This window comes from Simochromis diagramma, unplaced genomic scaffold (assembly GCF_900408965.1).
Source record: "Simochromis diagramma unplaced genomic scaffold, fSimDia1.1 OVJJ01000165.1, whole genome shotgun sequence".
NCBI lineage: Eukaryota > Metazoa > Chordata > Actinopteri > Cichliformes > Cichlidae > Simochromis > Simochromis diagramma.
In genome coordinates this window covers 1,452,214-1,524,302 of record NW_024387467.1, presented here as the reverse complement: position 1 = coordinate 1,524,302, position 72,089 = coordinate 1,452,214, and the positions used below count along the sequence as shown (strand labels likewise).

At 42.4% G+C, this 72,089-nt stretch overlaps 2 protein-coding genes across 13 annotated transcripts; one reads left to right on the top strand and one right to left on the bottom strand.

Moving 5' to 3' along the window:
• The first annotated feature begins 29,794 nt into the window (after positions 1–29,794).
• On the top strand, positions 29,795–38,060 carry pnpla4 (patatin-like phospholipase domain containing 4). Of its 11 annotated transcripts, none has more exons than XM_040014821.1 (8): positions 29,934–30,045; positions 30,307–30,495; positions 31,040–31,134; positions 35,017–35,152; positions 35,395–35,460; positions 35,863–35,933; positions 36,388–36,540; positions 37,138–37,251. In XM_040014821.1, exons 1-7 carry the CDS (start codon positions 29,974–29,976, stop codon positions 36,530–36,532), a joined length of 774 nt encoding a protein of 257 aa, XP_039870755.1. In that variant the 5' UTR covers positions 29,934–29,973; the 3' UTR covers positions 36,533–36,540; positions 37,138–37,251. The 11 variants fall into 11 exon arrangements, with proteins under 11 accessions (XP_039870752.1, XP_039870758.1, XP_039870755.1 ...); XM_040014820.1 differs by having other exon boundaries at positions 36,352–36,540; XM_040014819.1 differs by lacking the exon at positions 35,863–35,933 and having other exon boundaries at positions 37,138–38,060.
• A 5,608-nt stretch (positions 38,061–43,668) lies between these two features.
• On the bottom strand, positions 43,669–67,543 carry sts (steroid sulfatase (microsomal), isozyme S). Of its 2 annotated transcripts, XM_040014813.1 has the most exons (11): positions 67,416–67,543; positions 66,098–66,155; positions 62,225–62,397; positions 60,676–60,797; positions 60,292–60,414; positions 57,809–58,214; positions 57,592–57,728; positions 55,258–55,395; positions 52,809–52,968; positions 52,463–52,584; positions 43,669–44,142 (listed from the first exon to the last, which is right to left on the bottom strand). In XM_040014813.1, the coding sequence occupies exons 3-11, from the start codon at positions 62,377–62,379 to the stop codon at positions 43,790–43,792; spliced, it is 1,716 nt and encodes a 571-aa protein (XP_039870747.1). In that variant the 5' UTR covers positions 62,380–62,397; positions 66,098–66,155; positions 67,416–67,543; the 3' UTR covers positions 43,669–43,789. The 2 variants fall into 2 exon arrangements, with proteins under 2 accessions (XP_039870747.1, XP_039870748.1); XM_040014814.1 differs by lacking the exons at positions 66,098–66,155; positions 67,416–67,543 and adding an exon at positions 65,327–65,549.
• Positions 67,544–72,089: the final 4,546 nt, after the last annotated feature.

Sequence of the window (72,089 nt, the reverse complement as noted above, 5' to 3'; positions counted from 1 at the left end):
TGCCATTTGCTAAGACCTTTTCATTCAGTTTGAAAGTACTGAATCACCAAGAGCTAGCTGATTAGGGAGAGACTATTATCCCCAGCACATTATGTGATATAATTTTATTATGATAAACATATATGCAAATGTTCAAATGTTTTGGTTAATAAGATCTTAAGTTAAGAAACAATGTTTTTTTCTTCTCGCATGCACGTTGAATGGGCTCCCTGCTGTGCACAGGCCCATCTGCACTGCTTAGAATAATGCCCACTGGATAATCAGACTAGAAGCAATGTTTGAAAAATAATAATTTGTTTTGCAAGTTCGGTTTTAACAGAAGACATAACTGCAACACTGGTTACGTGTCTATTGGAACATAGTGCAAAGTGTTCAAAACATGCCTGTTTGGAATATTGTGACTTTCAGCATGAGTGAGTGATTGGAGTCATTCATGGCAGAAGGGACAAGAATGTCAACAATATGTATCGTTTGACTGCCACAATGTAGCTATAGTTTGAAATACTGATCTTTAAATCGCTACTTTTGACTGTCTCCTTGTCTCGAGGGGTCACAGCAGCTGTTTGATTTGGCGGTTTTACACTGGATTCCCTGCCTGACACAACCCCAATTTGCAGAGGAATGGTTTATTTGAAGAGTTTCAGTCAGGATTCAAATGTAGCAGAGAAACGGCACTAGTGAAGCGTCCCGATGCATGCTCAATCATCCAGGTAAGGAAATCCCAAGAAGTTCATCTGGACATAACGTTTTCTCCCACGTTATGTCCAGATTATAGAATCAACTTTCTGGGAGCACGAGTTAGGTTAAGGTTGAAAATGGATTCAGTGTTCTTTGCCCTACAATATAAAATGCTTTGAGGTGACTCATGGGCAGAAATCTGTGCCATCAGAAACTGGATTTGAATAAGTTAAATTTGAATTTGAATTGTAACTTGAATAAATGCTTTTAAAAACTGAATTTGAATTAGCCTAATCTGAAATTCAATTTATTGGTTTGAAAATGATCATCACTAAACTGAAATTGAATTTTATATTTTGAAAATGAATTCATTTGCTTTGAAACCGTATTTTATCCTTTAAAAATGTAGTTCTCGAATAATTTCAGATTCACTTCTCACCGTTCAGTTTCAGTTCCAAAATTCAGTTTTTTGGGACTTACATCCGGTTCCGGTTCAAGCGCAGATTAATAGAACTACGTTTTACTAGCGGACCGAAAGTGTTACTGACGGGAATCTACAGCGTCTTGAGCTGAATTAAGACTTCAGAAGTCATTCGTCATGTCGAATGACCAGCGGATAAACTCTCAGGTTGGTAATCCAACCATCCATCCATCCATCCATCCAACCTGACCGGTCAGGTTGGATGGTTGGATGTTTCAGTATTTGCTTTGCTTTCTTTGTGTCATGGTCTTGGCTAGTTTCAGCTGTGTCTTGGGGCGCCTTCTCATAATTCCCTATATGTAGGGTAACTGCATGTACTATGTAATTATAAAGGAATTTAACAGCCTATTTCTTTTGTAGTTTTTTTATGTTTGCCATTTGTCCTTGTGTGGTCTTTCCCTTTACTGTGTCATAGACATCAGACATGTCATTGACATTTCTTTAATTCCATGAAAAAATCTGTTTCACAATAAAGTGCACAATCAATACATAGGTTTTTCACTTTTGATCAATTAAAAATGTATTATTTTAGAGTTACCACTCTTTACAACCATATCTCTTAATCACACTGTTCCGGTATAAAAATGACATTCGGTCTCCCACCCCAGCACCAAGGTGCTTTTTTTAAATTTACATGGTAGGCTTAATTACTGATTTATATTTCTCTAATTATTTTTACCTTATTTTATTTTATTATTTTTCTATTTAATTAAACATGCCTTTTCAAGCCTAATCCCAGCAAAGGATAAAAATATGGAGTAGAGAACAGGGTGCTAGTGGTAGACCAGCCAGTTCTGGCATTCTCTGTGTTTGATCTGCATGCTGCTGAGCAATGAGCGCAGGTCCAACTAAAGGATTGTGGGACCTCATGCCACTGTCATGGAGTTTGTTTCTCACAGTTCTAACTGGTGTCACAAACTGGGCTGCACGACTATGACAAAAACCTGCAGATGCATCGAAATGTTGTCCAAAAATGATTTTATTTTAAGTAAACAAAACAAAAACAAGAAACCTTACACAAACCATGGCATGTGTAGTCAGTACAATCAGTGGTATAGAGGAATCCATGGGTGGAAGAATGGTGCATGCAATGTTGTTTAATGCTAAACCAAACTAACCCAAACCAAAGGCTACTAAAATCCAGCAGGGTATCTCAGGGGAAGCATCACCTAGCAACCCCAGGTATTGCAAGTGCCACTAATTGGGAACGGGAACTCCCAGTTAGTGATTTGGGGGTCTGCATGCAGATAAGACACACAAACAGGCAAAAAGGAGTCGTCAATAGGATCTCTGTCCCCTGATACCAATTAAACTTCTCGGAAAAGAAACTATCACCCTGTTCATCTGTTCGCATCAGCCCAGCTCCTACACCCACATAACTTGCAGCTACCATCAAAGGCTTCTTGGCAATCTGCTGACAACGTAGTTGAGCAATTTCCTGGAAAGCCAAACGGCATCACTTTATAAGAATACATCCCGGATGGAAAAATAAACATTGCCACTTCCTGTGCTCTTCGACAAGGGAACCTGCTAATAGCCTTTCAATAGATCAAACTTGCTGACATACTTGGCCGCACCAACCTGGTTCATACTGTCCTCCATGCGAGGCAATGGAAAGGAGTCTGGTCTTGGGACCCTGTTCACCTATCCAAAGTCAGTACAGAACCTAGGTGTGTTATCACTCTTAGGCACCAATTAACATGGAGATGCCCAGCTATATGAAAAAGGCCAACCAAGGTCATGTTTAACCATGTATTCCACCTCAGCATCCAGATATTCACGCTTCTTGGGAGAAACTTTATAAAAATGCTGTACATCCCCTACATATATATCATGCTGTGCCCAGTCTGTCAAGAAGGCACATCACCAAACAAACCTGAATACTATTAGTTTAATGGCCCAGAAGACATCCCAGATCCCAAAGAGTCTCTTCAGGCACCCAGACAATAACCCCTCACCTGGTTCAAGAACAACGTCAGTACATTCCCTTGCGATGGCATTTATTGCACCAGCCACAAAAACAGGATACACAATTGTCTCCTTTTCTTGGGAGTCAGGACAGGATTTTTTTTGGGCTCTTGACGAAGGTGGTCGCACTTTTCTCCCTCTCCCTTATCTTTCCTGCTTGGCTTCTCATGTCCTTGTCTAGTCTTGTCTACTTTTCTACTTTTACCCTGGAAGAGTCTCACGGTCTGTTCTACAAAACCTAAAAGAGGAATTATGGATTTGATCAACTGGTCCCTGAATGCAATTGACACCCTCTTCTCAACGAGAAGCCTGCGTTCAGGAGAGCCCGAGTGTCCTGAAGGGACGTTCCCTGTCGGATACACGAAGAACAGGTGGAGGAACTGAAGGATCGTGTGCCTGGCGGGACTGTCGATCGAGGACATTGAAGACATTTACCTTTTCTAAACCATGATAACGGGGTTCATGCTGATCGGAGCTGGCTTGACCCTGGCTTATTGAAGATTAAAGAAAGCAGAAACGGCTGTTCAAATCCCCACAAGGCTGCCCGCTGTGATTGAAACAGCTGTGGCTTCTCAAAATGTGCTCATCGAACGCAGCAGGGACAAGATCGTGGAAAAGCTCGAGGCTGTCATGAGTCAGGCTATGCTCTTTGAGCACAGATTTGATAACATCTTAGAGAAGCTCACGGCTCCCCAACAGGAGATTGAGAGACCAGTGAGATCAACTGTAAAACTGACAAGCAGTTGTTCGCATTAAAGGAAAACCACCATCACTTCATGCGGCTACCATATCTGCGCCAGCTGCAGCCTCAAGGCTGGAGTTGGACAACAAAAAACTTTCTCCCTGATAACAGACTGTGTTTAGACTCTTCGTCCCCATCCCACGTCCCCCAACGTTCCCCAAATGCCTTCGAACGCTTATCTCCAAGGCCGAGGTCAGACGGCGGGTCTGGGCGCAGCATTGGAAGAATAGCTGCAGTGCAGGATGGCTGCGTCTGCCATTTGCTCACCTCTCACCCCCTACCCACCCCCATTACTTGTCATGTGCTTTCATGGTGTTGTGATGAGGGGATTTCTGTGCTTTCTGTGCAGAGGAGTTATTTTTTTGGTTTTCTGTTCTCACACTGACCTCCCACGAGGAGCCCAGTGTGAGAAGTCTCCCTTTCCCCCCTTCCTCCACTTGCCCATTGTATTGTACACTTCATTGTTCTTCCAGTTATTACCTGCCTGTCTTCCCATGTTGTCATGGTCCTGGGTCAGTGACCCAGTGTTTTTTGTTTTGTATTATTAATCTTTGATTTCATGATGTATCTTTGTTAGTTCTTAGGTTTTGGTTCTGTGTTTTTATTATGCCTCTAAGTTCAGTCAATGTGTTTCCTGTTTTATTGTGAATGTGTCTTATGCCGGCGTTTTCAGTTTCAGTTTTTTGCCTGTCTCGTCAGGTCAGTTAGGCTGAGCTGCGTCTCCCTCTGTGTGCATTTATAGTGTGTGTCCTCTTGTGCTCGTCACTGGTTTGTCTGCGTTACTCCCCTGCGTCTCTCTGCATCTCCATTTCAAGTTTCTAGGTTTCAAGGGTTCAGGTCTGTTTTTGGTTAGTTTTTCCCAGCTTAGGTTATTCTTAGGTTTTGTTTCATGCCTACTTCCTGTTTGTTTCTCCTATCGTATTAGTAAAGCTCACTCGCTTCAGAAGCTGCCTGCATCTTGGGTCCTTTATTAAAACCCACATGGCTTGCCCCGTTACCCGTGACACATGTGATGTCTGTGCTATGTATGTATGGTCAGGAGGGTCCTGCACTTTCCAACACAACACACACTGCAAAAGCAAAATCTGTTCAGTCCTACCACTTTCCTGCCTCGGTCACACGTTCAAATAGCTCCCACCTTTGTTTTTCCTTTTCATGTGACATTTGCAACAACATCAGCTCTTTCTGCTGCTCAAAAATCAAGTTTCCTGGTGACACTCCCAGTGGCTGTATTAATGGCTGACCAGTTCCCTTTTCCCCAGCCACCAACACTCCTTTTTCAACCAACTGCAACTTAATCTTAGAATTTATGTTGTCTTTATGACACTTATTACCAAGAACATTCAAATCAAGTTCATACTCATCTACAGCTCTCAAAAGCTGGTCTCTTTAGTGCAATTATCCAGCAACATGGCGCAGCAACATATTCCTCTGTTCCTTCCATGACTCTACAAGGAGTAGGCAGAGAAACAGAGTCAACAAAAACAATGTTGCCCCAGGTCAGTTAATGCACTTAAAGACAAATATCCCTCTCTAAAGTGAACACCCTATGTCACACTATCAACATCATAGATAGAGTGACTCAGGAGGGGAAAGCGGTGCTCTACCTGCACTGTGTGTAGTGTGGGTGGAGCGCTGCTGGAAGGAATGCTTCGAGGACCTCCTTAATCCCACTGGTACGTCTTCTGTGGAGGAAGCAGAGTCTGGGGATGATGGGGATGACCCGCCAGTCTCTGGGGGTGAGGTGACTGAGGCAGTTTAACAACTCTTTGGTGGCAGAGCCCCTGGGGTGGATGAGGTCCACCCTGAGTTTCTGAAGGCTCTGGATGTTGTAGGGCTGTCTTGGTTGACACAGCTCTGCAATGTTTTGTAGAGATCCGGGGCGGTACCTCTGGACTGGCAGACCAGGGTGGTGGTTCCCATCTTTAAGAAAGGGGACCGGAGGGTGTGTTCCAACTACAGGGGGATCACACTCCTCAGCCTCCCTGGGAAAGTTTATGCCATGGTGCTGGAGAGGAGAGTCCGTCCGTTAGTCAAACCTCGGATACAGGAGGAACAATGTGGTTTTTGTCCTGGTCGTGGAACACTGGACCAGCTCTTTATCCTCTCAAGGGTACTTGAGGGTGCATGGGAGTTTGCCCAACCAGTCTACATGTGTTTTGTGGACTTGGAGAAGGCATTCGACCGTGTCCTGTGGGAGTGTCCGGTGGGAGGTGCTACGAGAGTACGGGGTGTTTGGCTGCGGTTCATTCGATCCCTATACAACCGTTGCAAGAGCTTGGTCCGCATAGCCGGCAGACTCAGACACGCTCCTAGTGGGTGATGGGCTCTGCCAGGGCTGCCCTTTGCCACCGATTCTGTTCATTAGTTTTTGGAGAGAATTTCTAGGCGCAGCCAAGTGGCAGAAGGCTTTCACTTGGGTGGTCTCAGAATCTCATATCTGCTTTTCACAGATGGTTCTGTTGGCTTCATCGGGTGATGGCCTTCGGCTCGCACTGGAACGGTTCGCAGCCGAGTGTGAAGAGGTGGGAATGAGGATCAGCACCACCAAATCTGAGGCCATGGTCCTGAGCAGGAAAAGAAGGCTCAGGTACGAGTTACTGCCCCAAATGAAAGAGTTTAAGTGTCTCGGGGTTTTGTTCACAAGTTATGGGAGAAGGGAGCGGGAGATCGACCGATGGATTGGTGCAGCTGCAGTGATGTGGACGCTGCACCGGTCCGTGGTGGTGAAGAGAGAGCTGAGTGTGAAAGTGAAGCTCTCAATTTACCGGTCGATCTACGTCCCTACCCTCACCTATGGCCACAAGCTGTGGGTAGTGACCGAAAGAACGAGATCGCGGATACAAGCAGCAGAAATGAGCTTCCTACGAAGGGTGGCTGGCCTCTCCCTTAGAGATAGGGTGAGAAGTTCAGCCATCAGGGAGGGGCTCAGAGTAGAGCCGCTGCTGCTCCACATCGAAAGGAGCCAGCTGAGGTGGTTCGGGCATCTGACAAGGATATCCCCTGGGCGCCTCCTGGGTGAGGTGTTCCGGGCATGTCCCACCGGGAGGAGGCCCCGGGGCAGACCCAGGACACGCTGGAGAGATTATATCTCTCGGCTGGCCTGGGAACACCTGGGTGTTCCCCCGGACAAGCTGGAGGAGGTGGCTGGGGAGAGGGAGGTCTGGGCTTCTCTGCTTAGGCTGCTGCCCCCGCGACCCGGCCCCAGATAAGCAGAAGAAGATGGTTGAATGGATGGATAAATAAAACAAAACAAAAACAAAGAAACCTTACACAAACCATGGCATGTGTAGTCAGTACAATCAGTGGTGTAGAGAAGTGCATGGGTAGAAGAATGGTGTAATGCAAAAGTAACCAAGATCCATCAGGGTGTCTCAGGGGGGAGCACCACCCAGTACCTTAGCTCTGAAGGCTTTTATAGAGCACCAGCACACTGGGCCCAGGTGCTGCCAGTGTCACTAATTGGGAATGGGAACTCCACCCCTCCAATGCCTGCAGATGAGACATGCAAACAGGCCAAAAGGAAGGCAGGGTGGAGTAGATCATCACACTGGTGGCCCACTGGAGGTGATTTTGTGGGACTGACAGTGTTTTGTTTAATCCCTCATGCCCAGAGAAGCAGATGCCAGTTCTGTGACTGGGCTGATGCCCTTTTCCAGTCCTCTCCCACTCTCCTATGTCATGGTATCTCTACTACACTCTCCCATTATGGTGGCTGTAGACTACCTGAATGGACGTCTCATACTACCAGTAGTGACAACACAGTATCAAAAAGCAAAACTAGAAAAAAATCAGTCAGGACTGATATGGAGAGGGCAATGCTGCGAACATTTTTCACCTACCTTTTTCTCAGGTACGTAGGTTTCATAGGCATGTTTGCTGTAACCAGCCTTTAGTGTTTTTACTGTATGTTTATAGCCTCTCGATGTACTGAATGTAGGAAACGCAGCATTTTTTAATGCAAGGGTGAAACTGAATTCTTGTCTCATACTGAAAAAGATTCACTTAGGAACAAACGTTTACCTAGCTTCATCTCAGCTGATGGTTTGAAGCTCCTCTGGTCTACATCACCTGCTAAAATGATTTAATTTCACAGAAATCTCACCCTCACCACAATTAATCTACATAAATCTCTGTACACATGGCTCCTACCTTCCACCCAGAGAGCCTGAAGTCTAATCATGAATTTAAGATCAACAGCTCAACATTCCTCTTGGCCTCCCTCAGTGATGGCAATCTGAAATGCTCCTCTGCTGTCTGTTTTATCTGTGTTAATATGGCTCATTACTCCCCGAGACTTGCTTTTAGCCGCTGGTGAGGAAAGATGTAGGACACCTTCAGATCCTCCCCATGTCCTATCAGCCTGCACTGCTCATCTCCATGTCCTCATTGGGAGAGAATATCAGCAGATGTGTGTATTTTAAGAACTGTGTTTATCCAGAGAGCGCTGCTGTGCTCGCTGCTGTTTTTCAGTTATTTCCTGCTCTCACACACTCTGTGCATCGACACCTGGGAGCTGCCTTTAAGTATATCACTCAGGAGCAATAGGATGGAAGCTGCTGAGCGAAGCAGGAGTGTTACTCATCACCTTTTCCTCCCACACAGTTCTTCAGCCACTGCTGTGAAATACAACATGCCAAGATGCTTGTAAATGCTCATCTGGCTGTCCTGAAGAAGAAACAATGCACTGGCAAAAAAAAAGAGGCCAAGAAGCCCTGCATTTCTTCTTATTGCTAAAATATTTACATTACTGATTTGTACTTTAATACTATTTTTGCTTCCAAATACTAGAAATCATAGAAAGAAATACTAAAGCGGAAAACAAGGATCAACAACAGGCTACAATGAGCTGCCTTATTTCTAATGTTGCATGTCATCAGATGATTTTGGGTTACAGATTTGTGGTGGTAACTGAGGGTGTAGGTAGGGAGCTGAACAGGATACAGCTGCCCCACCCCTGCAGTGTATCAGATCCACAGTGGTCAGGGAGTTATGTGATTGATCAGGGCGAGCTTTACTACACTGGAGTTGGACATGTGCACTGAATTGACTTCACCATCAGCAAGAAGTATCGCTCTTGTCATCCTTTAGAGGCACGCGCTATTCTTTGGTTTGTATTTATGTGGCAGCGGTTTCCTACTATGGGTGGCATTGTGGTGTGGTGGTCAGCATCATCACCTCACAGCCAGAAGGTCGCTGGGGTTATTTATACTCAGTTTCTCTTTTGTCTCTTTGCATCAGCCCTGTCACCGACTGGCAACTTTTACAGGGTAAACTCTGCTGCTCACAGCAAAACAATGAGCCCAAAAACAACACAAAGCTTTCCAACAAATATAGGAAGATGTGAGAATATCCAGGAGCGCTGGCTACGCAGAGTTCCTACAGTCACCAGAACTCAGGTGACTGTGTTGGAACTCTTATTGTGGCACTGAAACAAAAGCCAAGCATTATTACTGGAATAACATTGTTTATAATATGGCTTATTAATTAATATGGTCACTAATTATTAATATGGCCACTAATTTTCTGCATTTTTTTCCACAATTTCCCTTCACTGTCCTAGCCGCTCGCCTAGCTTGGGAGTCTCTGCAACTAGTGCTCCGATTACCACTGGGACCACTGTTACCTTCACCCTCCACATCTTCTCCAGCTTCTCCTGTTCCTTCTTCCTGATGTTGCTGTCATTCAGTATCACTACATCTATTGGTTTTTGTCCATCTGCATCTGGAAGTCCCACAGGACATTAGCTCGGTCATTCTCCACCACCCTAGATAGATAGATAGATATGCCCTCACTCTGTAATAAAATTCCATGGGGAGATTGAAAATGGAGCACAGAATCACTGCTGAAGGTGTAAAAGCTTGTTTCACACTATGGTGCACAACAAATAGGCACTCTGGCAGTGGTGAGTTGTGCACCTGAACTGAGTGCTAACCAGAACGCTCAACACTTCAGTGAGAAAAGGGGCTGGAAGTCACACTTAATCACGGTTTGCAGAGCTTCCCACCTTTACACTTTACAGTAAATTATGGTTCATAACTTATAATGGAGACCCCGGGGATTATAATCGCCTAAAAGACAAAGAAAAACACAAGCAGTTGCTCTACACTGATAGGAATTGTTATTACTTTTGCTGAGTCATGAATAATGGATTGAGTTGCTGTATAATCTCCGGGTGATTACTACCCAAATCAGCAAGGAGGAAAAGGTTTGAAACAGAAGGTGCTGAAGGAAACAAGAAGGAAGCGGCACTTGTGTCACAGGGCGACCGGCATTATGCAGCATCAGCCTTCCCTCTAATCAACCCAGGCTTCCCTATAGCAGCTGTGACATAACCGCCTTTTTACATTACATTTTATTGTTTGCAAATCCATCCACCTTGACCAAGTGTACTCTGCCAGCACACAGAGGTCTGACTAGAGATGTGGAGGATCACTATAGCAACACGACTATAGGATGTTTTATGTCCGCAGCAAATTCAGGCTGCTATCCACTCCATGGATGGATATCGGTAACATCTCTTAGGTAAGTGATTGTATTACAGCGACTGACGGGACTAAAGCACATCTATTTCAGAGCACTATTCTTTGGATTGTGTTAGAGAGCTGAATAACAAGCAGATTCAGGAGGGCACAAAGAGCAGCTGCAGAGCAACTGCTCCCCCACATGACAGTAGATGGTACTACATGTCTCTGACTCCATGCTGCCTACGAACCACAGTGTTTTAGAAGACACACCTACGCATCAGATGTAATTCACTGCATGTGCCTAATGACACACACGTGCCTGTTACAAATGTCTAAGCTTAAAAAGCTGTTGACATTTGTGACATGACACATCTGATGAATACAATGAACACAAAAAAGGTAGCATTAAATTAAAAGAATTTACTCCACTTAATGTAAAGATGTCCTGTCCTCTGGTTTACTGATCTTACTGATTTTAAAGTTTAGCAGAGTCATTCACACTGCAACAGGAAGCTGAAAGACACGACAGGAAATGGATTTAGTGGGAAAATGAGCAAAGATAGTAAAATGAAAGTTAGTATATGTTCACAATTTGTTACTAAGTTTTAAATGCAATGATGTCACAGCTGAGTATATCGCCCCAAGCACACAAAATATCACACAGATTCTTCTGTTAAGCAACTTTTACACACACACACACACACACACACACACACACACACACACACACACACACACACACACATTGAACGTGGTGCAGAAATTGTGATATAAACTCCTGAGGTGAAAAAAAATGTGTCAAATGAAATGCCATTTTGTAAAGAAAACTACACCGCTGAGCGGCAGGTTGACTTTTACAGAATAGTAGCCTAACCTTTTGGGGTCAGATTCACAGGAGAATGGAAACAGGCGAGAAAAAGGGCATCTGCATTCTGGTTGGTGTGCGAGAGAGGCTGTTCTTCTCCGACAGAGCAATGTCAAAACTCAAGGATAACTCTCATCTAAAAATAACCTCATTGGATAAGACTTTGTTTGAGGAATAAAAATAATTGGCATACGGTCCAAACAGTTTATCACATCGTCTCATTGGTTACTGATGGTACAGCGACATCATGCAAGCTGAAACATTAATTGCAGTCATAAGGAGTGGCTAACTTTCTTGACTTTAATGGTTACTGTAAGTTTCTTTTAGTCACAAATAATTCAAACCAAGCCCAGCCTGCTCACTGCCAGGTACATCTGTTTAGTCAAAGTCACTGGCGCACATTCAGGAGGCCTGTCAAATACTGACTTCTAGTAACAGTGAGATCTGTGCCAGACCAGTACCAGCTCATACAGAGCTAATGTTGTCTAAATGTTTTATCCAAACAATAATAATAATAATAATAATAAACAAACCAAGCTAACAAGCAGCTTGTGGTGCCTTAAACTAGCGACTGAAAGCAAATGTAAAAAGAATCTGTTTGTTTTGTCTGCAAAGCAAAATCTGTGGGTTGCAAAGTGGTCTGCAGCAATAGGCAATTTAAATAATGGAATAAGCTAAGCTATCAGCTGAGCTCCCTGACAAGCTTTGACTCTTATGAACTAATATGATGCTAGATTTATAATTGACATAAAGCATCTCTTCTGGGACTAATTTCCACAGCAGACATGCAGGAAGTCCATGGTGGCCAAGTCGGATTGCTTTGACAGACCAATGATCTGCCTGTGCCTGACTGGACATTCACGTTTCCAGACCAAATAAATCATTTGGTAAATTGCCCTCGTGGGACTAATAAAGCATTCTGACTGTGATTCTAAAAGTAGCCAGCAGGGATGCACAAATATCAGCACAGACAATGCAGTCCACAAATATGTAATGCGCTACGATACATGTCTTTGTTTATTTCACATTCAAACAGCTCCCTGATGAGTGTTTTGTTCACGTCATTTCAATTTCATTTATGTAGGGCCAACAACAAACACCTCGAGGTTTTCATTCATCCATCCTGAAGCCACAGTGGAGTCAGACTCCAAGGCCAGCAGAGAGATATGCATCATTGTCTGCAACATTGTTCTCATGCCATTAATTTTCTGCTGTCACATATGCCTGAAGGAGAATCAACTTAAAACACGATCCTATCAGAGCTTAAAAGAAAAGTAAATCTATCAATGTTACATATTCCATATGTAACATTGTCCATATGTAAGAGAGCATTTGCATCATATATGGTTAATTGTTACAAGTGTCCTGTTTTATTGTTGCGACTGAGAATCCTGGGACATTTCTGCTGGAACGCCACAGTGCATCTGCTCACGTATCAAGAGCCTGCACCCTGTTGGAGATGTCCACTGATCACCCTGCAGTCCTTCACACATAACTGTTAGGATCTAGTCCCATTTTAGAAGGTAGCGTAGTGTTCCAGATTATTTTCCAATGACTTAATGTGTTTCAGACACAGACGATAACTGGGGACGCATTCAGAGGTGTAAATAAAGCTACGGAAAAATTAACCGTGTCTATGGGTTTGACGTTGAAAACATGGATTATAAATAACCCGTACACGGAGTTCCTATGGACATCAACACTAGACGTTCAGTAGTGGTGTGGAAAAAGAGACATCGCCTGGCAACAACAAAAAAACCCTTCAGTGCACCATAAATGACTCCAGCGTCACTTTGTGCAGTGGGCTAATGCACCAACCTGCTGTGGAGCACAGTATGTTCTTGACAAACTTACTGAGTTGATAACCACCTTCATGTGGTAGGATAAGTAAAGTCTGTTGATCTGGCTTTGTAGTAACAATCATTTCTCTTGGAAAGCAGATCCACCAGAGACGCGCTGTCACGGCTGAATTCTGATTCGTTTTGATCCAAATAGATTAGAGTCAGAAATATTAGAATCATCGTGGACTGTCGTACTGTCCCGTTTATATCCAAAGCAGTTACAGTATTGCACTTGTTGTTTACCTTTGTGATACACACTGATTGTCATCGCGCCTCAGTGATGGTGTAGTGATACAGTTTCCATTATTTTCTGCAGTTTTCTTCACCAGCTTTGGCCGTGTTGCTTCCAGCCTCTATTTTAGGATCGTAGGATTAGGCTGTACTTGATGAGGGATCATTTGCAGCTATATCTGCAGAGATTTGCGATTCATCTTCTGCCAACACCCCGTTTAAATATGACTGCAGCTGTCGGCTTAGTGCAGGCAGGTAATGAAAAAGATATCACAGACCCAAGATGACTCCTTGATGTCAATGGTTGGGAGTACATGTAATTATTCTAAATTTTAAAGGAGCTTCAGGTAATTCAACTGATTCCAGTCATTCGTTTTTCTCCAGGTTTTGTATTTACTAACACTGAAATTACAGTTTTATGCCATCAGAGGAAAGAATGATGATGATCCATCTCCAGCTCATCAGGTGTTCCAAGGCCTTATTCCACTTATCCATTTCAGCATGGTTGAACTGGAGTCTATCCCAGCTGTTGGCCAAGAGCCCTACTACTATTATTATTATGATGAAGATTACAAAGATGATGATGATCTTAAAGATTATTGTTGTTATAAGACAATTGCTTTTCCGCTTTAAGTGGAGCCCCTTTAATTTCCCAGGTGTGACTAATAAAGGTTTCTCTTATCTTACCTTATCTTAATGAGTCTCATCCATTGTTTCCATCATGCTCCTCCTCACCTGTGAGGAGCCTGTCACAGTGAGAACGTTCCTGGTTCAAACCTCGACTGGAGCCTTTCTGTGTGTATGTTGTGTGTTCTCCTTGTGCCTGCATGGGTTTCCTCCAGGTGCTGCATTTTCCTTCTATAGACATGTGAGATTCACTGACTCTGAGCAGAACATGTGAGGAAGATAGAGTGTAGTGTATAAAACATGTGGTTTAGCCTGAAGTACCTTGAATGGCCAAGTAGAGTGGAAGTGCTGCGTAAACGTGAATACATTACATCCTGACCACTGTAAAGGCACACAGAGGTTTCCCGGGAATTTCTTTGGAAAAATAGAGTAAAAAGACACATTTTTATAATCCGCACATCAGGACACTTGTTGCCTACATCCTCTGCCAGTGTCCTGTCTCTGAATTTGATGTGTGCGTAACATGCACACAAAGAGAGAAAGAGCAAGCGAGGATGAGTCAAAATGCACTGAAATACCTTAACTCTTGTGTCTGAGGAGGAAACGTTGATTTCCTGCTGAGCTGACATAAAAACTGCTTTTATCAAATAAATTGCTTTAGTGAAGAAGTTAGTCTGGCTGCTTTTCTCTCATCTACTCTGTGCTGTTGTCATAGTTTGGAGTCGGTGCGAAACAGAATGAAAGGTTCATCATTGCTCACATGCTACTCATGTGTTGTAACCAGGTTTCCCAAGTGGGGCAAATCGGTGTATTGCTATAATCCCCAAAAGCTACAGAGGGAAGATGGAGAGTTCTGTGTGTGATCAACAATGCACACTTTATAAGCAAAGATGTTGCCATTTCATTTCAGTAATGATCAACAAAGTCAAGACCATCACTGGTCTAAAAAATGAGAAAGCCTGATGAGGGAGGGAGTAATCTAACCGAAATAATAGTGTGAGCACAGGTTTGACAAATCAAAGGAAGGCAGCTGAAAAAGACTTGATGTGTTTGTGATAAAAGCGCTAACCCACAATAACTCTGAAGGATCTTCAGCTTAATAACAAGCAGATCAACTCTATAAACCTGAGAAACAGGAGACCTGAGATGTGTAGGAAATAAACAGAAAGGATCATCTCCTGGGTGACTCATAGCCAATTATGACCAACAGTTTCTTCAGAACTGTGAAATGCATATTGTGAGATTCAGACATTAAGCTCTTCAATAGATGTATTTCGACAATATGCAATTGATCTGATGCTAAAACGAAGCACATCAAAGTCAGTTTGCTCAGATTTGTGTGTGTGCATGTGCACTATTTAAGACACTGGTGCTTCGTACTCTGTGCAGCAGTGACTGATTTCTATTCTTTCTATTAAGCTGTGCTTTGCTGCATTAAAAATGTGTTTCTGCTGCAGTAAGTCAAGTTTGTATTGTAGCGGGTCAGGGCTGTTTGGGGTTTGACAGCTATGTTCTGTTGTTCCAGGCGGCAGCGTTACGGTTGCCATGGTTACAGTGTGACGCGCTCTCTGCAACCGTGTGTTTCTGGGTGGAGAGAGCGCCTTTGTTGTTGTTGTTATGCTAAGCTACGTTGGGTTTGTGCTCCCTGGCTAACTCGGGGAAGCAAGACCGAACGACACCTCTGTCTCCTCCTTGTCTGAGCTCGCCACAGCATATTTCCTTTAAATACCCTTCCTTTCAGATTTTGTGATCTGATGAATAAACTCTTACATATACAAATGCAATTAGCCACAAAAATAACCGCTGCAGTGAGAATTTTGCTATTAAAAGGAGTCTTCTATATCCTGTTTAAAGTTTGCTTCTACAAAGCAACAGTAGATCCAACTCTTTGTTAAGAAATTCTAACAAATCGTAACCATTTTTCACATCCACACACAAAAACATACACATACTGACAACGTTCATATTCATCCACTAGGGCTTGTTTTATGACATTAGACCTAAGCAGAGGCAACACAGATCATCTGATGACGGAATAAGTTTTATTTGTACAAATACAGACAGCTGTACATTAGTTATGCCACAGAACAAGGCTGTGCAGCAGCTAAATGTTTCCAAAGGAGTTTCCTTTCACGTTTCAGAAAATACTCATTTGGAGTCTCTTTTAATATAATGTTAAGAGAGGAACCCAGATTAGAAAACTGATCAATGTTTCCTGAGATTCATCACCGGGAATATGAAGTGAATAAAATTATTCCACCTTAATTTGGAGACAAATTTCCCTGAATTATGATCTTTGTCAGATGCTCTTCTTGAATATCATCAGGCCAAATCTGTGCAACAATGGGCATTCATTGTCATTTTCTGTCAGGTAGTCACACTGTCATGACGTTCTCACGGCAAACGTTCCCTTTGTGAACGTGGTCGGGTTTTTGAACTCCATAAGCAGCGTCTCTCACAGCCCGCCATCACTGCTGAGGTGGGACGCAGTAAGACGGTCATTTGGAATTTCTTAAATGATCCTGAGGGTTATGGAACAAAAACGTCAAGAAGAAAACCCCTGAAAATTTCACCAGCACTGAGTCGGAGGATCCAATTGGCTGTCCGTCAAGACACTGGACGATCCTCGACCCAAGTTAAGGCCGTTACTGGTGCCGACTGCAGCCCCATAGCCATCAGACGTCATCTGAAACTGAAGATGAAAAAAATGTCTTCAAAGGCCTCGCCTCTTTGAACGCCACAGAACTGACTGTTTGGACTGTGCAAGAGAGCACCAAACATGGGACAGTGAAAGAGTTTTATTCTCTGATGAGAACTGCCCACTACAAAACCTAGTTACTCATCTTTGTACATGGGATAACTAAAGAGTCTGAGATTACAGAGATGCTTGGCAGCAGTGCACTCAGTGAAAGGGACTACAGGAGGAAGTGAGTTACTCATGGAGAAACCTGCATGCTTGGATAGGCTGAAATGGGCCAAACTGGCAGGAGTTACATGTGATGGCTGTCCAAATGTGACAAAAAAATTGGGGCTTTTGAAGTGGATCAAAAAGTGAGTGAAATTAAATGAGAACTGAAACTGATCGTTTTTGCTCTTATTATATACCAGAAGGTGTTAAAAATGAACCATCTTGTTGATGTTTTAGCTAAATTAGCTAACTTCATCAGGGACAGAGGACTGAATCACTGATATACTGTTGCACTTTTGGAGGGACACAAGAGCTTGGTGACAAAGGCACAGATGACAGGTGGCTCAGCCCGAGAAAAGTGTTTAAAAGAGGAGAAAGAAAAACAGTCCTTAGAAGGTACAACACAAAAAGAGTTTAAACCCTAGTGGGAGTTGACCCACTACTGATCATGTGCCAGACAGTTGGTATCACAGGCCACCCTGTGATACCAACCAGCCAAGATGGTCGTTCACAGTGGACATCGATGCTTCTTTCACTCCACTTTAAAACCATTCGTCTTCTCTGCCCAAAAAATGTAAATAGGTTTTCAAACTTACTGACGGTGTCTGACACTCTTAATCACAATGGTTATTTTATCTGCTTGCCAGAATGCCAATATTTGGGAGAACATGTTTTTGTAAAAACTAACATTACATAGACTTCATTGCACAGCAGTTAGACTGTTCGCGGTTGAGGTCGGGATAATCACCAGTGGTGACTCAAATCTCAGACGGTCATTTTTTGCATCAACTTCGAGTCTAAACTGGAATTATTATTTGTAAGTATGTAAAAAGGAACACAAGGCATGGTTATTTAATCAAACTAAAGAGCTTTCATACACACTGCAGTCTGTTTTCATTTTGAGTTGTGAAGCGGACACATTATACAAACGCAAATGCATCAAAAATATTTTGAAAGTTTAAATCAAATCTCAGTCAAACGACTCTGAAATCCATGCAAACTGAATCTGTACTTTACAGTTAATCAAATGAAGTCATTAACAGTATGTCTGCAGGGAAAGGACCTGTGAGCTGCTTAGCATATGCATTTCTGTGTGCTTCTAATGACTGCTGTAGCTAATTATGCAGGTTTTCCTGGTCAGCGTTTCCAGGCTTACTGTGATCAATGGAATTATCAGGAGAACATCCCACTTTGACCAGAGGCCTAAACAACACACTGGAATGGCTAATGTCAGTCTGTGTGGTCTCTCTGGGTACTGATCATGCTTTGCCCGTGGAACTGTGAGGGAACTTGCTGAATGCTCTCATCCTGTGATTGAGCTCTGACATTAAAAACAAAATGCCTCGTAGCCTCCTGTTTATAATCAGTTTGTATGTTGTTCAAATTAGTCAGTCATGGAATCTGTCTCCTTAGTGACTTATATGCCCTGCGGCATACAAGCATGAAATGCTGTTATGTGTCATGCAAGAAAAAAGGATCCCCAGTGAAATTAGAAATGTACCAACATCTCTGACTCCACTGGTTTATTTTAAGTAAGAATCAGGCTCTCAGACAGCAGATCCGTTCTGGCAGAAAACAAACAAAACTGCAATTTTCAAAAAGCTCACATGTAGACAATCTTTAATGGCAAAGAGCAAAAGGCAAAGGTTGTTTTGCAGATGAACTTCTCATCCTTGAAATAATTATTGGATATCAAGGTGCAAAGTATTTGTCAGAGTCAGTCCGTAGATTTATTTTTATCTGGACTGGATTCAAACCCAGCGCAGTCTTGCTGTGACTACAGTGCTAACTACCACACCACCTCGTCAGTATCTGAGCAGATCTATGGCTCAAACTGTGGTCAAAATTATTTTGTACTTGTAAATCAACAAACAACAAAAACAAACAAACAAAACAAAAGCAAATTGGTGTTTGTGTAATTATTTTACAAATCTTTTTTACACACACAAAAATTCTCATCTATGAATGCACAAATATAAAATTTCAGATATTTTTGTTTACAAGGTTACAAGGTTGTGAATAACATGTACATTTATAACGCACTTAAAGTGTTTAACAGAGCTGTGTATAAATGAAAGCCAACAAAACCCAAGTAATTTTAAATAGACTTGTGCTTATAAAGTGGTGCTCAGTACTCTCATTGACCCAGTTACACACATTCATACAGCTTAGTTTTCTGTGCATAACACTTACTAACCTTGACACACACACACACACACACACACACACACTGATGGATGGATCAAGAGCAACTGGGCGTTCCATACCTTGCTCAAGGCTACCCTGCCATGTAGACTGGAAGAGTCCAGCATCAATCGTTCATCTGAAGGTTTAGTCATGGACTGTTTTTCATATACAAATTCTGCATTTTGGCTTAAATAAAGTCATGTTTCCTTTTCATAATTATAATGCATGAGAAAAATGCAAAATGATTCCTTTTATGCAGTAAAAAATAATTTTTATTATCAATTATTTACTTTTAAATCTCTTTTCCACCTAAATACTGCTGCAGTGTTTACCCATCCACAGGATTTAAATGTTCTGCTGGCGTTGTTTAGTGTCAAGACCAGATCACAGTAAAGCCAGTTTAACACTTGTCTCTAACTTATCGACCATAAAAACAAAAACAATACCACAAAGCAATGATATAAACCCAGAGCAGTGGAAAAGGGATGGATGCACAACAAAGCAACTGAATGCTGTCTGGAGCCTCGTGGAAATAAAGTGGATGACTCATAAGTGTTTGGTGAATGGAGGGAGAGATATAGACAACAGTGAAGATGCTCTGTGAAAACTGCCTGAGCAGCTAGTGTGGAAAAAGTTCGCACAGCTGTACTAAAGAAGCTTAATGGTAATGTGATGAGGATGGCACCTGTGCCGCACGCCTGTGCCGCACGCCTGTGCCGCACGCCTGTGCCGCACGCCTGTGACGCACTAAGTGAACAGAGGTCCCATCGATCGGCCTCAAATGATGTTAGCTCATCTTTTGTCTGATCTTGTCTTACGTGTATGTTGATGTTGTGGTGGTCCCCAGTATATCCTCTGTATCATTCGCCTGCTGTCCTTTAATATGTGCAGAATGTTCTTTGATATTTATCTGGTTGCCATGCAACAGTAAAGCACCTGAATCAAGGTGGTCACAATGCTTTGGAAAAAATTTAGAAATTTCAGAAGGCAATAACCCAGACAAAGTCTGATAAAGAAGGATCTATAATACGAGGATCCACCGATGTGTTTCGATCCGTCTGTTTGAAATGTACTTCAAAATTCTGGAGTGACCCTTTATTTCTGATGGATATATTTTTATGAGTTCACAGTATGAACAACAATCCACCTGCAAGAATACAATATCTTCAGGATCATGTAAATAAGAGCTCAGTAGAAAAAAAATAGATCGGGTTCTCTGTGCAGTGTTAAAGAAATACATTCAGACGTCCTCAAAAGCATTTATTTAAGGCTGGATGTACATATAAAAGCATTTTGCACACGTACATTTTTGTAGGGTTAATTGAGGTTACATTTTAATATGCAAATGATTAATTTGAGGAGATTAAGATCCTAATTATCCTCCTTGACATTCCAAATCTGACAAAAGTACATTTATATCTCTCTGTAGGCATCCATTTGTTTTGTTTTGAAATGTGTAATATTGCATACATACATCTGGCCCCTGGATGATGTGCTATAGTAGAATATATTGTCATATAGACATGGAACAAAGGAGAGCAAAGAATGTGTTTAAGGACTTATAATGATACAAAATCCCTTCTGTCTTTTCCTCCCAATTCAGAGATGGATTTTCAGATTTATTTTTAGAAAAAAAGAGATAAATATTTAATCGGCTTGAGCAACACACAGAGTGAAGACACCGTCTGCAATTAGCTTCAAGGTTTGACAAATAGCAATTCATGACAATTAGTTTATTCATGACCATTTTTTATGTTTTGTTTATGTTTTAGGCTGCAGCCCCAGCAACTTTGATGGCAGAGGATGGATCGACAGACGGACGGATGGAGGGACGGACAGATGGATGGATGGGCGAACATATGGACAGACGGATGGATGGATGGATGGATGGATGGATGGATGGATGGGCGAATGATGGGCGAACATATGGACAGACAGATGGATGGATGGATGGATGGATGGATGGATGGACGGACAGATGGATGGATGGATGGATGGACAGACAGACAGACAGACAGACGGATGGATGGATGGAAGGAGGACGGACGGACGGAGGGAGGGAAGGACAGACAGATGGATGGATGGATGAACGGATAGATGGATGATGGATGGATGGACGGACGTATGGACAGATAGACGGATGGACGGATGGATGGATGGATGGATGGATGGACGGGCGGATGGAGGGACGGACAGATGGACAGACAGACAGATGGACGGATGGATGGATGGATGGATGGATGATGGATGGATGGACGGACGTATGGACAGATAGACGGATGGATGGATGGATGGATGGATGGATGGATGGACGGGCGGATGGAGGGACGGACAGATGGACAGACAGACAGATGGACGGATGGATGGATGGATGGATGGATGGATGGAAGGACGGACGGAGGGAGGGATAGACAGATGGATGGATGGATGGATGGATGGATGGATGGACAGACAGACGGATGGAAGGACGGACGGAGGGACAGATGGATGGATGGATGGATGGACAGACAGACGGATGGATGGATGGACGGAGGGAGGGACAGACAGATGGATGGATGGATGGATGGATGGACAGACAGACGGATGGAAGGACGGACGGAGGGACAGATGGATGGATGGATGGATAGATGGATGGATGGATGGATGGATGGATGGATGGACAGACAGACGGATGGAAGGACGGACGGAGGGAGGGACAGACAGATGGATGGATGGATGGATGGATGGATGGATGGATGGACGGACGGACGGACGGACAGATGGATGGATGGATGGATGGACGGACAGACAGACAGATAGACGGATGGATGGATGGACGGACAGATGGACAGACAGACAGATGGACGGATGGATGGATGGATGGATGGATGGATGGATGGACAGACAGATTAATGGACGGATGGATGGATGCACAGACAGACAGATTTTTTCTGAGCAATAACCTTTGTCCTATAATCAAACCTTGTAGTGGTTCCTCGTGATGGAATATGGAGTTTTTCCCTTTCATTTTTGTGTATCTAGATGACCACCAAAGTCAGCTCTCACTGGAGATCTGGGGGTAACAGTGTCACAAGTCTTTCAGTGTGAGGGAGAATATGCTGGTGATAAGAAAGAATGTAGTTCACACTGTGGTTATTTGTTGTGACACAACCAAATTAAAGCTGAGATTTAGAACACAGTAGTTTCTGTAAAGTTGTTCAGTAACAGCAAGACCACAAAACTTTTAGACCTTCTCTTTCAACTAAACTTGTCTGATTGCAGAAAACGATTGAGTTTCGACTGGGTATAATGTGATACAGGACACTGAGTTTTCTTTTTTCCTCCCCTGCCTGGGCATCCGTTCTAAAAATCGCAATTACAGTTGTTCCTCTTTTCTCCTCCTGAACGATATCCAATTTTCTCTTCCTTAAATAGTTTGTCCTCCATTTTCCAGAGGAGACACTGTAAGATTTTAGAAATTGCTCTGAGACGCCGGGCTACTGCTCATTCCTGTGATCGATGCAATTCTACTTTTTTCCTGCTCGGCTTCTCAGAATGTTAACAGTCTCACATGGCGTGACACTGTCCTTTCACTTCAGCCTCAACTCAATCTACTCCGATGTTATTCAGTCAGGGCTGCTTGTTTCTATTTGTTGTCTGTAAGCAGCTAATCTTTAGTCCAATGGGAGATTGCTATGAAATACCACTAACGCAGAGCTGACATTATGATGAGTCATCTCCCAGTGAGGTGAGTAATTCTCACCTCCTCGTCCTCTGTATGCAGATCTGCAGCAATATGACAAGTACATGTTTGCACTGTGTTGATGTGATTGGCCTAATGGCCTTTCAGCCAACCATCACCTCTCATCTGTCGCATCGCGTCTGTTCTCCTTTTCTTCTTGTTGTTGTCTTCACACCCACATGCTGTCTTTCCATCACAACCTCAGCCTCTCTGCTCTGCTTTTCAATTTCACTTTGATTTTCTCCTCTCCCGGCTTGGCTACAGATTCCTTTTTTTATCTACAGGAACTATTTGATCTGTTAACAGATTTTCTTTATCTGTATGACCTTGTGATGGCTTTCCAGCAACACGTGTGGGAGTATATAGGGAGGACAAGGATGGGGTTTTCTTTCTCTATAATTGGCCTGTGGAAAAAAATTAAAGCTCTGTCAGCTGGCCTGAGCCCTGAGAAGTATAATTCCTCCCACAATTTCCTCCGTCCACTCAAATACAAAAACATTCAGCCCATGTTCTCACAGTAAATGTGACTTGAAGGGATAATGCTTCCTCCATCATTTTTCTGAAAGTGCCTCTTAATTATAACTTTGCTCTGGATAATGACTCTGATATCTGAAATTGGAGTTCTTCGTTTCTTTTATCCCAGAATTTCACAGACTGTGGGATGACAGTGTGTCACACGTACACTTTCTAACAGCTAAGCTTTGCCACAGGCTTTCCACTGAACAACTACCAGCTCCTTTGTCTAGAAGGATAATTAAATCACAGCTCAAGGCTAAATCATCATGAATTTAACCTCTGCTGCTACTTGAACAATAATGAATGACTGAGGTTAGCATTGCTCTGGTACTTGTGTCACCGTGTTTGGGTATCTAAAAAAAAAAAAAGTTTCAAAATAAATAGATGACACAGCAGCAGGTACATGTTTTATTTGTGCTCATGAACATCTCTGTTTGTTTCAGTGAGCTCCAATTTTTGTAGAAAGTGCCGTGAGCGGTGGTTAAGATCATTCACTTAAGGAAAAAGAAAAAAGAAATGCTTTCTGGTTAGAGTGTGACTTGATTTACTGACCTTCTCGTATGAGTGCTCCCAAACCTTTCAAGGTCCTGTGGGCAGAGCTGTAAAGTCTAAAGTGATTAGCATTTTCTATTTTCTTATTGACCACCACAAGCCTCACTCATACATACATCTACGTTGCATTTTATTTTAAGGGTGCAAAGCAGTTTCAGTATTTACCTGCCCTCAATGATCTAAGCACACAGAAGCAGCCGAATAATTCTTTGACAAGTGACAGGTACATTGTCTTCTTTATCAAAATGTTCCCTTTTCTGGAGCGTTATACAACTGTATGAACAACGGCAAATGCACTGCAAACATATGATATAAAAGAAGACCTGCATAAGTATACATTAGACATAATTGGTGCGAGATTAGATCAAAAACAAATGCAGTTGAGAAATTTTGCACAGTTTAGCTACACACCTGACACGCTCATAGAGTACAAAGCAGACAAGGTGCAATGGAACCTGCATAGTCACTATATGCAGTCTTAAGTTGGTGAAAAGAATTCTAATGATCACTGTGCTTCTTTCAATATGGCTGTGATTTTTTATGAAAGATATTTAGGGTCATTTTGACGAACAAGTTCTCACAGGCACTGTTTCCTAATAAAGAAGGGTGCCTCTAAAATAATACCAAATCTGACCTCTTCAACTTTCAACCCTGAGAGCACAAGTGAGTCCCTCCCTGTTTTACAAAAGCCTAATTGGCTACTGCAACACACAAAGTAGGGAATCAAAAAAAAAAAAAAAAAAAAAACAATAGCACCACCTGTTGGTGAGATTTCATAAAGAAACAGAAAAACATACAGTGGCTTGCAAAAGTATTCGGCCCCTTGAACTTTTCCCACATGTTGTCACATTACAGCCACAAACATGAATCAGTTTTATTGGACTTCCAGGTGAAAGACCAACACAAAGTGGTGCACACGTGAGAAGTGGAACGAACATCAGACATGACTCCAAACATTTTTTTACAAATAAATAACTGCAAAGTGGGGTGTGTGTAATTATTCAGCCCCTGAGTCAACACTTTGTAGAACCAGCTTTTGCTGCAGTTCCAGCTGCCAGTCTTTTAGGGTCTGTCTCTACCAGCTTTGCACATCTACAGACTGAAATCTTTGCCCATTCTTCTTTGCAGAACAGCTCCAGCTCAGTCAGATTAGATGGACAGCGTTTGTGAACAGCAGCTTTCAGATCTTGCCACAGATTCTGGATTGGATTTAGATCTGGACTTTGACTGGGCCGTTCTAACCAGAGGTGGGACCAAGTCATTGTTTTGCAAGTCTCAAGTAAGTCTCAAGTCTTTATCCTCAAGTCTCAAGTCAAGTCTCAAGTAATGTCAGGCAAGTCAGAGTCGAGTCTCAAGTCACTGGTGTAAAAGTCCAAGTAAAGTCACAAGTCTGAAACTTTGAATTTCAAGTCCTTTCGAGTCTTTAAAAAAAAAAAAAAAAAAACGAAAAAAAGCATGTTGCAGTTATATGCTAAATGTAAATATTAGACCATGTAATTTTAAAATCTGTGTTTTTCTCAACACATGACCAAATAGTGAACTTAGAAAATATACACAAATTGTGAAATTGCACCTCTTTAAAATGCAGCTCAATTAAACCTAGCTCCAAGAATAATTTTCACCGACAGTTCTGAGATAAGCTGCATGTTATTCTTGGATGCGCTTGTAGGACCGGCTTTAAAATCGCATGACAAAAATATCATACACATTAAAAAAAACTGCATCACCAACGTAGCCTGGAAAACATTTGCTAGTTAGATGAAGTCAGCCATCTCATCGTAGCATATTTATATGCATATTTATAATCATACGGTTCTTGGAGTGAGTGCATACACTCGTGAAGTTTAGTAACTTCCGGTCACTGCAACAAGCCCAGGTACAGTTTACCGACGGATGGGTGCAGGACCTTGAAATGCACCGTGTAGAAAGTAAAGACCATCGTACGTATCATAAGTTTACCAGTCTCACAAATCGTCGTCATAAATACACATTCGTTAACCGTTTATTAATAGGACCTTTGAGCTCAACGGTAATTAATTAGCAGTGGAAATAATTTCTGGTTCATCACAGAAATGTAGCAGTGACAATAATACTGTATGCTGTAATCGCACTGGGCAATTAGTGATACAAAACAACTGTTTTACCCTGTGAATAAAAGTATATGTTTTTGTCAATGTACCATAATAACAGAAGCGAAACGCAATATTGTGTCAGGACAATTCACTATTTATGCGCAATAAATAAAGGAGCATAGCGCGACAGTTTCTGTTCAGCGCCAGACTTGCTTGTAACCTATATCACCAATTATGTTATGAAAATGACGCATTAACTACAACAGCAGACTGAGCTGTGTGTAAATGCTTGGAGCAGACTAACCTGTGAGCTGGAGTGTTCCGGGACGTTATATTTGATCTTTGAATGGCTGCAATCCAGTCGCCTCTTTGTTACTTCGGAAACATGGCTCGAACAATTTCTCTTCAACGACGTAATCCGATAACAACCGATCTCTTTACCCGTCGGCTTCCCGTGGCTGTCATGCGACCGGCTATTGCAGTTAATAATACAACAGCTTCTTGACATTTTTGTGTTTCTTTTTATCGCTGTATAACTGATTTTAATTGAAAGCCTGCGTGCGCTAGTACCGCTTGCCACGAGTTCCCAGAATCCTTTGCGGTTCTACCCGTGAATGACGTCACATTTTCAATCTCTATATAATATGCATGTTAAATTTTATATTTGGGGTAAAATATCAAGTCTTTTCAAGTAAACCGGTTCAAGTCCAATTCAAGTCCCAAGTCATTGGTGTAAAAGTCCAAGTCAAGTCACAAGTCTTAGAACATTTTTTCAAGTCAAGTCTAAAGTCATAAAATTAATGACTCGAGTCTGACTCGAGTCCAAGTCATGTGACTCGAGTCCACACCTCTGGTTCTAACACATGGATATGTTTTGTTGTAAACCATCCCATTGTTGCCCTGGCTTTATGTTTAGGGTCATTGTCCTGCTGGAAGGTGAAGCTCCGCCCCAGTCTCAAGTCTTCTGCAGACTCCAAGAGGTTTTCTTCCAAGATTGCCCTGTATTTGGCTCCATCCATCTTCCCATCAACTCTGACCAGCTTCCCTGTCCCTGCTGAAGAGAAGCACCCCCAGAGCACGATGCTGCCACCACCATATCTGACAGTGGGGATGGTGTGTTCAGAGTGATGTGCAGTGTTAGTTTTCCTCCACACACAGCGTTTTGCATTTTGGTCTCATCTGACCAGAGCAGCTTCTTCCACATGTTTGCTGTGTCCCCCACATGGCTTGTGGCAAACTGCAAACAGGACTTCTTCTGGTTTTCTGTTAACAATGGCTTTCTTCTTGCCACTCTTCCATAAAGGCCAACTTTGTGCAGTGCACGACTAATAGTTGTCCTATGGACAGATTCCCCCACCTGAGCTGTAGATCTCTGCAGCTCGTCCAGAGTCACCATGGGCCTCTTGGCTGCATTTCTGATCAGCGCTCTCCTTGTTGGGCCTGTGAGTTTAGGTGGACGGCCTTGTCTTGGTAGGTTTACAGTTGTGCCATACTCCTTCCATTTCTGAATGATGGCTTGAACAGTGCTCCGTGGGATGTTCAAGGCTTGGGAAATCTTTTTGTAGCCTAAGCCTGCTTTAAATTTCTCAGTAACTTTATCCCTGACCTGTCTGGTGTGTTCTTTGGACTTCATCGTGTTGTTGCTCCCAATGTTCTCTTAGACAACCTCTGAGGCCGTCACAGAGCAGCTGTATTTGTACTGACATTAGATTACACACAGGTGCACTCTATTTAGTCATTAGCACTCATCAGGCAACGTCTATGTGCAACTGACTGCACTCAGACCAAAGGGGCTGAATAATTACGCACACCCCACTTTGCAGTTATTGATTTGTAAAAATGTTTGGAATCATGTCTGATTTTCGTTCCACTTCTCACGTGTGCACCACTTTGTGTTGGTCTTTCACCTGGAATTCCAATAACATTGATTCATGTTTGTGGCTGTAATGTGACAAAATGTGGGAAAGTTCAAGGGGGCCGAATACTTTTGCAAGCCACTGTAACTGTGCCTGACACATGACTGTCTTCAGTTAGCTGTTCTGGGTGTTTCTCATCGACTGGCAGCTGGTTCATCTGTGCTGCCAGATGCTTGTGGAGTGCAGTCAGCTTCTTCAGCCAGTAGATGTGAACCATGTCAGTGTCAGTCTGCCGACTCAGTGTTTCTTTATGCTTTTGTTTATTCTGAGTATGTATTCTGTTGATTGGCCATTTGTTTGCCAGAAAACCATGAAATCTGAAGGAGTGAGAGAAATTTGCCAAGAAAGAATGAGTTGTATACAGTAAATCATTAGCGAAATGTCTTTGATAGAAACCAGAATAAACAAGTGCAAATAAAGTAAATTTAAGAACTTGTAAAATACATATAAGAAAAGATCCAATAAAGCCACACCATAAAACACAGATAATAAAACATTAAAAACACAACATGGGTTTTCAACATTTGCTCTGTTGTTCCATTTTCCAAAGCAGTTTCAGTGAGGACAGTAGGTGCTCGTTCTGAAGTAGCAAAATGCCAAGACAGCAATACTCAAAATTATGTTCTATAATAAGATTATTCAATTATAAAGTTTTGCTAATGGCACGCAAAGGTTTATTAAATTTTAATTTCATTAATTTAGAGTTCAGATTCAATTTCGTGTGGACATTAGAAGGATTTTCACCTTTGAACATACATTTTGAGGGTCTGTGAGGTTGGTATGTTGCACAGTACTCTCATGAGTTTATGGACTATACATGCTGACCAGAAAAACAACAACAACACAAAAAAATCAGTCCACTCTTCTATCTCAGAGAAGCAGACAGATTCAACATCAGGGGCTGAAAATCCAGTTCTGACAAAGCTGTTGGAACTTAGGCGACATTTAATAATGCTATGGCGATTTGTGTCTTTATCAAAAAACAAAAACATTATAAGCTAAAGAAATTGATTCTTTTCTACTCTCCTGGAGTACTCAAAGCGCTCTATACAACATGCCACATCATACACTCTACACTTTGTCAGGGATTTCTAACAAACATACATTTTCATACTGGTGGGGGTTAAGACTGGGGGAGCCAGGAATCAAACCACCAACCTTCTGATCAGCAGATGACCTGCTCTACCTCCTGAGCTACAGCCATCACCTGCAGTAGCCAAAGAAAAGAAAAAAACTGAACTGAGCTGAATGCATGTCTTTAGCGCCAGAGTTTGGAGGGCCAGGAGTGACAAAAATATGCCATTAAATAATTAATTAAACGTTTCATTAAATAATTGAAACTGAAATTAATTAATTTAATTAATATTTCAATAAATATTTAAATGCTCATTCATTTTATTTAAAACATGTAATCAATTATTTATGTTTTCATTTCCAATTTTTTAATTAACGACACATTTAATTAACAATTAATTAATTAATACATTTTTGACACATTAAATTATTTATTTATTTAAATTTTTAATTATTTATTAACAGATTTAAATCATTATTTAATGGTGTATCTACCCTGACCCTGCGGCTGTCTTCATGAATTTATTTTATCTGTCAGCCTCACCCATCAAAGTCAGGGGGTGGAGTCAACACCATTGCTTCGGCCTTGTGGCCATGTTTTTAGTGGGTGTTTCTCAGTGCCAACAATGGACATGTGGAAATAACTGAACTGTACTTTGAAATACCCTGTTTGTATGTCACCAAATATACTTTGAATATTTTTCTAGCCAGGAATGCAGTGTTTTAGTCTTGAAATATCTGGTCGGTTTGTCAAGATTTGTTAAGAAATTGGAATTAATTGATTAAATAAATATTTCAATAATTAATTAAATGCCCCTTCATTTAATTTAAAACATTTAAAAAATTATTTATTTATTTGTTTCACATCTTAATTTTAATTATTGACACATTTAATTAATAATTTATTGGTGTATTTAATTAATTCATTTTGTCACTCCTGGCCCTCCATCCACAGAGTTGAAGCCGCGTTATCGCGAGGTTGGTCTTATTTTGAATTCAGGAGCAGGGCTTTGTTTACTTCCGGTGTACACAGAAAGGTTGAAAACGGCTGGTTCTGCAAGAAAAGGTACTAAATATGGTGACAGTGATGGTTTCAGCATTAACCGCTCAGAGCCGTGTTATAGGAAATGTGCTTTCGTCACTTTTTGTGTGTGTTTTCAGCGAGCTTTGCTTTTCTGTCCTGTTATACGATCACGACGGTAAGATAAGCATTTGGCCCTAAAGCTGAAGTTTACACAAGTAACAAGCTTGGCGCGTACGCGATGAGGAGTGAAAAAAGGCTTTCTAATGGACACGTGCTTTCATGCAGTCATGTTTGCAGCAGAGCGGAGGGGTCAGACTTCCCTGCCTTCTTGGTTTATTCGTGCTACTCGTATATGTGGCACTAAATATGCAGTAATCACACGCCTGGACTCAACAACACCACGTGTGACTCATGTCATGTTTGCATGTTTGTGCAGGTGTTAATGATGACGGTCCTGAATCTGTCCTTTGCTGCGTGTGGTTTCCTGGGGATCTATCACTTGGGTGCCATGGAGGCCTTTCTCCGGCATGGGCACAAGCTGCTGGGCTCCCTCGGGGCCTGTGCAGGTGCTTCTGCTGGGGCACTGGTGGCTGCTGTAATGGTCACAGCTCCTGAAAAGTTGGAGGTATCGTGTACAGTCCAGGGGTATGTGGGGTTAGTGAAACCCTCTGGTCTCTCTGAGCAAAATGGAGACAAACTATAACAGTATTTCTCGCTCCTGATTCTTGCTGCTTCTTCTTTAGTACTGGCAGTTTTTATATGTGTGTGTACGGGACTAAAGACTTGTCAGGGTGAATCATGCTCAGGGATACTTGCTGTCACAGATTTGAAGAACCGTCTGTTTTAGTGATGCACACTGTAACAGCCGATCCTATAAAATAACAACTCAGATCTTAGCATAGGCAGAATGAGTAATTAACTGTAAATTCAGGAATCTAGATGAACAACAAGCGATTGAGTGAAATGTTATTTACAAGGCGCACTGTGCTCATATCCTCTGTTCTCAGTTAGTTCTGCAGATTTCAGACTTTGATTGTATTGAGATAAATCACCAGCTGTGCAGGAAAAATGAATCTGTGAGTGTAGAGCTGAGTGAATGAGCTTTGTTAGGTGTGACTGAATGATATAGGAAGTGTGCTTTCATCATGGTGTTTGTTTCCTTCTTCCAGCACTGCAAAGACTTCACCTACAGGTTTGCTGACGGTGTGAGACAGCAGCGGTTTGGGGCCGTCACACCAGGATACAACTTTATGCTCACACTCCGGTAACTACTTAGCAGAAGTCTCCTCAACAATCACTGGGCAATGTTACACGATGGAGGTGTTGATGTCTCACATTGTGGACCTGCAACATGTGTTGCTGTGAATACTGGTTGGTGGTCAATGACCAGCTTAAACACTGAAAACACTGTGGAGATATTTTCCACCTGCTGCAGCGTCATAGCTCTGTGTCACGCAGTGGAAGGTGCACTGAGTTTGTTTAATGCCACAGTAGCAGTGGAATAGACAGATTCATTATCCCCTGAGGTTAACTTGCAGTTACTTTTATGATCCTCATGTTTCTGTACCTTACACCATTATCAGGTCAGAAAGCTAAAGCCTTTACCAAACCAGTCAGTCTCTTCAGATTCAACAGGCATGAAGCACAAGTAGTATCCATGGGTTAAAAAGCCTGTTTCAAACATTCCCACAGTTCACACTTCATGTCAGGACTAAACAAACTACGTAACCCTGGAGCACCGTCAGCTGTAGCTGTGCAAAGATGTTTGGTTCTTTCTAAACAAGTCACTGTTTGGCTGAATGGAGCCTGAGTAAGACGTGTTTGGCCCGGGTGCGATCAGGACTTCGTGGAAGAACAAGATTCGACTGAACTCTTAACACACGTGCTTTCTGTCAGTGAGCTCGGGACGTTTGTCAGAAAGACTCAGCTGCAGGTCTGTTAATCAGAGTCATCATGTGCTTTTTAATTTTCATCTTGAGTTTTCAGCTTTGTTTGGTTCCAGTTTGCTTGCACTGTGCGGTTTCATGCTTCAGTTTAGTTTGTTTGTTTTTATTATTGTTATTATTATATTTATATACACTGCCAGTCAGACGTCTGGACACACTTTGTCATTTAATGATTTTTCATTATTTTTACTACTTTCTACATCGTAGATAAACTGAAGACATTTAATATATTTAGTAGGGGTGGGGGAAAAATCGATACTGTGTAGTATCGTGATATTTTGTTTGCTAATAATGTATCGATACAGGGACAGCAGAAATCGATATTTTGTTACAAAAAGGTTTTTGTGCTCTGACTTCAGAGCACGTTGATCCTTTTTCTGAGCAAGAATCCTGACGCTGTCCAAATGTGTTTAACTTGTTTTTTGGCAGCAATAAACATGACAGTTTACTTATTTTAATTAAGTTTAAAACTTTTTTATTTAATGTAAAATTATATTTTGTTTTAATTTACTTTCAAATTCTTCAGTTGCTGAAGGGGCTGCATAGTTTTCATAAATTGCATAGTTCAGAATAGCTGTAATTGTACCAGATGCAGGGCTCTAGACTAACTTTTTGCCATGGGCGTACCGGTACGCCTAACTTTCTAAAGTTAGGCGTACCGGCACAAAAGTTAGGCGCACACAAATTTTATAATAATTGATATAATATAATGTGTTTTTCTGGATACACTGTGCTTTTTCAGCATTCAAAGATTGATGACACCGTGTCAGAGCACTGGCTATGAATTTCAGAAGGATCAGGCCTTAACAGAAAAGTTAGCAATAGTTCTTTTCCTATTACAGCTACATCCACTTCTGTCGTGCCTAGGCTGCTCACTAGGGCTGGGTATCATCACTGATTTCTATAATCCATTCGATTCCGGTTTTCAAAGTCCCGATTCGATTCAACTTAGCCTCAGACAGTCAGAAATATTATAATTCTGATCATTTATCAGCACTGACTTCTTCAGAATTGTGAACATCACAGCAGAGGCCTTTGTGTGAAAGTAACTGAGAATAAAACAGAAAAACATGAAGGAGATTTTCCTGGTCTGGCTTTTTATAGCAGATAACCTTAAAAATATTCTACAATATTCTGCATATAAAGTTTAAATTTCTTCAGTATTGAATAACAGAAAAAATAGGCTTTCTTGTCCGAGGTCATTTAAGTGAAAAAAGAAAGAAAAAGAAAAAGACAGCAGCCACAGCGCTGTAAACAACAGTAGACTGGTGGGTAATAAGCGAATGAATAATACAGAAAACAGAGATTGGAGACGGAAACTGTTCTTGAAGTACAGAGAGAGAGAGAGAGAGAGAGCTAGCTGTGCATGAAGTGTGATTTCAATAGTCGTGGAAGCAAAAATTCATGACGACATTGATCAAATGTGAAGCGCAGTTTGCTGCTTCTTTTGCTGCTGGCTCGGTGGATTTTGGTTGGAGAGACAAAACCTGCAGCTCAGAATCAGCACAAAAAGACGTAAACACAGCGCGGACCGGACGCATCAGGATCGCTGAGCTCCAACAGCGTGTCCGTCTACGGGCCGTCGGGTGAGAAAGCCGAGAAAGACAAAGTTGATTCTGATGCGTCGGTCCGCTCTGTGTTTACGTCTTTGTGTGGAGTCCGTGTACCTGCTCTCATCTGCTGTTTGGTTGTTGTTGAAATGGTTTTGTGAGCTTTAATCTGAGAATCTGGCGTTTCTGGCAAAACACAGTTATATTTAAAAGTCAGGATTTAATGAATTGATATCGCTTTATTCAAGCTACTCACCTCCCACTTCCACCTGCACTTTCAACTGGACCACAGCCAATCAGAGAGGTCCCGCCCCTTACTATCTCTGATTGGTTTAGTCCACGATAGGGGCAAAATGTGTGTCTGTTGTTGACCACAGGGAAGGTTGCAGATTTTTTTTTTTTTTTTTTGCACTACCTGAACAGTTGGTCGCACAGGTGCAACCAAATATTTTTTTTTAGTTGCACCACTGAAAAATTTGGTCGCATTCTAGAGCCCTGAGATGGTTGCATTCAGTTAAGTTGGACTAGACTGTAATACAAACCGTTCAGTTTGTCAACAATAAAACTGACTGAAATGAGAGAAAGACTGAGTGTGAGACTTTGATATTAGATAAAATGAATATTGATAAAGTTTACCTTTATGTACAGAATCTGAATATCGCAAAATATTTTTTAAAATTGCAATAATATCGTATCGTGCGTTAAGTATCGTGATAATATCGTATCGTGGGATATATGGTGATTCCCACCTCTAATATTTAGATTCCTGACAGTAGCCGCCCTCTGCTGTGTCGACAGCATCAAACCCTCGGCCTTCTCTCAGTGAGCTTCATGATGTCATCACCTGACATGGTTTCACCTCACAGCCTGTCAGGGTTCATTGGTGGAGTTTCTTGCCTTCTTAATGACGTTGGCACCATCGGTTGTGCAGCAGTCAGGTTGGTGCACAGCTGACAGCCCTATTTGACAACTGTTAGAGTTCATATTATGACAAGAACCAATCAGAGTAGAGAGAAACCACAGCCCATCATTACTTTAAGAACTGAAGCTCAGTCTGGAAAATTGCTAAAACTTTGAATGTGTCCCCGAGTGCAGTCGCAGAAACCATCAAGACCACGATGAAACTGTCTGACGTCTCAAAGGACAAACACAGTAACTGAAGCTGAAAGCACACAAAGGTGAAAAACGGAATAATAATCTAAGAACGACAAACAGCACCCAGGACTGCAGCACGTCAAAGCTTCTTAGCTGCTGATCTTGGCCCAGTATTCCTAATTCTTCCAGCTTTAGAGTCTCAGGTGTGTGTATGCTATTAAAACTCATCAAATTATTAATATTTAATGATTTTTCATTTGCTGCTGACCCTGTGTGAGCACAGAGTTTGTGATAGACACAGAAAACAGAGGTAAAGAGGCAGGGGGCGACCTGCTGCTGGCGGTTAGTTTGTCAGTATCTATGCTTGAAGTGTAAGCTGAGGTGTGAGGAAGGCACACGGCAGCTGAATAAGGCCAGCAGGCTTCGGTCAGTGTAAGTGCTTGATAGCTTGATTAATAATCGCACGTCCCTGTAAAACAGTGTTTACGATGCCCCGTGGAGATGATTCCATTAAAGCTCTGACAAATGAACATCTGTGTGTGGATTTTCCCACAGGGAGGGGATAGAAGAGATTCTCCCCACAGAGGCTCACAGTCTGGCCACTGACCGCCTCTACGTCTCAATAACACACTCAGAAAGTGGCACGAACCACAACGTGTCGACGTTTACCTCCAGGGAGGAGCTCATAAAGGTTCGCACCCCTCTCTGTAAACACACACAGTCCGTTTCAAACATGGTCATAAATGTTTATGATTGTTTTACAGCCTTGTTTCTCTCCAGTCTTCAATTTAGTGCTTTTACTACTATAAATGACACCGTGCTGTATATGAGCTGTCACCTGACTGCACGCGCCTCGTGACCAAAATGTTGAGCGACGAGCTGCCGAACCAAGTGTTTTTGCTGGATAACTGTCCCCCTCTTGTACCTGTCCAGGTCCTGTTAGCCAGCTGCTTTGTCCCAGTCTATGCTGGACTCAAACCAGTAGAGCTCAGAGGAAAGGTAAGGGTTTATGCTGGTGTCAGAACAAAATAAATTGGTTCATGATGTTCCGCAGGAACGAGCGACAGCTTGCTAGACTGATAAATCGAATGCTTTGCTGACTTCAGAGTGTTCGGTGCTAGAAAATGTTAAACATACAAAAGTAGATTATTGAGTGTGAGGAATACATGTCAACTCTACTCTTTACTGGTAAAGACAACAGCCAGATATCACAGTCCAGGGTTAAAATGAGCTTTACCATGTGGGCATGAAAGAGGTTCTGAATAATACCTGAGGTTTTGTTACAACGAGCCAAAATGCCTGGTAAAGAAGATATTTGAATGTGTCTTGAGCCACTTTTACACATGAATTGTGGACGACGATGCATCATCTGAAGTTAATAGAGGCCTTTCCTTCAAATAGCACATAACAGGTCCTCTTCAGATGTGCTCTTACTGCTGGAAACCAGTGGAAACCCTGTTCCTTTGGTTCAGGTGAGGGTACACGCCACACCCACTCGCTGTAAATCCACGAGGCCTGTGCTGTTCTCACGTGGATGTAACCTGGCATCACGTGGACGTCATAGAGCGAACAGCTTTCTCTGCTCCGGCTGCTTCGTGCACTAGATTTGAACGTGTCCGTGCTGGTTGGGTTGTAGGAAAGTTCAGGTTTGCAGGGCTTTGTCTACAAAGTATTTAATGACAGGATTATTTATGCAGCTGTAGCTCAGGATGTCAAGCAGGTCATCTGCTAATCAGAAGGTTGGTGGTTCCATCCCTGGCTGCTTTTCTCTCCAGGTCATCCATCAGAGTGTGAACGTCAGATAGAACACACCAGCTTCCCTGTCCTGTTAGCATGTTTGTGATTGTCTGAAAGTCTAAACAGCTTTCTTTGCTCTAAACCTTTTTGTAGATGTTGTGTGACCAGAAGGCTCTTTGTTTCCTGTAGAAATGGATTGATGGAGGATTCACTGACAGCCTGCCGATCCTGCCTGTGGGACGAACCATCACGGTGTCACCCTTTGCTGGACGGCAGGATGTGTGTCCGATCCACAGGGGGCGGTTCAAAACTCAACTCAGCTTGGCCAACATGAACATAATGGTGAGAACCGGAGCATCTGATTGGTCTGTAAGGAGAAACCTGGATTCCCAGATTATTCTCCACCTTCAGCTTTTTACCATAACTGAGCAGCGTGTACGGCTAATAGTGCTAAAGATATGTGCCAGGCAACAAAGCTTTCTCACTCTGAACTTCCTGTTAGTGCACGTGGAGCACACCACCACCACCACCCAGTGCTCCAACCTGCTGGTTGTATTCAGCTTCTTCAGCAGCTTCAAATTTCCGGAGAGTCCGAAACCAAAGTGCTGCAGTTATGAAACAGTCATGTTCAGATATGTGGAGGGTGCATTCAGACAGAACTGACCGGTGTCCTTCACACGGTCACAGTTCAGATATTAGTCTTTGACATTACGTTAATAATAAAGGTAAAGAGTTCTGTAATCTTACATGTGCTGCCAGAACCATAAATCTTTTGATCTCATTAGAAGATGAAGTCGAGCTGTAACTGTTATTTGACCTGATCCAGCTCACAGCACAAAGTGCAGCACGTCCAGCCGTGAATGGCTGCGTGTGCGTGCAGAAGGACGTGTTTCTGTCACTTTGTTGATGTGAACGCAGTGTTTCCGTTGGCTTCCTCAGCTTTCCGTGGAGAACCTCAAACGTCTGAATCAGGCTCTGTTCCCTCCGTCCGCCGGCGCCATGCGTTCGTTATGTGAAGAAGGTTTCACGGACGCCGTGAGGTTCTTAAAGAGAGAGGGCTGGATGAGCTGAGCGTCACACATGGACAAACGGAGCGTGTGAAGCCTGGAGTGTCGTTTACCAAGAAGGAATAAACATTTTCTGTATTTATACGTACTTCCTGGGTGATTTTACTCACCCAGGAAACCGACACATGCTAGAAAAGTAACTGCACCGATGTTTGCATGCAGTGATGTTGAAGTGATTCAGCCTTTGACTTGGTGCATGTTTGGAAAGATGTGACATTGTGGGCTTCACTCAGATTACTTTGATCACACAGGCGTCCTCTCTGTGACAGCATGTGAACCTGGACTTTTATCATAGTTTCATTTCTTTTGACTTGAAGCAAAGTGAAAAATATCGGATACCCGTGACCCGCTTCACAGAAAGGTTTGTGCCGCCCTCGCGGATGCCGGCGGCTCCCCCAGGACACGAGGCAGCACGAGTCTTTGAAGGGTTGGATGTTTGTGCAGGTTTGACTGCTGCTGGGTCACCGTTTGATTTCCTTCAGGAGCGACTTGGCGTGTGCGAGAGCTGCTCTGCCTCTGCACTCAGCCAGGCGAGGCAGCAGTTACACACATGCAGCAGACTGCAGAGGACAGGCTTGGATCAGGATATTCCAGGAACCCTCAGTGGCATTTCCATCTTTTCTATACAGTCTTTTTGGTGAACAGCAGTGTGAAGGCTGCGATGGGGCTGTCGGTGCTGCTGATCTTTAAAACCAGGAACTCCATGTGTTCTGTTTTTTCATGTCCTTTAAATGATGTTTGTTGTAAAATGAGTGATTTGAACGAGTAAACAAAGGAATGTCAAATAATAATGTTCTTGTCGTCGCTGTCATTATTCTCTCAGACCCGAGCCGGCTGTTGGGATGTCTTTGCTCCCTTATCGTCTCTTATGTAGCACATCTGTGCTGACATGATGCCGTATGAAATCCATCATAGATACTGTGCATACTGACGAAAGTGACAGGGAGCGCCGCAGCTTCATTTTAGGCTTAAGACGTGCAGAAGTCCACCCAGAGATGTGCAGCATGAACAGTCCTGAATAGTACAGAACCTGAATGTTGTATCATAGTCAGTTAAACATTATTAGTAACAGAGATCTGTGAAGATCTGCTGCAAACACAGAGGTCATCCTACTGTCTGCTGTCAACTTTTATTCTTACCTTTAACAACAAAAAGTCTTCAACACTAATGTCAACAGACAAACATGACCTGAGTCACCTGGACAGGCTTGAGTTTGTGTTTGAGTTCTTACTGAAACGATTCAGGATTGTTTTGCATTTTAAACTTGTAACATCTAAATTTGATTTAGACACACACACACACACACACACACACACACACACACACACACACACACACACATCCCACTTGTGCGTATTGTGTTATTATGTAAGCTCACCTGCTGCTTGTGGTAATAAGGCTCATTTAAAGCTTCCGCCTGCGGCAAAGAAACCCCGGCTTATGTTTTTCTCCCTAATGTTGAGTCTCGTAATGAACTACAGTAGGGGACTGCTGTGTGGACGGAGGCCAGCTGAAGGAGCTCATTTGTTAGTGTAATTATTCAGCTGTTGACTTCAGTGTATGGGACTGAAAAGCTGTTGTTCACACCTGCAATGTGTTATTTGTGTGATAAGCCGTTCAGATCCACTGGAAAGCAGAGAATGCTTTTCAGCTCCCGGAAGTTTTTCATCTGCGAGCTGCACTGTCCTCTGGTCCTAAACGAATGCAGTGGAAACTGATTCTACAAAGGCCCAAAGAGGATGGAGGTCTAGTATTTATGCAATCCAGGAACATCCGTGCCCTTTGTGCTGTTCTGTCCACAGTTATTTGGGGAAATGGGATTCTGGGCTGTAACCACAATACTGCAGTAGAAGCTCCCGCTGAGCCCCGAGGCTGCTGGGAGATCCATTCGGCAGATATGATTGGTACCTTTGCACAGGCTAATAAACAACTCCACAAGCTGCAAAGATTTCTTTGTTACCCTCGCCTGCACGCTGAAGAAATAAGCAAAACATAACGGCTATTTCCTGATTGTTTTCTACACTGTACTATCTGTGCATGAAGGAGCGTGACACGTATTAAAGTATATGTCCTAAACTGAGGGCGAATCAGCACGCGTGATAGCCCACCCTGTGTTCTCAACAGACAGTCTGTTATCACGAGCTCTGATGTGACTTACGGTCTGCAGTCCTCATCATAGTCAGCCTGTCCACGTTCCCTCAAAGCAAAGAGCTCACGTCACTGCTGAAACACACCAGGCTACAGGTCTGTTAGCGATGCTGAGGGTTGGTTTTATATTTTTTTTGCAGGCACATTCAGACAGTGTATCCAACTACAACAGGGCTGTCGAACTCCAGGCCTCGAGGGCCGGTGTCCTGCAGGTTTTAGGTGTCACCCTGGGTCAGCACACCTTGACCAAATGATTAGTTCATTACCGGGCCTCTGGAGAACTTCAGGACATGATGAGGAGGTCATTTAACCATTTGAATCAGCTGTGTTGGATCAAGGACACATCTAAAACCTGCAGGGCACCGGCCCTCGAGGCCTGGAGTGTGGCCAGGGGTGTCACACTCCAGGCCTCGAGGGCCGGGTACTTCAGACCCAGCAACACACTCAGACAATAACTAGAACTGAAGAAGCTTCTCGGATAAGAGGTGAAACGTCTTCAAGCAACTTAAAGAAGTCCAGACGCTTTTCTTTCCACGCTGTGGGCAGGTTTTATGCCTGAAACACACTGAACACATTTACAGATCACATGCCCCGATGCTCAGCCCCAGACTAAGCTTTCATTGGTTGTTTGTTCACACGCTCACATTCTGTGCAGTTTAGGCTGATTTCTTTGGATATTGATGAGTTCAAATTAACTTTTTTCCTCAACTCTGAGGAATGAATAGATACTGCTGTTCTCTGATCTCTCAGTCCACTACCACCAGTGCCAGATATGATCACAGAGGTCCTGAGACTGTCATCAGCCACAGACACACTGTTCATGGAGCTTTTCAGAGAAGTCAGGCTTGAACCTGTTACGGTGCTGCACAAGATGATGTTTTTCAGCCGTACATCTAAATGTGGTTCCAATAAGTTTATTTGAATTTCGAGCTCCAGTGACTGAACCTGAACTGGAACACACAGACACAGTAACTGATGGTTAAAAAGATGCTAGGGCAGGTCCTGACTTAAACACGGGGTGGTGGGGTGTGGAAAAGGGCTCAGATAAGACTGGCTGCAGGGGCCCGGGAGCCCCGCCCCTCCCTGAGCATAGTTCTGCTGCAGGTTACTTCCTGTTAAAAGGGTGTTTTTCCTTCCCACTATTGTAGAGTGCTTGCTCACAAGACATTTATAGTTTTCACTGTAATTATAAAGCACCACTGACACCATCAGTGAACTGGTGCTATAAATGAGTCTTCTCTGGGAAAATAACCCAAACGGCAGCAACATGGCTCTCTTCCTGGTGCTGCTGAAGGTTGTCACTGTCCCCCTGGCTGAGGTCAGCGTTATCTTGGATTCCAAAAGGTTTCATGCCATCCCACAGAGGTCGATTATCTTGTTAACAATTTCACTTCTTTACTACATACGAATCTGCTCCTCTGAAAAAGAAATTCTCACATCAGAGGTATAACTTTCAAACACTCACCTTAAAGCAGATGACTCGTAAGCTGGAGAGTCACAAATTTAGAGGATCATCATTTAGCCTGGAGAAATAGTTTGCTGCTTTATAAGAAAGCCCTCCGCAAAGCCAGAACATCTTACTATTCATCACTGATTGAAGAAAATAAGAACAACCCCAGATTTCTCTTCAGCTCTGTAGCCAGGCTGACAAACAGTCAGAGCTCTGTTGAGCCAACCATCCCTTTAACGTTAACTAGTAATGACTTCATGAACTTCTTCACAAATAACATTTTAATCATTAGAGAAAAAATGACCAGTAATCATCCCACAGATGTAATATTATCTACAGCTACTCTTAGTACCATTGATGTTAAGTTAGACTCTTTTTCTCCAATTGATCTTTCTGAGTTAACTTCAATAATTACTTCCTCCAAACCATCAACGTGTCTTTTAGACCCCATTCCTACAAAACTGCTCAAAGAAGTCCTGCCATTAATTAATGCTTCAATCTTAAATATGATCAACCTATCTCTAATGATCAGCTATGTACCACAGGCCTTCAAGCTGGCTGTAGTTAAACCTTTACTCAAAAAGCATCTCTAGACCCAGCAGTCTTAGCTAATTATAGGCCAATCTCCAACCTTCCTTTATATCAAACATCCTTGAAAGAGTAGTTGTCAAACAGCTAACAGATCGTCTGCAGAGGTTTATTTGAAGAGTTTCAGTCAGGTTTCAGAGCTCATCACAGCACAGAAACAGCTTTAGTGAAGGTTACAAATGATCTTCTTATGGCCTCTGACAGTGGACTCATCTCTGTGCTTGTCCTGCTAGACCTCAGTGCAGCGTTCGATACTGTCGACCATAATATCCTATTAGAGCGATTAGAACATGCTGTAGGTATTACAGGTACTGTGCTGCAGTGGTTTGTATCATATCTATCTAATAGACTCCAGTTTGTGCATGTAAATGGAGAGTCCTCTTCACACACTGAGGTTAATTATGGAGTTCCACAGGGTTCAGTGCTAGGACCAATTCTGTTTACATTATACATGCTTCCCTTAGGCAGCATCATTAGAAGACATAGCATACATTTACACTGCTATGCAGATGACACCCAGCTCTATCTGTCCATGAAGCCAGATAACACACACCAATGAGTTAAACTGCAGGAATGTCTTAAAGACATAAAGACCTGGATGGCCTCTAACTTTCTGCTTCTTAACTCAGATCAAACTGAGGTTATTGTACTCGGCCCTGAAAAGCTTAGAAATATGGTATCTAAGCAGATTCTTACTCTGGATGGCATTACCTTGGCCTCCAGTAACACTGTGAGGAACCTTGGAGTCATTTTTGACCAGGACATGTCCTTCAACACACATATTAAACAAATATGTAAGACTGCTTTCTTCCATTTGTGCAACATCTCTAAGATTAGAAATATCCTGTCTCAGAGTGACGCTGAAAAACTAGTTCATGCATTTATTACTTCCAGGCTGGACGACTGTAATTCATTATTATCAGGAAGTCCAAAAAACTCCCTGAAAAGCCTTCAGCTAATCCAAAATGCTGCAGCAAGAGTCCTGACAGGGACTAGAAAGAGAGAGCAGATTTCTCCTGTTTTGGCTTCCTGTTAAATCCAGAATTCAAAATCCTGCTCCTCACATACAAGGTCTTAAATAATCAGGCCCCATCTTATCTTAATGACCTTGTAGTACCATATCACCCTATTAGAGCACTTCGCTCTCGCTCTGCAGGCCTACTTGTTGTTCCTAGAGTATTTAAAAGTAGAATGGGAGGCAGAGCCTTCAGTTTTCAGGCCCCTCTTCTGTGGAACCAGCTTCCAGTTTGGATTCAGGAGACAGACACTATCTCTACTTTCAAGATTAGGCTTCAAACTTTCCTTTTTGCTAAAGCATATAGTTAGGGCTGGACCAGGTGACCCTGAATCCTCCCTTAGTTGTGCTGCAACAGGTGTAGGCTGCTGGGGATTCCCATGATGCACTGGGTGTTTCTACTTCAGTCACAGTTGACATCATGTTCATACTCTGCATTCAATTATTAGTTATTATTAATCTCTGTCTCTCTTCCACTGCATGTCTTTATCTTGTCTTCCTTCTCTCACCCCAACCAATCACAGCAGATGGCCCCGCCCCTCCCTGAGCCTGGTTCTTTCTTCCTGTTAAAAGGGAGTTTTACCTTCTCACTGTCGCCAAAGTGCTGCTCATAGGGGGTCATCTGATTGTTGGGGTTTTGTTCTGTTTCGTTTGTGTTATTGTAGGGTCGACCTTACAGTATAAAGCGTCTTGAGGCAAATGTTGTGATTTGGTGCTGTATAAATAAAACTGAATTGAACTGTATACAAACATGTCAGACCACACTACACTTTTGAAATCTAGCTGACGTTGTGTTTAAAGTCCAAACTGTTGCTCAGCTCACAGATGGTCACCATATTCTCTGGAAACTAGTTCAACCAAGCCTGATTTTCTTTACCTCAGCTGCCTCAACTAAACCAGAAAATCAATATCAGATCGTGGGTATCACAACAACATTTGTTAATCATTCATGACCCCCCCCCCCCTTTGCAGCTCGTAGCTCTTAGACTTGTATAAGACGATTCTCTGAACTTTTATTGAGGTCTAAGTCTCATAATATATTTTCTGATTTTACAGCTGACAACTTTACTGTGTTAGTCGCTCAGCTTTGTTGTTATTCAGTCTATTGTATTTTATAATTGCCACCTGTGTGCTGACTAGATTTCTAAATATGAAGCTTGTGTTACTACATCGAGTGAAATAAAATCAGTGCAACAGATGACTGCGCCCTGACAAAACAAAGGTTTAATCGTGGATTTGAGAAGTTCATATGAAGTGTCCATATTCAGATTAGTGTGACTCTAAACAGCAGCAAGGATCTTCCAGTGCCGCCTCCACAGAAGCTTACTGGTACAGCTGGCACTGACAGAGCTGCGTGACTGTGGAGCAGCAGGGCTGCAGCCAGGGCTTCCACATCAGGTTCGCGTGACTTAACTGGTTCTCCACTGGCTTCAGTGAGCGCCGATGCATCTTCACAGCTTCCTTCATTGTGGCCAGGACAAAGTGAAAGGCAGGCTCAGTGTCTGGGGTCAGCGGTGTGCTCTCTGATGGGTCCTTTGAGAGATCGAAGAGCAGAGGAGGATCGTGGAAGGTAACGTGCTCCGGCGTGCAAAAGCAGATATGTGTATGGAAACATCCCGTCTTGTTTTCTGGGTAGAAGTTTGGAGTGAAGTAAAAAGCTTTCCACACCGAGCTACCTGAGAACGATAAATGAAAGCACTCAGTGCCACTTTCCTTCCATGAAGCAGGGTGTTGAAGTGCAGACTTTCAGCCTTAAATGTAAGACTTTTACAAACCAAAGGAAGCACAACATTTATACATTTTCAGATGCATTAATTCAACAAACTAACAATTTTATTTTAATGCTTGGATGAAAATCTGTTGTAGAAAATGACCAGCTGGAGTCTAAAACCCATGGACATCAACAAATGCAGCATTTCTTCCTGAGAGACGCTCCGTCAGGCATTTACTGCATCCACCTTCAGTTTGTGGATCCTTCTGGTTATCAACTGAAAAGCTGCTCTGCAAGATTTCGATCAGGTTTCTGCAGCATTTGTCTGAATCTGAGCAGAGTACAGCCCTGTGCACGTCACAGCTCACCCTAATAAAGCTTCATCGTGTTTGGGCCTCTTATTTAAAATTACAGCGAGAAGCTATAAACTGTTAATTCAATATTCTCTCCATGGACGCCCCTCTCTGCCTTACTGCTGCTGTCCCAAAGTGTTAAAAATAGCTTTGCAAAGTCATGTTTTCCAGACTCATACATGTTAATGACTTTGGTTCTTATCTGTTCTAGAGTGTATTTTGTGTCATGATGTGTAACTTTTTGAGATCTTTTATCCTCCTTGATTCATCAGGTCACACAGTATCCAGTTAAACTCAGCTTTCCATAAAAATGGATTCATCACAGTCAGTTGCTGATTCGACATGAGGGGGGATTACCCTAACAGCTATGGCCACGTAGGTTTAGTTTCTTTCTCCTAAATCATCATTTGGAAACTGCATTTTGTATTTACTTTGTCTTTGTCTAATATTAAAATTTGTTTGATGATCTGAAACAGGATGTGGCAAATGCACAGCACTGTATATCTGATACATTTGATGAGGGAATAACCTCGCATGGTCATGAAACTGCTTGTCGTTGAACTACCTAATTCATTTTAGATCTCTGCATGGAAGTGGCTGTAATTCAGTTAATGCATGTTTGTAAAACCCCTTAAATGAAAGCTGAAATACTTCAGTCACATATGGTTTGAAAACTACAAAAAAATGATGTCTTTGTCCAACAAGTTATGGACCTAACTGTAGATGACCAGCCTACTGGATCTCTGCAGCAGCCACATGTTATCAAAAGGTTGATGAACAGAATCAACCTTTTGTAAAGTGTGTAATGTATGTTTTGTCAAATAATATCAAAGAGAAACACATTTTCCATTTGCCTTTTTTCATGACCTGATATGGTACATTACAAAATTACACCCTGCACAGGCCGCCACTCGGTCGCAGAGCTAACACTTACAGGCAGACAGCCGTTCACACTCACAATCACACCTATTCACAATTTAGAATAATCAGTTAACCTCACACTCTGCACACAGTGCTAACAACTAGCTGTTCGATATAACCATATATATCGATGACGATATAAAAGCGTCCATCGTTTCATTTTACGCTGTCGTTTGTTTCGTGGTGTCGCAAAATAAACTGTTTACAGCAATATTTTTCATTGTTTTTCATTGTGGCTCCGCTGTCCGCTTGTTTGTTTTCCACATAAACCTTTCACAATAAAGCTCAAGATCCTTTTGAGACTTTTCAAAATAAACTGAATCACGTGAAAGAGCATGCAGAGAGTTTACGGATGAGGAGCAAAAAAAGAGCCGTCAGGTGCTAAAAAATAGAGCTTAGACTCAAACTTTGAGAGAAAACGGCGCCGTTACAGCTTATGTCTAAAAATGTATCGTTTCATGCATCGGTTAAAACACTCGACTCCAGGTACATGACGCGCAGCTGGAAACACTAAACGCAAGTCGAGCTGCCCGAGAGTCACAGAATTTACAGAAAATGTTACATTTTTGTGATTTATATCGTTGTCAGGACGATAAATGTCTGAGATTTTTGTCATATCGCACAGCCCTACTAACAACTGCACCACGGTGCTGCCCCTGGATCTAGTTCAGCTAAATGGGCAGTTGCTACAATACACCTGGGATTGTAGTTGGTCAGTTTCCTCATTTGTTGAAAGCTCTGGTCAAACATTTCCTGCAGAAGGCTTAAAGAGCCTTCTAGAAGCTCGGACGGCCTCAGCCTGAGCTGAGTGTGAGGAATCTGCAGGAAACGTCTGAAGTTGTTTTCATCCATGCACTTGTATCATTTGGTCCATGTGACGGCTCACATCACCTGCTGGTTTCATGCTTTCACTTTTTAAATTTTAACTCCAAACACGAGTATGGAGCCATGGTATACTTATTGTCCATAAACTCTATAATGTGTAATAATATAGTATATGTTTCAGTGTGATACAGATCAGCAGTGGTCAGGCACTTTGGCCAAACTGCTGTCTTTAAAAGTGACCATAAATAGAAATGCAGCAGCATGCTCAGGTTTTCAAATGAGACCATTGCTGTTAATGAACTCCATTCTGTATTTTATTAACTTGGAAAAACTACATAAGTAACTGTGGAATCTGTGAAAGTTCAGCTGAGAGATCTTTTCAGACTGTCTTGCGGTGTCAGATCTCCCCTGAGACCTTCTCTGATAGTCAGGCCAGGGGACTGTTACAAATATTTAAGTCTGCTTTGGATGATTGTTCTCTTGAGGAAGCCAGCCTCTTTTCATCTTTGTATGTTGACTTCAAATAGCATCAGGAATATGACCTCAAATACCAGAGTTTGTATCTGTCTGGTACAACGTGATCTTTGTCCTTTAGTTTGGTATGTTACATTTTAGTAGTTTATTAATCTATTTCAGAAGTGGCCAACCCGCAGCTCCTGAGCCGCATTGTTATGGATAGGCGTAGCTTTGGGTCACGTGGTGTCAGTAATAGTGATTGCTATATCACCTGTTCACGGCCCGAGGGAAATTTTGTGAATGAGTGGGTGATGGGGGAAGTCGACTTTTGCTGACCGCTCAAGCTTGGAATGTTTTTGATCACTGTTTTCTACGGATTTTAAGGATTTGATAACAAATAAAGGAGTTTTAACTTGGAACTTTGACTAACGTTTTAAACAGCGGGCGCGTCAACATTATTCCCCTATTCAGCTGCTCGGCGACTCAAAGGCTTGACAGTCGCCAATATTTGTCAGCAAAAGTGCGACGGCAATGGAGCCTCCCGCAATCAGCGCTGAATAAACGCCGATGCGAGCCCACACACCGCCGCCACTACACCCATAAAAGCGGCTAGTCTGACAGATAAGGAGAAGACGACGGTGGTATGTAAACTGTGTTTTTGTGCTGCGTGTTGTTTGTTTGAACGCAGTTTGGATTCTGACCATACGAAGCTGTTTTTGTGACACGCCCACCGCTACGTTTGCTGTTGGATTTGGTGTGTGTGTGTGCTGTGGCTCTGCAGGCGTTCAACTGAGTTTGAAGGAATCGCTGTTGCCTTTGTTTTGGATTTTGACATGCTGCTTATGTTGAATGCTTAAAATGAGTGGATCACAGGCTGCATCTGTTGTTGGAAAAACTGAAAAGGATAAAAGAATAATTTCCCTCACTGAGAAAGCTCTTGCAAACAAAATTGAAACCATCCAAACAGATCGGAAAAGGCATGTAAACAAAATGAAAAGTGTTATTATGTCTCTTAAAGAGCTAATGAAAGATGATAAAAATCATTCACAAGTCAAAAAACAGTTTGATGAGTTAACACACCTGTTTAAGGATGCCAGTGCATGAATCTTTACTTTCTCTCATCTCATTTGATGAGAAAGATAAACAAAATACATGGTTCTCAAGCATCGCTAAATACAATAAAGGGTTTATGGAGGATGTTAACATATGGCTTTCTGAAACTGATAAACATTCAGGGAGGCCATCATCTGACAAAGCACAGTCACAGGAAACTTCCCTGGGAGGAGAAGTGGAGGTTCGAGAGCACACTGGAAAAGAACCACAATTATCTCTTAATCCTCAGAATGATGTTAATGATGACGTGTTGCCATCCGACAGTGTGTCAAATCAAGGCAGTAGGTCAAGCTCAAGAGTATCATCTACTTCATCTGCATGTCTCAGGGCAGAAGCTGAAATGGCCGCCTTGCTTGCACGTCAACATATGCTGAAAGAAAAACACTCTCTTGAAGAACAAGAGGAACAATTGAGGAGAAAGAAAGAACAACTTCAGCTTGAAGCAGATATAGCTGCAACTGTTGCAAAGGTGAACGTGCTGAGAACTGGATCCGCTATGCGGAGCGTCGCTTCACGGAAATCTAATGGAATGGAATCATATTTTAAAACAAAGGGAAACAGCCTTGAAATTCTTAATGCGGATGCAGAGACTTTTGTTCCTCAGACGCTTACAAAAGGAAATGCAATCACTGGGAATGCAGAGCTTCAAGTAAAAACAGTGCAACAGAATATCAAAAGGGAAAGGCCTGTACCAGCTTTTATGGGGCCTTCTGATGCTTTTGGATCAATTCCACCTTTGCCTAAGACACAAGCCGCTCTTCCAGTAGCCAATGAAAATCTGTTGTCCATTATGGAAAAACAAAATGAATTAACTTGTATGTTGGTCCATCAGCAAAGTCTTTCTTCACTGCCCAAAAGGGAGATTCAAACCTTTGACGGTGACCCTTTACATTTTCAGGCCTTTATGCGCTCGTTTGAACAGGTCATAGAAGCAAAGACTGGCGATGCTGGTGACTGCCTGCATTATCTTGCACAGTACACCAAGGGGCAGCCCAATGAACTTGTTAAAAGCTGCCAACATATGTCTGGAAGTGCTGGATATGTAAAGGCAAAGACTCTGCTGTATGAGCACTTTGGGAATGGACATGTGATTGCATCTGCCTATTTGAACAAAGTTCACTCATGGCCACTGATTAGATCGGAAGATGGAAAAGCTCTTCAGGCATATTGTTTGTTCTTACGTGGATGCTGCAATGCAATGGAAGAGATTAATGATCTCTCTGAATTAAATACACCTACCAATATGCTTGCTGTGATTAGAAGACTGCCATATAAGTTAAAAGACAAATGGCGAACAGTACCATATGACATTCAGGAGAGGCAACATCGCAGAGCCGCATTCATTGACATTGTTTCCTTCCTTGAGCGTCAAGTTAAAATTGTAACAGATCCCATCTTTGGAAATCTATGTGACGTTCCAGCAACACATCTAGCAGCCAAGGGCAGCAATGGAGGGAAATGTTCTCCACATCTAAAAGCTAAAGGAAGTAGCTTCGCCACAACAGTCTCTGACGTCGAGAGACAGAATCAGATAGAGGCTCAAGATCGTCACAGCACTGTGAAGGCTTGTTTTTTCTGCAAAGGCGGACACACACTGGAGTCATGTGCTCTGCTTGATAAGAAACCTCATGATGAGAAGATTTCTTTTCTTAAAAAGAACCACATTTGTTTTGGCTGTTTGTGTACTGGGCACATAAGCAAAGAATGCAGAAAACTCCTTTCATGTAAAATCTGTGGCCTCCGACATGCAAGTATACTCCATATTCACCACAAAGAGAAGAATGAAGTCGAACCTAATAATGAGGCAGATAACATTCCTGTTACGATCCAGACTAGTGGTCTTACTGGGGCCGGTGAACAGGACTGTAAGCTTGCCATTGTGCCAGTTAAAGTAAAATCAAAGAGAGGTCAAAGAATAGTGGAAACGTATGCCTTTCTGGACCATGGGAGTTCAGCATCCTTTTGTACAGTGGGTCTTATGGACAAGCTGAATATTGCTGGGAGGAAGACAAAGATTCTCCTGCGCACCATGGGACAGGAGAAAGTGGTGGACAGTTTCATTGTACCTGAACTTGAAGTTGCTGGATTGGACAGTGACATGTACTGTGATATGCCTAACCTCTTCACTCAGCACAAAATGCCTGTAGATACTGGTAACATCCCAAATCAACAGGACCTGGTTGACTGGCCACATTTGAAGCATGTTCATTTGCCAGAAATTAAGGCCAATGTTGAGCTTTTGATTGGCATGAATATGCCCAGAGCTCTAGAACCTTTGGAGGTCATCCGGAGTGTAGGTGATGGACCCTTTGCCATCAGGACTGTGCTCGGCTGGACTGTGAATGGGCCACTTAATCGAGAATGCTGTGGAAGGCCAGGATGTTTGGCAACAGTTACCGCCAACGGAGTTTCTGCTGTCACACTGGACAAGCTATGGAAACAGCAGTTCAAGATGGATTTTCCTGAGAGCAGCAATGATGAACAGATGGGGCTGTCAAAGGAAGACTTGAAGTTCCTGGAATTGGCCAGCAAGACGGTGACTTTGGGGGATGGGCACTACAGCATTGCCCTGCCACTAAAAGACCGAGACATAAGAATGCCTGACAACCGTGCAATTGAGCAACGAGCCTTAGGTTTGAAGAAAAGGTTCATCAGAGATAAAGACTTTCACAAAGACTACACTGCCTTCATGACAGATCTTATATCTAGAGGATATGCAAAGAGAGTCCCAGTCACAGAATTAGAGCGCCAGAAATGGGGAAGGATTAAACGTAACTTTGCTCCTGGAGATGTGGTCCTTATAGTGGATGATTCTGCACCTCGTGGTTCCTGGATCATTGGGAGAGTCACCGGAGCTGCACCAGATGAAAAGGGGTTTGTGCGTCAGGTCTGGATTAAGACCCCAACCAGCCATGTGTGCAGACCCATCACAAAGATATGCCTTCTTCAGGAGGCTTCTGACCCATGACTATGACATTTTGACACAGTGTGACATAACTAACTTTGAATTGATTTTAATGTTATGAGATGTACATTACGGACTGACTATATTTAGGCTAAGTGCTGGTAACCTCTGGCCTATGACTGACTGACCATGTGCAGACAGAAGAAAAGAAGAGAAGACATGAGAAAATAACTTTGGTGGACTTTTTGAGTATGTTATGTTGTCTCACTGGGTGTCTGTGATATGATGAAGTGTGTGTTGTGAGTTGTGGTGTAGGATGTGTAATTATTACTGTAAAAATGTAATAATTAGGGGCCGGAATGTTATGGATAGGCGTAGCTTTGGGTCACGTGGTGTCAGTAATAGTGATTGCTATATCACCTGTTCACAGCCCGAGGGAAATTTTGTGAATGAGTGGGTGATGGGGGAAGTCGACTTTTGCTGACCGCTCAACCTTGGAATGTTTTTGATCACTGTTTTTCTACGGATTTTAAGGATTTGATAACAAATAAAGGAGTTTTAACTTGGAACTTTGACTAACGTTTTAAACAGCGGGCGCGTCAACATTATTCCCCTATTCAGCTGCTCGGCGACTCAAAGGCTTGACAGTCGCCAATACGCATGCAGCTCTTTGCCTGGTTTCATGCAGCTCTTATATTGAAGTTTGTGGGGGTTTTTTTAATCTGCGTGTTCGCTTCGTTTGAGTTTAACACTGTATTTTCATCAAATGCAAATGTGCGTGAGATGGAAATACCGCAAAGTTTCCCAGTAGGTGCGAGTGTCATGATGGGTGTGACCCTGTGTTTTGTGTTTGATTTATACTTGATTATTGCAAACAAAGCTTGGAGTTTCTGTTTCTGTGCCCTCCCCATGTTTCACGTTTGGTTCCACTGCATCATCCACAGGGAGCAACTCGCGTCTAAATCACTGAAGTTAGACAACGTCATGAAGCCTGTGATGGAAATCATCAACTGCATCCACACACATGCACTTAACCACATGCAATTCAAGAATCTCATCGCTGAGCTGGACCCGAGGCTTCCAGGTGACCTGCTGCTGCTGCACTGCACTGTGAGGTGGCTGTGATAAACCCAGGCACTCTCTCGCTTCTTTGAGCTTTTGGATGCCATAATAATAATAATAATGGATTGGATTTATATAGCGCTTTTCAAGGCACCCAAAGCGCTTTACAATGCCACTATTCATTCACTCTCACATTCACACACTGGTGGAGGCAGCTACAGATATGGCAGCCACAGCTGCCCTGGGGCAGACTGACAGAAGCGAGGCTGCCATATCACGCCATCGGCCCCTCTGGCCAACACCAGTAGGCGGTAGGTAAAGTGTCTTGCCCAAGGACACAACGACCAGGACAGAGAGCCCGGGGATCGAACCGGCGACCTTCCGGTTACAGATACACTTCCCAACCCCCTGAGCCACGGTCGCCCATGAAACTGTTGATGGTAGAGAAGGACTATCCTGAGCTCTCGGACCTCAAGTGGATTATGGATCTGGTCTTTTTGGTCGACATGCTGTGTCACTTGGACAGACTGAACCTGACCCTGCAGGTTAGGTTAAAAATGCTGCCTGACCTGGTGCAAAGTGTGTTTGCACTTGTCAACAAACGGTAGAGGTTATCAATACGGCTTCATCTTTCTCTGTTGCACACTTACTGTTTTGGGGATGCCATCTGACAGCGTTCAAGTTGGCATTACAGTAGTGAAAGAGAAATTCATGCTTGGAACGTCCAGCTCTCCCCTGTAGCAAATCCATGAGGTCATGACCATCTATCTCCCTGCAGAAAGAAAGTGAACATGAATTACAATGGTGGCTGCAACTGATCAAAGCCTCTGGATTACCTTAACACCCCACTCTTCATTAGAAAACATGTTCCCTCTGCTCACATCCAGGATTCCCCTCACTGTGAATCGCTCTCACTGCCTCTCCTTTCTTTAAATGTGACCTAGATTTCAGGCTGACATAAGGAAGGAGCACAGTCTCACCGCTGTGCAGCCTCACCTGTCCTCTGGGACTGAAGCTCCACTCAGCTGCACCACAGTAGGAAACAGGTCCATGTTGCTGGTGGGCTCATCTATCTGTCTGCCACCAGGGATTTTCCCAGGCCAACGTAAAATTCCAGGGACCCTGATTCCTCCCTCCCAATTCGTGGACTTCCCTGCTGCTCGGTAAAAGGAAAAAAAAGAACAAGAAGTCATGAAAATAATTCTCATCCGGCTACCAATTAAGCCTAAATGATAGCACTGCACCAAATCCCCACTGAGCCGTCTGCACAGGTGGTACTGTCATTGTCTACATTTGCTCTGCCGGTGTGTCTGCGGTGCTCTGCATCACGATTACAAATGAGCTGATCATGTTGAACTTGGAGCTCATAAATCTTAAACAACATCTGAAACACAAGAGAGCATAACGGCACAGAACCACCTATTTTACCAACATGAGCTAGACTTACACTCCAGGCTATTACGTTTTCCTTCATTAAGTTGAAATCCCAGTGGAAATCAATATATTGTGTTTACAGCACATACCAATCGAATGTATTACAGTTGTAGTGGTCTGTGTAACTGCATTCCTGTTGAGCGCTATGCTGGCATAGCTTAATGCAGTACTATACATTAAGCATTGCCTCAGCATGTGCAGTGTGAAAACAGTGCTGGGTTAGTAACTAAAGGCACAACTGGCTTCTTAAGATTCGCCTCCTGCAGAGATGAAAGGGCAGCGAGTGGCTGCCTTACAAAAAGCTGCTCTTTGAATCAAACCTGCTGAGTCCCAACAGAATCCCTGACACGGGTCTGCTCACTGCAAACTAGTGAATGTGAATCAAATGAAGAATAATATTGCTAACATTTTTAGATATGGAGCTTTCGGCACATCCAACAGCAGAGCTTCATTGTCTCATAATTACTTGTGAATTTTCCTGAAGGAAACCGAACGAAGCTCAGAGGCAATGATCTGAGTCCTGCGTGCTTGCAGTTTATTCCAGTGCACTGACTCTAAAAGCAACTCAATTTAAACCACTTAAATATTTCTTTGTTTCTCTGTTTGCTTGCAGGTCATTTTCTAACACAGCCAGTCTTTTAAATGTAAATGCTTATAACTGGTACGTATTGTAATATATTGTAAAGCACCTTTAGTGCTCAGTAAGACTCGAAACATGTCGTACAAATGCTACTCTATTATTGTCAAAGGAGCTTGCACAGACATATTGCTACTCTATTATATTCTGTTTACATAATCTACTTCTTTAGCTGTCACTGGGAAGAAAACGTAATACTGTAGCAGTGAAATGACATAAACACACTCAGCAAAGTTAACTCTTCAACACATTTAGCCATCTGCACCACCCTGGTTGTCAAGTCCAGAAACTCCACATTCACAATGTGGCTGCCCCCTCATTACATCAGTAACCGGCTTTGATTGATTGATTGATTGATTGATTGATTGATTGATCACCTCACGACCAGCTCCCGATCATCAGTCGTTTGGTTGTAAGAAAATCCAACCTGTTTGAAATCCTGTCGGCCGTCGTGAGGGCGTCACCGCAGCCTCTCACACTGCGCACGCACAAACACAGAGATGGAAGTGAAAAGACAGAGCAGCGGTGCAGCGTGTGATCTGGACACAAGCGATGGAGGCACAACTTGTAGAACTTTGGAAAGCTCATCCGAGCCTTTTCGATGTGGCCTCACAAAATTATCACGACCACAACAACCGTGAAAATAGTTGGATCTACACTGCTGCTCAATCACAGCTGATCAATGCTTTTTATTAGCAATTTAGCAAAGTTGATGGTGTGTGTGTCTGTGTGAGTGAAAGACAGAGAGCGAGAGATTTTTTGTTATAAGCTTCATGTTACGGACGCACAGTGTGAGCACTCAGGTCGCATCAGAGCATCGGGCCGTATAGTGTGAGACCTGCATCGTGACCTACGAACTTCTAACCCCTGCGACTCAATCCAGGGGTTAGAAGCATCAGCACGGCGTATGCCCAGCTTTACATGCCCTCCAGAGAGCCTGTTCTTCAACAGCTTCACTGGCTGCCTGTAGATTATACAGTCACTTGCTAAATATTGCTTCAACCTGGTCCCTCCCTACCTGTGCTCCTCCTTTCTTAGGTCTTTGTTCATCGCTCACCTTGTTGTTCCCTCTGGCCGTCTCACCACAGAGCAGAGCTGATCTGTTCCCCAGCTCTGGAATGAACTTCCTCTTGATATCAGGAATATCTTCCTTATTCCAAACTGGCTTACTCTCTTCAAGCACTGACTCTAATTGTTTTCTATCCTTTCGCTATTTGTTTTTATGCTTTGTAACGTGACCTTTGCTTTTTTCAAAGGCACCCACAAACAAAATGTATTATAATTATTAACTAAATGGTTAAAATCCTGCTGATGTATACAGGCAGAAAGGTCATTACAACCAAGAACAGTTTTCCGTTTTTCTTCTCGGTGTACCTTTATATATTCCGTTCGATCCCCCGTGGACATCGCCTCTGGCAGAGATTTCCTCCAGATGAGCCCCATGATCTGAAGTCAAGTAAACAAGAGTTTTTCCTCTCAAGCCGAGTCTGTCCAGCGTCTCCATGAGCTGACCTGAGAATACACACAGTGCAAACTCCAGTCTGTAATTATTTGGAAACATTTTTCCGTTTGAGTATGAATAACAACGAGAAAGAGAAACTGTAAAACAACACGTGTTAAAGCTGCCAGGCAGGAGGAAAAGAGGAAGACCTCAGAGGAGGTTCGTGTTTGTCGTCAATGATGTCATGCAGGAGAGTGGGTGTGACAGAGGCAGAGGGACAGAGCGGGATGGATGCAGATGAACTGTGGTGACCCCTAAACGGAGCAGCTTAAAGAAGGAGGAAAAATACATCTTCTATATTAGATTGGTCAAAGTAGGCATCAGTGCTCGCTGGCTGCTCTGCTTTCTTTCTGCCTCTCTCCTCTATCTGTGCACGTGTGTTTGTGTCCTCATCTCATCAAGGCCACTCTTCACTGGACCGTTCAACAACACAATGAGTTAAACCTTCTGTGTTTGTGGTGCCTCCGACATCCTCCAACACCAAGTTTTTCTTCTGTACATTTCCCTGGATTCCCCTCCTTGGTGTGTGGTGGGTCGAACCCTGAGGTGGACGGTTTTATGTGGATTGTCTTCCCCCCGGACCCCTGGAGCACTATCCCACTATTCGCATTGTGTCTTCGTGCAAATATACTTTCACTGTAAACAAACACACTGAACTTTGATCTCCTGAGTCCAGCGTGCCCATCAGCCTTGACACAGGGATTGTATTGATCATGTCCATCATTACTACTGGACATTAACTTTTTTCAGTCGCCAAAAACATCAAAGAATACTGTGTAAGAGACACTTTAATTCAATTCAACTTTATTTATACATCGCCAAATCAAAACAACTGTCACTTCAAGGGGCTTTATTTTTAGACCCTAATATAGAGAAAAACTGTTGGCTTTGATAGTGCTGATGGAGAAGTAATGACTATTATAATTGTAATGACAGAGAGACCTATTAACACATAGTGACTGAAGAAGAAACTCCCAGTGCATCATGGGAATCCCCAGCAGCTACACCTATTGCAGCATAACTAAGGGAGGATTCAGGGTCACCTGGTCCAGTCCCTAACTATATGCTTTAGCAAAAAGGAAAGTTTGAAGCCTAATCTTGAAAGTAGAGATAGTGTCTGTCTCCTGAATCCAAACTGGAAGCTGGTTCCACAGAAGAGGGGCCTGAAAACTGAAGGCTCTGCCTCCCATTCTACTTTTAAATACTCTAGGAACAACAAGTAGGCCTGCAGAGCGAGAGCGAAGTGCTCTAATAGGGTGATATGGTACTACAAGGTCATTGAGATCAGATGGGGCCTGATTATTTAAGACCTTGTATGTGAGGAGGGAAGGGAAGCAGGAGAAATCTGCTCTCTCTTTCTAGTCCCTGTCAGTGCAGTAGTTATGCTGTAATAGTTGTTGATGATGATGCAGTTCTTCACTCCTATTTATACTCCTCTATACACCAATATTGCATTTAATTATTAGTAATCCTTACCCCAATCTAGTCGGCTCAGATGGTTGAGCTTCCTGAGCCTGGCGCTGCTGGAGGTTTTCTTTTAAAAGGGTGTTTTTTCTTCCCACTGTCGCCACGTGAGACTCATAGCGATTTGTCTGATTAGGGCTTCTCCCTGACATGCAGTATACTAAGGTCAGGTCATGATAAACACTTGAATTAGGGGCAAACCTATATGGGTACATTTAAAGCTGTTATAACATATTATGAAATGCTTACAGCTGCACTAATTTACAGTCTTAACAGGTTTTATACAATAATCAGCTCAATCTTTTCTAATATATTTGTGATAAATAATTTGAGCTGATGATTTGACGAGAAATGTATAAACAATATTTCCTATTTTGACTACAAAGCACAGTGAGATCAGTTCTCCATCCACAAGGTTTTAAGTGGATCTCCTCACATCTTCCATCTCGCCTCACTTACTGGTTCTTCTCTCCTCTGCAGCAGCAGGTGAAGCGGGGGGGGTTTCACAGAGCCCACCCTCCTAACATGATAAGATCGTGACAAGATGTAATTGCTATGACTACACACTTATCTTCTGTTCCCACTTTAACGATTATTCCTGAAGGCTCTTTCTTTCTTGGTGTCATTTGACTGAACTGGGCAAAGAGGAGAGGTCGGAAGCTTCTGGGCTTTTTTTACTGGATTTGAAAGAACTGACAGGCATAGAAAAGCAGCTTTTCCTTTAAACAGACAGAATGACCTACCCACACTCCAGTCCACCTCCTGCACAGCGTCCCCGTAGATACCGTGGCGGCTCGTTCCTCTGAAAGCGGCTGAAGCAAAGATGGCTGTGTGGACTTGGAGGAAAGAGAAAAGGAGCAGGAAAGGCCTGTTTGAAGTTCTGCAGAAACAAACAATGACTATGAAACATTGCAACAAGAGAGTTTTCAGATCCAGGTGAATCAGGAAAGCTTCACGTACCGCTCTATGAAGTCCACTGCCTCGTGGACCATCCTCTGTGTCATGTTTTCAGACTTATATGGCTGCTCCACAATGCTGTGGTCCCTCAGGAGAACACAGTTTAAGTATGGGACAGCCATGATGAACGCTATTGGCAAACCAGTGACAAAAAGCAACAGAAACATCAAGCTCAGGATCGACCTTCTGCCGATGACCCCTCTGTAGTGCAGCACAACTGCAGTGAGCAAAACGATGCCCATTGTTCTGTATGGCAAATTTTTATGGAACTGGAAAATGGTGCCATGTCCAGGCTGGCAGTCCCTCAGGTTAGTCAGAGGGACACCGAAGAAATAATTGAAGCCGTGGTTGTTAGGGTGGTGGCAGTGATCGTCACGGCTCTCACAGTTCAGGCCCAGGTGCCATTTTCCTGCAGACAAGAAGAAGAAACAAAAACTCAGAAAGTAGAAACGCGATTAAGCTCGAAGCCACAATAAGAGAGTAAACTGTACACGTCCTATAACAAACAAATCTCACTACGGTTACGGGTATAAATATTGACATCAGTGTGAGCTGCTAATAATGCTCAAAACTGTCTGCGATGAGCACACGAGACACTCGGCCAAAGACCTCTTTATTCAACTTGTCTGACATAACATTTAATGCTGTACTTAATAGACTGGCGCTTACATAGCACCTGCTGTCTGCATTCATGCACCAGCTTTTTCTGAGCCTAAGCACTTTTACCCGCGTGTTCACACACTCACAGGCACTGGGGTCAACTCAGGGTTCAGCATCTACCTCAGGATACCTCAAGACAGAGCCTAGGGGATCTGGGGCATTCACCACCTCTCTCCTTAACCTGGCTTCAACCAGTCTTTCCCATAGTGTACTTCATGGTATGGCTCATCAGCATTAAAGCTCTGTAGTTACTACATCTGTGCACACCACCCTTGTTCTTCAAAACTCTCCATTCCTCAGGCATCACTCTCTGTGACTGTTAAACAGTCAAAGGTCCACTGCCCTGTCTCCTACACATCTCCAACCAACCACCTTTTCACTCTTCATACACCTTCATAGCTGCCCTCACTTCCTCCTTTCTTAACCTCTGCACTTCCGCATTCAGCCATTCCATCCTATTTGCAAAATCCACACCATCGGTCCATTTCTCTCCTTCAGTTCAATTCAGTTTTATTTATATAGCACCAAATCACAACAGTTGCTTCAAGGTGCTTTATATTGTAAGGTAAAGACCTCAAAAAGAAGACGCCACACATGTCCATTAAACTCTGCTTCAGTTACCACGCTGGCAACATTCAACGTCATCCTTTGATTTCCAGCTTCAGACTCATGATCTTGTCTGACCCTCTCTTCACCTGCAAAACACTATTCACATAAAAGTAAAGATTACCACGACTATTTCTTTCACCGTGGCTCAGGGGGTTGGGAAGCGCATCCTTAACCGGAAGGTCGCCGGTTCGATCCCCAGCCTCTCTGTCCTGGTCGTTGTGTCCTTGGGCAACACGCTTCACCTACTGCCTACTGGTGTTGGCCAGAGGGGCCGATGGCGCAATATGGCAGCCTGCCCCAGGGCAGCTGTGTCTACAACTGTAGCTGCCTCCACCAGTGTGTGAATGTGAGAGTGAATGAATAGTGGCATTGTACAGCGCTTTGGGTGCCTTGAAAAGCGCTATATAAATCCAATCCATTATTATTATCATTATATTCCATGTAGAAAGTGTGAATCAAGCTGCCGTGCTCCTGGCTTTGCTTCCCTTCCACTTGGTCTCCTTCCATCAGCACACTGTTGGCCAACAGCACCAAAGGCAGTTACCATTAACCTGGGCCCCCCACAGTGTGGAAATCTTACTCTTAATGATTGACATGTTTGATTTGGCAGAGACTTTACACCAGAGGGAATAAAAAATGCACTGGCTTGTACCTGTAAATGCACTGTGCTGTCACGATCTCAAGCTCTATACACACAAACAGAATTTAAACTAATAACACACAAAAATCTGATTCACAGGGAAGGATGGAAAAATCAAGTCTCTGTACTAAGACCTGTCTACAAACACAGCAACATAATTGTCATCATTAAGTCATATCAGCAACACAATCTAAACTGCAGATGTTAGAAACCTTCCAAATCACTAAGTCGAAGGTAACCAGGACTGCACTGCAGTGTGACCAGTGTACCAATGGTTAGACTCCCAATGACACTGGGAGTCTGCCAATGAAATGCCTATCCACAGTATACGTTGCTCATTTCCTTCATGCTGTGTCTAAAACAACTGCACTGGTAAGTTCACCAGCTTAGGCTCTACATCAGACAAATCACACCAAAGTACAGCACTTATAACGTCAGCTTCTAAACATGTTTCTTGGTGACATAATGCTTTTTCAGCGTTTCCACATATTCATATTCATTCCTAACAGATGTGTAAGGGTCTGACAAGCTTTTTGTTGTTTTTGCTAATAAGACACATAAGATTCATGCATCATACCTATGAGAGCAGTCTCGTAGCCTTGTTGTTTGACAACCTTGGCAAACGTAATCTCCTGGCTGGGGAGACCTCCAGATGCTGCATTATATAAAAAGACACCTGGTCTGATATAACCAGCGATACCTGGAAAGAAAGAAAAACAAAAACAAACGTGTGACTTCAGCATGCATAAAAAAATGACTCAATTCACAACAATGTGCATAAAGAGTTTTATAGACAGTTTTATTGTAATTGGGCTCAAAGCGATCTTAAATAATTCACTAAATGAATGGCCTCTGTTAAAGGTGTTTAACGCTCCTGTATTCTGGAAACTTCTCCACCAGGCCAACATTGAGCACTGCTCCTGTCGGGGAAGCTTGTTTCTGTCTGCAGCTTTTAACTGGCCTGATCGCACTGGGTATCGTCCGGTGAGAAACGCTGCCCTGCTGGGAGTGCAGAGGCTGGCTGCAGCAATGTGGTGGGTCAGCTTCACCCCTTCCTTTGCCAGCTGGTCAATATTGGGGGTCCTGCAAATCACATCATCAGCAATTACAGAACAGGTTTCTCATCAAAGCAGAATATGTCAGACTTGTCAATGCCTGAAATAAAGTTAAAGCAACTTATCTCCAGCTGTTGCCCAAGAATCTCTTGCTCAGTTCTTAATGCCCAAATTTTCCAATCAATCACAAATCACCACTTTACTGTTATTTTACAAAATCAATGTCCCTGTTTCATAAAAAAGGTCTTATCAAAGAAAAACTATGACTTAGATAAAAATCAGTAAACAAAACTAACCGGGACACGCCGCTGTGATCATTCTGAATCTACTCAAACACTGGAGATGAACGTAAATATTTGAAAGCACCGACGTCTTTGCAGAATTAAAGCTCTATTAAAATTCCACTCACCTTTACTGTAGCGAGACAGAGAAAGAAATATCAGAAAGAGAACCTCGACAAATAAAACTTACTGCATGGAAACAAGAGCACAGGAATAAAATCTCATTCAACAAATATAAAATGGCACGTATGTATTTTTATTATTGCACTTGGATGCAATAATAACTGCTCGACAGCAGTCATCTATAATAATATTGCCCCTACAAGCCAAAACTCCCCAATGGGCAGCACTCGACAGGAAGAGACCTTGAGTAAAACCAAGCTCGACGAAAGGCTCTTCACACAGAGGCCACAACAGGAAACAGGACAAGAAACAAATGAACAGACAAAGAAATCTTTATTCTTAATTAGTCGGCCCCAATTAAGTCAAAGGAGAATTTTAGAGCAGTACATTGAGTCAGAGGTAGTTTGAGATTGATCTGAAAATATCTTTTAAAAAAGTTCCCTTGATTTTTGTACTTAGCTCACATAGGCTTCATATTAGCTGATATTCCTGGGTAGCGTCACTTTAGTATAATAAATGCTAAATGTAGCATTAAATAAAGCAATAAATGCTGAATTTATGTTGTTTGCCCAGTGTCCAATACAGTGAAGTAATCCCAAATGATAATATCTCCTGTCATGGTCCTGGGTCTGTGGGTCCAGTGTTTGTGAATATTCTTTGAATTAGTTCGTTTCTGGTTATATTTGCCAGTCTTTTATGAGTCCTCTCTCCTCTACTGGGCTTCCTGTAGTGTATATCCAAAATATCAGAGGAACATGTTGTGCTCTTCTACCCTCTCTGCAGCCTGCTGTCCTGTTTATCTACAGATTCAGTAGTCTAACCCCCCCCCCCGGACAACTGTGAACAGTTGAACAGTGAACAATCAACAGAGCCACAATCAAAGATATTCACTGCAGTATGGGAACAAAACGGCCTACAATAACAGGAGGTCAAATGAAAGAGTTCTGGGAGCAGCAGCTTCCCCCCATTTCTGCCAATCACGTCTCTAAGAACCAGTAGCCAAATTACACTTAAGCTTCACCAGCGTCAGTGAGAAGCAACATGTTCTTACCTCAGTGAGTTATTGCCATAACAGCCGAGGTCTCCAATTCCCAGGTCATCCACCATTATCAGGACAAAATTAGGCCTGTTGGTCTCCTGCAGAGAAGCACTGTTCACCTCTAAGAGCAGCAGCAACAGAGAGGACAGTGGCCACGTGGACTTCATGCTGTCAGAACAGAAACACTGGAAGAAAAATCAAACCACATGTAATTGTAGTGTAAAGATACACTGACAGGTACCTGTATTACAGCCTGTAGTATTCTGGAGTTTCCCACCAATGACTCTGAAGCGTCCGTCAGTCGCTGTCAGTTACCGATGAATATAATTTAACTGACCATAGTTGACCATAGCTTTGACGCTACAGTAACATTTTCACAAGCATTTCACAAACCGTGGTGAAGTCATTAACCACGGACTGTACTCGTGTCTTCTTCTAGTGCTTTTAATCATGAATAATACAAACTGGTTATGATTCCAGCCCACGGTCGAGTGAAAGGTTGACAATGAAGACTGTTACAGGCAGCATTAGCAACACGTTCTCACTCCCAAAGCGGAACATTTTACGCTAGGTGACACATCGTCAACACATTACGCTTTCGGCTACCCACCACATTCCTAAATGACGACCTCGGAAAAATGAGGAAATATGAGAACCCTCTGGACTCAGTCTACACATGTTCGCTCTTTTTCTTCAAATCGCTTACAAACACACTATTTAACATCATTAAAGTCCTGGTTAAGGTCGGGGATAAGGTCATGTTTAGGGCTGGAATACAGGGCTGGAACGTCTATTACCGCGGGAGCGTCATTGCACTGGATTTCATAACCCTCCACGTACCATAAGAACGCCGAAGGTCTCCTTTTACGTTCCTCAGGAACGCCGCGGGATGTGACAAAACGTCGGCATGTTACGCCTCGGGAGTGAGAACGGGCTGGCAAGAAAGCTGAGAAAAAGCTACTAACTCCTTTTACTGCTTTACATTATATTTTTATTACTTTTTTACATTTACACGCTTAGTCCCTTAATTTTAGAAACACGGGAAACTTGAACTGTCTGGATCAGTGCTTAGAAACCATGGTGGAAATGGTGTCCCCACACTTAAAGCAGCCACAGCCTAATCTTGAACAGGTAGGTTAGTAGGTTAGTAGAGTCCATGTGAGTAAACTGGTGGCACAGCTGTGGATGCATATAAGACAAAACACAGAGCCTGTTTCTGTGACATGGGAAAATCAAGAGATGTCAACAAAACACCAGGAACAGAACTGTGGAGCTCCATAAGTGTGGCTCAAGTTTGAATACAATTGCAATTAAGAAATACAGATAGAAAGTTAACAAATATGTTTTTATATTTATCAATCTAAAAAAAAATAAACATTTAGTCTGATTTGATGTTACAATTAAAAAAGTGTTTTTATCTGAAGAGTAAATATGTGGTTTCAACTGTAGATTTGATGATTGTCAGCACAAAGAGGGAGAGAGGAACAGAGAGGGAGATGGAGGATGAGGACAGAACAGAGATGAACAAGAGCAGGTGAGACACACATGTTAGTCAAATGGTTGTTTACCAAAAGTATCACCGTATCATAGGTCCTCATGTATCTTGTACCTAGTTTTTCTTTTTAGGTTTGTTATTTTTCAAATTCTATATTTATTAAGTTCTGCAGGCTTGTTTGCACAACAAGGATAAATAATTATATAAACTTTTCTCAATCTAAATATTGGACTTTGGTACAATTAAAAAAAACAAGTGTAGTGCAGGTCTATGATGATTTTTACTGCTACTATCATCTAGCTTTCTGGTTCTGTCTTGGTTAAGTCCTGAGTAGTCCTGATTTTGAACTGTTGTAGTCCTGTTTTAATTCTGGATCAGTTCTGGGTCTGGTTGAATTGGGGTTTAGCCCTCATGTCTTGATGCAGCCCCGACTTTGTTCTTTCTTGCTGCTTAATTAAAAAACTAGTTTAAGGTGTCCTGCATATGTGATATATATTTTTCCTATATGAAGCCATTCTTTTTTGAACAAAACTCAAAACAGAGCCTATTAATCTTTCAGTCATTTGTACCCCCCCAAAAAAAAAGAAAAAAAATTGCATACTACCCTTTAGGGCTAAGCCCCGGGTGTTTCAAATGTCTGGCTCCGCCTCTGCCTAACACTGAAGGTAGAAAGTATGAAATCACTTTTGATTATTGACAAAACTGAAAACAGCATTACTAACAATTACTAATGACATTCTTATGCACTTGGGAAATATTTGATTTCATTCCCACTTGACCTGCAGCAGGTGACACCATTGATCATGCCATTCTGATTGATGAACTATGTTGGTATCTGTGACACAGCTCTCATATTTGTAATAATACGAATTCTGAAATGTACGTATAAATTTAAATGAAGTCCCTCAGGGCTCAATCCTTGGACCAATTCTATTTTCATTACATATCCTATCCTACTAAACAGCTTCAAAAGCATCTTCTGTCATTGCAGATGATACACAGCTGTAAGACAAACAACCTCAACAGCTACCTCAGGCAATCTTTCACTGCCATTAACTAACTGGATGTCTCAAACTGACACTGTTTGGGTCTGGCAGCTTCTCTGAGGAGAGCCCTTACATCAGCCCTCCATCAGCAATATCAAATCATCTGATAAAAACCTTGGTATTACTTTTGACAAGCATTTGAATCTCACATATCAAAGCTTTTCCCAATTGTATGTATTTAATCTGAAACGTTGCAAAAATGAAACATTTAATGGTTTCCAGTCATTTGGATCTCTTAGTTCCACTAAACTTTAATTTGTCCTGGTCTTGATTAACTCTAAACACTGGCACCTTATAACTGCAGCTTATTTCAAAAATCAGTCGATTCGGTCGAATGAATCAGTGGTTTGTTTAACAGAACTGTTTAAAACTCATTTTTGTATGTTCATTTGTTCTTAATCTTCCACCTGTTATTTTGATTATAATTCACATGTGATGTGGAAGTGTATATGCAGGAAGGAGTGTAACTGTCATGATCCTGGGTCGTTGACCCAGCGTTTTGTGTTTCTTTTTGGGTTCATCTTGTGTTTGGTATTAATTCTTTGGGTTGGTTGTCGTGTTTATTATCCCTACCTGTGTCTCCCCTCTGTGCTCCGTTCAGGTCCCTGCATTTTGTTGTAAAACAGTCTGTGTGTTTCCGGTTTTACTTTGTATGTCTGCTTCTCATCATGTCCATTAGTGTCAGCTGTGTCCACCCCTGCATGTCATCTCCTCATTACCTAGTGTGTATTTATAGTGTGTGTTGGCTTCTGTTCATCGTCGGATCGTCTGTGTTTGTCGGTGTAACTACGTCTCGCTGCATTCTCCATGCTTAGGTTTGTCATTTAGTTTTCCCAGTCTAGGTTTTCAGTCATTCGTCTTTTCTCACTGCCTGTTCAAGTCGCTCCACTTCTGTAAATAAAACATCACTCTCATCACCAGTCAACTGCCTGCATTTTGGGTCCTTTTCCTCCTACACCACACGGCTCACCCCGCCAGCCGTGACAGTAACGCCACGAGTCCCAATGATCCACTTTGATTAGAAATGTTCCTAAATGAGAGTGATGACCAGAGGTAGTGTAGTTACCATAATAAGAGATGCTCCAATTCCCCAAATACTGAGGAAAGGAGCTTTGGTGCTTCCTATATCAGCTCTGTTGGAACAGCATACACTGGGCCATCTTTTCTTAATAGAGAGGAGAAAATGCTGTCCCATGATTCACTGGGACAGACCCTCCGGTCATTCATGAAAACAACAACATAATAAACAAAGTTGTGCAGATCATGTAAATGTTCATTATAAATGCATATTGGCATTCAGTTCAATTAGTGAGAATTGTGTGATTATCATAAATTAATTTTTACCTCAGGTCTCGTGGGGTAAGTGATGGATGGAGGGAATTTTACTGCAGTCACAGAAATCCTAAACAAGGAGGAAGGAAGACATTCCACTAGATCAAAGCAGTTAAATAAGTAATTAGGACATTTACATATAATATTTAAATATTAACAAAAATTCCCACCCGTGGGATTAATAAAGGTATCTTATCTTAAAATAACATGCATTTGATTTTATAGGCTAAAGGCCAGGATCTACTGTGCTATAATTTATATATTATGATGCAGTCAGTTTGCAGTAATAACTCGCATTCTGCCAAGAGCAGCAAAAACTAGTGGCTCAAAAAACCGCAGCCCTGAGCAGGGAGAGTCTCGTCCCATCCAAAATCAGTGTAAGCTCAGGCTTCACGCACGTTTGCCTCTTAAAACAGTGAGGCAGTTCAAAGGAGCCTGAAGGGAAATCAATGTGGTTTTGATGGAAATCTCTGACCACTGTTTATTATTACAAACTGCAATGTGTGTGAAAGCAGACCTAACATCATTTGCCATCAGATGACGAGACGTTCCAGTTACTTAGTAGCACATTATCACATGGAGATTATTCTAACGCACTAACACGGATTCATTCATAGGACATTTCACTTGTATTCGTTACAGATTCTTCAGCCAGACGTGGCTTGCTGTGTGCGCTCTTCACACCTCACTTCCTCACCCTGCGCACCGAGTGATTTAGGACGGAGAGTTTTGGCACTGCGCTCACAGCTTAAGTGCCAATTATGCAATCGTTTTAAAAACATCTGCCACTCCTTAAAAATCTCGAAACCTTGATTCTAAAAATGATCAATATTGTTTTTTCTTATCCAAGTAACCTGCAAAGATCAACAGGGTAAGAACACGTTGGTGAAGCATTTCTACAATTTCGTTGGCACATGTTCAATGACAACAAAGGTCTATTCTATTCTATTCTATTCTATTCCATGCGCATGTTGTCACCCATCTTCTCCATACTGTAGTTTCCACACGGCGAGCACGCAACATCACACTACATCACGCGTCACGTCAGGTTGTTGTTGTCAGAGCACCGTCCTTTTCTCAGTCAGTGTTCAGGACTGTGTGTCTGCATGCGGGAACATTTATCTTTAATGTGTGGCTTTATCCAAACTGCTATAAATTTATTCTTGTTATTTATTGTTGTTGTTGTTGTTACTGGTCTCCATCCTCTAACAGAGGAGTTTTAGTAGCAAATAACTTTTGCCTTTGAGTTTTACTTCTAACCTGCAGATAAATGAACAGAGTTCGAGTATTCGCACACTTGCTCCTGCAGACAGACGGAAGTGTTACTCACCTGCTGAATGACAGACGGTGATCCGGAGCGCAGGCTGTACTGTCTCTGTGGGACGCTTCTCAAATCTTGCAAAGTTGTTTGAGCTCCTGCTGTGAAGCCAGAATCACGCGAGAAGTGGGGGCTACTCTGTTTTTCCGTTTAGCTTTAGTAAATAGAAGTACTTCCTGTCATGAATTTCAAAACAAAACTCCACAGTCAGACCAAGGAAAACAATGGAGAAAACGTAATTAAAAATTCGCCCATCATATTTGACTAAGCCTGCACCGCCTGTCTTTGATGCTCAGCTCAGGGTTACACTGCTGCTCACAGTACAAACTACTGGCAAATATGTGACCGACATGAGTCATGAGTCAGGCCACTTTTTAGCCCTTTTTCGATTTAAGTCATTCAAGAACGTGATTATGATCCTGTCTTATTTCACCACCTCGGTGATTATTTATTGTACTTTTCTTTCTTTCAGAAGTGTCACTGACAGCACCACTGTCTCAAACCTACACACATACACAGAGATGGTACAAAGAAAATGAAGTGTTTATGTAGCACTCTTCTACTCTGCTTGAGCATTCAAAGCACTTTATACATCATGCCTCATTCACCCAATAGTGATGGGATTTCCGGCTCTTTTTAGAGAACCGGCTCTTTCAGCTCCCAACCGGCTCTTCAGGTTGTTTTGTTGCTTTAATTAATTTATTATTAACAATAATATAAAATTATGCACAAAATGAATTACTAATGTAAAAAAACGTGGTTTTATTTATATGTTTATATATAAATATATACGGTGGCCCCTAGAGACAAAGCACGTACAAACTCCAAAACACATTTCTAGCATTAACTGAACTTCCAAACAGAGCTACTAGATCACTTAAATTACACAGTTGAAAGCATGTGTGTATTGTTTGTGTATTTATACACAAGCACTCATATATATTCAAATAATTTTAAAAAAAAGTTCATTTACCTGTTACTACCACACACCAAATCCGGTCGTTGGTAGTGATGTTCGATTCGTGAACGAATCGTTCAATACTCGAGAATCACTTTACTGACTCGTGAATCATGATTCACAAGCCCAACTGACTCACTGACTCATCCCTGTTGCTGTTAGCAAACTAATTCCATTAGTAGAAATACATCTAGCTTATAATTAAAATTGTGGGGGGAAAACAACAGCCAGTTTCGTAACAAAAGCATTTCTGCCCTGAACTGGAAGAAAAAACCCTGAGTAGAAGCTCACATCAAGAAAATAGCTCCTCGGTTCAGAGTAGCATCACGCTGCTAACATGCTAACAGCACATTTGAGCTACTCACCCCCTCCCTTCCTGTGCTGAATCGTAAGCATAAGCGAATCACTCAGGACTCACTCACCCTCTCCCTCCTGGCTCACAGCTTCTTCTTCTTCTTCTTGGTTGGCAGCCAGTGTTAAGGCGCATTACCGCCCCCTGGCACACAGCGCAGTGGACATTTAGATGAGAAAATATATATATGACACACTTAAGGAAAATACTAATAAAATACAAATAAACAAAATAAATGTTTATTAAGCAATTTTGATAGGAAATTGCTTAATTTTAGAAATGTTTTTGCTCTTTTTTTCTCTATAAAATAGTTTTTTGTTTTTTTTAAATCATTCATCTTAGCAGTGGGATTTACATGAAAAGGGAAACAAATTAAGTTTGAGTGAAAATGTAAAATTTTTGCACTCTCTGGTCAACTGACTCAGTGAATCAAATGACTCAAAAAACCCGATTCACTTTGGTGAGTGACTCATTAACACTCGATTCAGTAAAAAGAATCAAATTTACCATCACTAGTTGTTGGTACTTGCTGGCTTGTGTAGCCACTAGGTAAAAAAAGCTCAACACTGCCCCCTAGCATCCTGGAGCACTTCTGTTGTGTTTTGTACGCGTTTTGGAGTTTTTATGTGTTTTGGAGTTTTTACGTGCTTTGTCTCTCTAAATATACTTTTATTTTTTCACTCCACATAAAATGTAATAAATAAATCATATAATACAAAAACCAACTATTCACATTTCAACTTTTAACTAATTAAATTTTCAGCTTTTTCCTTTTAAACAAATTTAAAGTGAAACAACACAAAACACTGCAAACCACAACACAATTAAATATAAATTAAACTATGAAAACTAAAAGAACATGCATATTCCCTGTCATATGGACCTGCATGAATAAACTTTCTGAATCCTTTATCATCTGCAACTGAAAATAGTTGTGGATGATTACTATACCTTTCTAATGTGACGTTGCTCTCTTTCTCTTTCTCTCCCTCCCGCTCTGTTCCTGTGCTACTGAGTGTAACTACCGCCCCTCCCCCCTCTGCCCAGCACAAAGCACAAGGCTCACGTGCGGAGTGAAGCGGGAAAAAGTGCGAGAGAGAGAGAGAGAGAGAGAGAGAGAGAGAGGGTGAGAGAAAGAAAAAGAAACCATGGCTCCCAATAAGGAGTCGGCTCGTGTCGTTGACTTCAAAGAGTCGGCTCTAAGAGCCGTTTCGTTCGCGACCGACACATCACTATCACCCAAGCACCAAGTGCTTTCTATGTAACATTCACACACTGATGAACGTATCAAAGAGCAACTTGGGGTTCAGTATCTTGCCCAAGGATACTTAAGCATGCAGGCTTGGGCAGCCAGGGATTGAACCTTCAGATTAGTGGACGACCTGGTCTACCTCCTGAGCTGCAGCCGTCCCCACATAGATGGAACTAGCACGCTTTCCATTCACAAAATTTGCTCTGCACTGTCAACATATGTACAAATATTTGATTAAAGCATGATTCTACGAGTATCTGTAAATAAGACGACACAGTGATACTGGTCAGTGCATTTCAGAGAAAGATACCACTAGCTTCTTTCTTGGTGGTGCTCTCACACTTTTTTGCTTATTAGGATTCAAATTTATTGTCTTTACACATGTGTGAATGCAGGGTGACGAAAAACAGTTTGCATCTAATAGGAAGTGCAAAGTGCAGTAAGTGCAATAAGAGCAGATTATATACAGATAAGTTAAATAGAGAGCAAATGCACAGATGTACTGATATATACAGTTGAGGGTCGTTTAAATGGTGGAATAGTTATGCACTGATTATGTCCAAAGAGACCAAATATACAGATGAACTACAGACAGATATACAGATGATCTGTATAGCTATATATGCAGGTGTAATATGAACAATTATACAGATGTGCTACATATATGCAGATGTATGAGGTAAACAGATCTACAAAGTGCTATGAATATATCTACATAGCACTACAGTAGTGGAAGCTTAGCTCTCTGAACAGACTATAATAGTGAACAGTGTAGGTACTATAACAGAGACTATGTCCGTGTCCTAAACCAGCGGTCCCCAACCTTTTATGCGCCACGGACCAGTTTAGGTTTGGCACTATTTTCATGGAACAGCCTTTAAGGTGCAGCGGATAAACACAACAAAATCAAACCAGTACTGGCACCAAAAAAAAGAAGATTTATTCATAACACACGAGAAAAGACCCAGGGAAACCGAGTTAACGGTAAAAATGATGAAAAAATAACAATAAAAACTGATAAAAACCCTGAAAACCATAAATTTCACACCTGAGCCTCAACTCTCGCGGCCCAGTACCAAACGACTCACGGACCAGTACTGGTACCGGCCCGTGGCCCGGGCGTTGGGGACCGCTGTCCTAAACTATAGCCGTACCCAATTTGAGCATATGGTGAATGTTGAGAATGAATGACAGTCATGATCATGGTCATTGGGAGGGATGGTGGGAGGAGGAGTGTCCAAGGATCAAGTGATTCTTCTTCAGAGTCCCCAAGAAAAAAAAAAGGCTCTGATGGGCCTTCTTGACCAGGCTGCAGGTGTTAGTTGACCAGGGCCGATTCTCAGAGATGTGGGTCCCCAAGAACTTGAAGCCGGAGACCCGTTCAACTGCCCTGCCATTTATGTAGATGGGGACATGGGTTACTGTCTTCTCCCTCTTGAAGTCCACAATGAGCTCTTTGGTTATGCTGATATTCAGGAGCAGGTTATTGTCAGCACCACATAGCTAGGTGCTTTACCTCTTCCCTGTAGTAAATGTATCTACTCATGTGTTTCTTTACATCGTTTAAGCAAAATAAATGAATATGAAACATAAATTGGTACTTTTACATGCAGGTAGGTTACTGCAACTCTTTGCATTCCTGTCTGACTCTGTATACAGAAAGGCAAGACCTGCAACCACCAAATTACCTACAGCTGTTATACATGTATTAGACCACCTGTCATTTAAACAAGAAAACACCAATATTTTTATTATTTACTCAAAGTGCACACATTTGTTGTACATTTGACACTTAACTTGTACTATAATACATTGTACAGAGGGGGTTGTTAATCAGTGTCAACTGCTTTAGTGTTAATGACAGTAGATGCACTAAAGGGGCAACAATTCCCTAAAACAGGAATGGTTTTACAGGTGGAGGCCCGTCACATTTTCTCATCTTTTCTGTTTTTTTTTTTTTACTGGATTTCCATTTGGCTAAGGCCACCATCACTACTGGTAACATGAGGTGAGACTTGGACCCTAATGAGGTTGCATAAGTAGTCCAGTTACTCCAAAATGGCACATCAATACGCAACTTTGGCAGGTATGCTGTGTCTCCCAGCACAGTCTTAAGAGCATAGA

Excerpts from the sequence above, each read along its gene's own strand:
- pnpla4 (XM_040014815.1), top strand. The coding sequence starts at position 29,974 with ATGTGCTTTCGTCACTTTTTGTGTGTGTTTTCAGCGAGCTTTGCTTTT. Across the intron at positions 30,046-30,306 it reads CCTGTTATACGATCACGACG|GTGTTAATGATGACGGTCCT; the intron begins GTAAGATAAGCA and ends ATGTTTGTGCAG. Across the intron at positions 30,496-31,039 it reads CAGCTCCTGAAAAGTTGGAG|CACTGCAAAGACTTCACCTA; the intron begins GTATCGTGTACA and ends TCCTTCTTCCAG.
- sts (XM_040014813.1), bottom strand. The coding sequence starts at position 62,379 with ATGAAGTCCACGTGGCCACTGTCCTCTCTGTTGCTGCTGCTCTTAGAG. Across the intron at positions 58,215-60,291 it reads CTACGAGACTGCTCTCATAG|GAAAATGGCACCTGGGCCTG; the intron begins GTATGATGCATG and ends TCTTGTCTGCAG. Across the intron at positions 52,585-52,808 it reads GCTTCAGTCCCAGAGGACAG|GGAGATAGATGGTCATGACC; the intron begins GTGAGGCTGCAC and ends TTCTTTCTGCAG.